At 35.6% G+C, this 72,089-nt stretch overlaps 1 protein-coding gene and 1 pseudogene across 1 annotated transcript; both read right to left on the bottom strand.

Moving 5' to 3' along the window:
* Nucleotides 1–29,455: 29,455 nt before the first annotated feature.
* LOC114264405 (protein FAR1-RELATED SEQUENCE 5 pseudogene) lies at nucleotides 29,456–30,286 on the bottom strand (annotated as a pseudogene).
* A 10,160-nt stretch (nucleotides 30,287–40,446) lies between these two features.
* On the bottom strand, nucleotides 40,447–42,474 carry LOC114285275 (RING-H2 finger protein ATL74). The gene has a single exon (XM_028228320.2). It carries the CDS (start codon nucleotides 41,583–41,585, stop codon nucleotides 41,001–41,003), a length of 585 nt encoding a protein of 194 aa, XP_028084121.1. The 5' UTR covers nucleotides 41,586–42,474; the 3' UTR covers nucleotides 40,447–41,000.
* Between the last annotated feature and the right edge of the window lie 29,615 nt (nucleotides 42,475–72,089).

Consider the following 72,089-nt stretch of genomic DNA (forward strand, 5'->3'; position numbering starts at 1 on the left):
AGGAACGAAACCTTCATTGTCCCATGGAATGACGTCCTTTTTTGCTAAAGTCAAATGAACGTCATCCGGTATGTTATAGTCCTTCCTGAATTCGACCATCCCACCTGGGGTCTCAACTAAATACCTATACTTACCCATTTGTTGTATAATTTACGGATAAGTTATCTCGGTGCAAAAATCGTGCTCAGTAGCTCGGTTGAGCGCACGCAGGAGTGCCTGGGTAACCTAAGTCTGCAAAGTAAAAAACAGAGGGGGTTAAAGCACTGATCAGTGGACCGTGCTACAATTTAAAAGCAAGGTATAAGAGCCCTACTTCGGCCTCAAATTAGCTGGTTCTATCTCGGTTCATCTAAAGGTTTGGCAGCTCGGTTTGAGCAGTTTGCTCGGTAGACCGGTTTAACGTCTAGGGGCAGCTTTCTGAGTTCGGTCTAAAAGACTAAGAGAGCTGGTTTAGCCCCAAGGCCTAAATCGGCTGCAGTGTGAATAAAGTTACTTCGGTTAAGCCTCTGGGGGCGGCTTTCTGAGTTCGGTCTAGGAACCAAGAGAGCCGACTTGGCCCCAAAAGCTTAGTTCGGTTGACCATCGAGGTTCCTAGTTTGCTATATTCAAAATTTGGTGATCTTATTTCGGCTAAAGCAAGTTCGGTTATTAACTACAAAGATCTATCTATTTGGGGGCAAACAGGATCCTAGTTCGGTTGCTATGTGATTTTGGATCTAAAAGTGGTTTTCTACATAATAGTTCATACACACGTAGAGTTCTACTGGTTTTTTCATAAAAGTACGAAAGCAAAGCAACAGATGAAGAAAAGTGTTTTCAAAAGCATACAAAATAAAAACAGGCGAAAAAGCAAGAAGGATAGGCTTGCTTACCCGTATAAAAGAGGAGCTAGAGGTGGAGGCGATGGCAGCAATGGAGACACGAACACAGCAAGCTCAACGCTCAAAAGTTCAAAGGCTCAGGAAACAGGGGAGAAGAGAAAGTGAAAAACAGTAGAGTAAGTGATTCAAGATGTAGAAAGGTTGTTTTGTGAAAGAAGGGAGAGAAAAAGGCGGCAAAAAGAGGCGGGAACGGTACAAAATTTCTGAAGGGCGGCATGACAGTTGGCCACAGCTTATCAGAGCTTGCCACGTGTCACTGGAATGGGAAGCGTTACAGTCGCTGTGATTGAAGAGACGTTTTGACCGGACATAGTGATACCCGAGGTAAAGTTAGCTCGGTTGGAGAGCCTGAGGGTTTTTCGCTCGGCTGGAGAGGCTAAAGGGTTTTTAGCTCGGCTGGAAAGGCTTAATAAACTCTAGCTCGGCCAGTAGACTGATAATCCCAATCATGCTGCGCAGATGGAATTAAGGGGCAATTGAGAGGGTAATTTTTGGGGAAAAATTGGGCCAAGCTGCGAGTTGGGCTTTGAGACCCAAAACGTGAAGGACTGAGTAAAAAAGGCCGTAAAGGATACTCCGGCCCAGGAGAGCAAGGGTACTCCGGCAAAGTTACTCCGGCCCAAGGAGGTGAAATTACTTTGGCTCACAAGTGATAAAGTTACTCCGGTTCAAAGATGGTAGATTTGTTCCGGTTCTGAGGAGATGTTGACTTACTACGGTCAAAAGAGATGAGGTTACTTCGGTTGAGAGGTTGTAAATGTACTTCGGTCCTGGAGCAGCTTGGAGTTAGACCGGTCTTGAGTCGTTGTTTCGGTCCAAGCACACCATGGGTTGAGCAGAGGAGAATCGAGATATGGTGTAGCGAGCAAAACCGAACTAAGGATAGGTCGGCCTAATCTAAGGTTCGGCATAGCTAATGTTACTTCGGTCAAAATAGTAATTCGGCTATGGAGAATACCATCCCACTTGGTTTAAAGCAGTGGGGGAGGGTGTAAAAGGATAAGCATTATCCTTAGGAGAATGAATCCTAGGAGGACTCTGCATGGAGAAGTACAAGTCCTACTAGGATTGTGTCACGGGAAACTTATAAAAGCTCACAAGCATCACCTTGGAGGAGGTAATTGAACACAATTCTTTCTGAGAGCATAAAACTTTGTCTATTTGTCAAGCTTACTGACTTAGGCATCGGAGAGGTTTCCGGCACACACCCGTCGGCTAGCTCACGTTTGTGTTTTCAGGTGATAAAGCGACGTCGTACGGAGGAGCGTGGACTTGGTCAACAGGATTATCATCATCATATATATATATATATATATTATTAAAGGGTTTATTACATTTTACACATTTAAATTATTATTAAATTGTCTACTTCTTAAACTATCAATTGAATCTACTAAGTCTCTAAAGCATATAAATCAAAGTTTATTTAAGTTCCTAAACTATCGATTGAATCTATTAAGTCCTTAAACTATTTAATTGAAACCTATTTAGTCCCTAAGAGAATTATAAAAATAAAACATAATCCCATAAGTATTATAAATTAATAAAAGACCCTATGTAGTTAAAATTTTATTTCAAAACAATCTTAAATTTTTATTTTGTCTTTAAAAAGTGATATAAGTTCTTATGGTTAATTTTCTTTATAAGGTAAGGGTAATTATCTATAATATTTTCCAACTTATCTTCTACAGTAGCTAAGTGCATTTATGTAATATGTACGATTTCGTTTATAACTTATAATTGATTATTTTTAACATTTTCACTAAGTATTTCTTATAACTTAATGAATATATTATTTTGTTCTATTATTATTTGTAACGAAGTGTTATTATTTAAATTATCTAATTATACTTCTTCAGTATATATAATACTCATATAATTTTATTGACAAAACTGAGAAACTAGACTCCAATATTAATTTAAACACATAGCAAAATAAAATAATTTTTAAAGACAATAAAAATTTAATATTTTTCTGTAATAAAATCTTAATTAACTATGGTCTTTTACTAATTATAATCCTTATGGGCATATATTTTATTTTTGTATTTTTTTCAAGGACTAAATAAATTTGAATTATATACTTTAGGGATTTAATATATTCACTCCATAATTAAGGGGCTAAATAGAGTTTGATTTTTATATTTTAGGAATGCAATAGACTAAATCAATAGTTCAAGAACAAAATAGACGATTTGATAATAATTTAGAGGTAAAAAGTATAATAAACCCATTATTAAAAGTAAGGCGATGCTAGGGGCCTCGAATTGTCGAGGCGTTTTTTAGGCTCGAATGCCTTGAAAATTCCTCTCTTTTGTTTTTGTTTTTGTTTTTTGTTTTTTTTTTTCATTTGTTGGAGTTGGTTTTTTTTTTTGAAAGGGTGGTTATTTGTAAGGGTATGCCAAAAAACTAGACATCTAGTACCAATTCAACTTGGGTTAGACTGGTTGGGTGATAAAATTAATGCCTCAAAAATTCCTCTCTCTTCCTCTTTTTTTTTTTTTTTTTTTTTTTTTCTCTCTCTCTCTTTCTATTTGTTGGTGTTGGTGTTGGTGTTGGTGTTGGTTGTTGTTGTTGTTGTTGTTTTTTTTTTTTTTTTTTTTTTTGGAAGGGTAGTATGTATAGAGGTGTGTCAAAAAACTAGATATCCCACACCAATTCAACCTAGGTTAGACTGGTTGAGTAATAAAATTGACTGTTCAGTTAGGTTGCCGGTTAAAATTTGTTAATTCCATATAATTTTATACGAGTTCTTGCTAATTCAAATAAAAAATAGCAAGGACTCGTACAAAATTATATGGAATTAACAATTTTAACCAGCAGCCCAACTGATCAGTCAATTTTATCATCCAACTAGTTCAACCTAACTCACTCACCTTATCAAACCACATAGGCTGAGTTGGTGTGGTGTCACGACCCAAACCCGTCCCTAAAAGTTTGGAATTGTAACTGGCCAATAATCCACAATTACCAAAGGCCTAACTGAACAAATTAAACAAACGGGGCTAACGGAAGCTAAGATATAAGAAAATGAAACGTCCAACGAGCTGTGAGACAAAGGCATAGCCATATATATATACACATGTACATCAAGGTGTTACAAGTTTGTCAAACTACAACCAAAAGAGGGAAGTCATTCCCATTAACAACAAATATAACGCTAGTGATAACCGACCATAACACATGAGTGAGTTCCAAAAGGGCGATCACCGGGTTACCCAGGGCTCCAACAGATGGGAACCTCGATGTGAGGCACAAAAGGGTGCAACAAAACTGAGGCAAAAATGTCGCCACTACGTCCCCTCCTGAACTGGATCACCTGCAATATATATGTAAAATGTGAGCTAGAGCCCAGTGAATAACAGTAGTGTAAAGAGGTTCTGAATGATGTCCTCAGTGTAAAGCAAATCAAACTGTATACATAACAGATACTTATCCCATATAGGAAGCATACAAGTATACGTGGTGCATCCTATAGCAAACTAAATCAGGCTGTCTTAAAGATCGGACAGACGGTCATGAAGACCGATAATCAAATGTGATGGCTAACAACATCATAAACAGGAGCTCCAAAAACTGGAACTAACAGAGATCTCTGTAGTAACACAGACAGGTGCTAAGGATGCCACGAAATATAGCGTAAGTAAATAGGATCATCATTCAATAATTACAAAACAAAATATATCCCAACAAAGAATAAAATACATAGAGTAAACATATCTTTACAACAATGTCACTCACAGTTGGCTCCGTGATGCATAAGACTGGGACGTAGCATTTGACCTACACAGGTAGATACAAGCATAGCACACTTAATTGGTTGTACAATCAACTATATTTTCATTATTTAGGAATCGGTCGTTTACTCTCTTAATATGCCTGTGCAATGCCAATGTTCGTCAAATATGGATGCAACTCACGCTAACGGAGGCCCGAAGGTAGGGTAAACGAAGTAGAAAAATGAAACCGAGGCTGCCAAACAGCCGCACGTGCGGAGCCCTTTGACCGCACGTATGGGACTCATAACGCACGTGCGCTACATGTGCGCTAGCAAGTGCATATATTGCAGAATGCTCCTAACACCTCCCCTATTTTCTGCACGTACGAGTTTACTTGCCTCACGTGCGTCACAACTTCCCCCACATGCAGTCTTCCCAGCCGCACGTGCGGTTCTGGGCATTCCAGAATCAAAAGTTTGCTCTGTTTTGGGCTTCAAATTCTCTAACAATCAAACCCAAATTTGTACAAAACAAAGCTCAAAACTGACTCAAACATAGTAAATGGACAAGTTCTACTTTCAAATCAAGATCAAACTTTTAAAACAAAACTCACAAGCCAAACACAAGAGCAAAACTTGAATCTGGGAAGGTTACTAAGAAAACCCCATGAAAAATGCCTTCCTCAAGCCGAAAACCCAAGCTAAAAGAACATGCAAATGTCATGTATTTCTACTATTTCCTTCCATAGCTTCAAATTGTGTTCCTATGAAGTTTTACCCTTAACCTTTTGCTTAGAATCCTCACTTAAGCATAAATCTAACTCATTTCTAAGGGATTATGAGTGTGATACCTCAATTGTAGAAGATTATGTGAGAATTCTTACCTTATGTGTTGATTTGGTGAAGTTGCCTCTGGTCCTCTTCTTCTCCCTTTCTTTCTCTTCTTCTTCTTCTCCTTATTCTCTAGAACTCTCTATCTCTCTCTCCCTCTCAGATTGTATCTCCTTCTCTCCCTTAGTTGAGCTTACATATAGACATATATATATATATATATACTTATATAATTGATCTAATTTACTTAACTTGGATTTAATTAAATTCAGGTCAATTAAATTACTTCTTTCTATTGTTTAAGATAATTGAACCTTACTTTGTTGGATTAAGGTGAATTAGGCTCTACCCACCTAGTCCATTATTTATTTGGCAATCTTACAATTTAACGAATCAGACAGGTCTTTTTCACAAATTAACGTATTTGTCAAACAAAACATGATGCGTATAACATATAAATAAACATAGAATTCACATATAAATGTATAATTAAGGTTAACTAGAAAATTAACGGCTAATTAAAAGGCGGGTATTACATGTGCGATGTCTAATTTTTTGGCACACCCCTACACATAACCACCCTTCAAAAAAAAAAAAAAAAAAAAAAAAAAAAAAAACAAACCAACACAGCTAAAAAAAAGAAAAAAGAAAAGGAAATCACAATTTGAGGCCCCAAACATTTCCCATTCACAAATTCAATGAAAAGAAGTTTGATAAGATGTTTTTTCATGTTTTAATTATTATTTTTAAAAAATTTAAGATTTATTTTATCTAGATGCATTTAAAAATAAGATTTTTTCTGAAGAAATGTAAAAAAAATTCACTAAATATGTAAAAATATAATATAATATAATATATATACAAAAAAACGAGTATATTTTTTATTTTTTTGATTTTGTAATTTTATATACATTTCTACACAAATATTTTATTTTGTAAATGCATCTAGATTATGTGTCTAAAAAGTTTTTTTTTTAAATGATTAAAATACCAAAAAAAAAAAAAACCCCAAAAACAAATGTTTAGAAGTTAAACCGAACAAAGTGAATTGTTTTTAGAAAATATTGTAAGACAAAAAGGTTTCAATAAGAGTTTGATAAATAAATTTTTAGTGTTTTTCACAAAAAAATAAAACATAATATATATATATATATATATTGTACCATCACGAAATAATTTGTCTCGTATTATTGATTAAGTTAGCCCTCCTCTAAATGTCGTCGTCTAATCGCCTGAAAACACAAACGTGAGTTAACCAGCGAGTGTGTGCCAGAAACCCCTCCGATGCGTAAGTCAACAAGTAAACAATAGACAAAAAAGTTTTGTGTATTTGAGAGTAAGAATTGTAATACCTGAGATTAGGATTTGGTTTGAGCTTTTGTAGATTCCTCATGGCACAATCCTAATAGGACTCTAACTCTCCAATGTAGAGTCCTCCTAAGAATCACATTCCCAAAAGACTATGCTTATCCTTTAACACCCTCCTTACTGCAAGCCAAGTGAGATGGCACAACTCTTTACTCGGCTTTCTGCCGTGCAATCGGACTACCTCTGCTCTGTCCACCAATGGCTTAGTCGTGCAACACGCAGTGCCATGAAAGCTGACCTTGCATTGCTCTCCTCCTAGCTCGACGCTCCTCTTAGCTCAGCTCTCCTCTTTGTTTGACTACCTTGTTTGGTAGCTCGGCCATAGCGTTGATTGCCATGAAGAAGTAGCTAAGCCCAGAAATATGAGTATTTACTAGTTCGGTCAAACATATTTGACCACCACTAGAAAATAGCCAAGTCCTGTAGCTAGGTCTGGTAGCACGGTCCCGTAGTTAGGTCCGGTAGCTCGGTCCCGTAGCTGGGTCTCGTAGGTAGGTCTCATAGCTAGGTCCTGTAGCTAGGCTCCATAGCTAGGTCCTACAACTAGGCCTCGTAGCTAGGTCCTGTAGCTCGATCCCGTAGCTAAGTCTTGTAGCTCGTTCCCGTAGCTAGGTCTCGTAGCTAGGTCTTATAGCTAGGTTGCGTAGCTAGGTCTAGAAATATGGGCATTTACTAGTTCGGTCAAACATCTTTGACCGCCACTCCAACCTAGCTCGGCCCAATTTGGCTATACAAATTACCCTCTTATATATATAGATATACTAGTGTATACTTGTGCCTAAAGGCACAGTGTAAATAATATTGGGATGGAAATATAATTGTAATTTATATACATGTCATGTTAAAATTTGTAAAGTCTGTAACATTTTTTTATTCTTCTTAAAGAACTTCTAACAATTTTACTTGTACCACACACTTTACAGAATTCAATTAAAAATAACAACTCCACCTAGTCTTAATGCAGATTAAGGAATAAACGTATAAAATTTATAATGTTCATTAAAATTAAAATGGCAAAATAATGTTTTGCAATTATAATGAAATAAAATTAACCAGACAATGAACACCAGCTAGTACTCTGCAATTCTAAAAAATTAAAATTGGATACAAAACAATGCACACACACACCAGTGCTCTGCAATTCTAAAATAATTTAATTAAAACAAAACAACAAACAATGCACACCAACCAATCCTTTGTAATTTAAAAATAAAAAAATAAATTAAAGTCAAATCTTATAGAAAACTTTCCAAATGTGAATGTAAGACCAAATTTTGGATCCTACTCATCACAGATCAGAACACCAACATTTATCTATCGTAGACATTGGACCTATATATAGAAAAGAAAATGTATAGTAAGAAGATGAGAAAATTAAATAAGAAAAATTGTAAATGGGTGGTAATTTCACAAAATATTTAAAGACTCACATTGATTTGTAATTTTCCCAATGAAATAAGATGAGTAAAGAGGGCTTATATTACAATTTGGTGCAAATCTCCATCGTCTTATGAAAATAAAGAAAAGAGAATTTTATTAGAAGACAATTAGAGGGGAAAATGGTATTAAAAAAAAAAGAAAAAAAAAGAAAAAAGAAGACAACTTACATGTCTAAAGTAGTGACAATTTACATGTCACAAATATCTTATAAAAATAACATAAAACAGACAACACGGATTAGGCCAAATACAAAGTATAACCTGACAAATTGTAGTCTTTAGAAATTGTTTACATATTAAGATACGAAAATCAAATCTCGAAGAATAATTTTTCAATCAATCTGAAGAAAGCATTGACACCTCTCTACATCGCGCAGGGAACCCAATATTGAAGTTTCTGCAACAAAAAATAGACAATCTATATAACAAAACATACGAATTATCATCCTAAAGCAGTGAATTTTGTAGTCAACTGTAAATTGAAAAACTAAATTCATCATATCATCAAGAAGAAATCAACTCTATGCCATAGCATCCTAACATTGTAACAATACATTTTTCATAAAATTGCTTATGAAAAACTACTTAAACGGTGAAATTTAATTTTGTGAAAAACATAATTCCTACAACTCACCAAGTTTGTCAAATTAATGTGAAAATCATCAATTACATCAACTATAGACAACTTTAAAAAATAGCCAAATTAAAAAGATTTTAAAGTCGTCCAATTGCCATCAATTGTTGCTAGTATCAATACCCGAAAGAAAATTCTTTCAAAGGATGTGAATGCACCATATACCACATCTACAAAGAAGGGAACTTGTGCGCTGATGCTTTGGCCAATTTTGGAGCGGAGCAACCTGAAGACATCTTGGTGGTCAATGAACCACCAGTGGAAATTAAGAGATATCTTGTTGCAGACTTGATAGGCCTCTCTAGGGAGAGGGCTTAGCCTTTTTTTTTTTTTTTTTCTGTTGTACCTAAAAAAAAAAAGATTTTAAAATGTTTTCCTCCTCTAGTTTTACTACCTTCTTCGAAGCGCTTGACAAAAAATGAGCACACATGTTTTTCTTGGCCAACTGAACCATATTTTAAAAATAATCTACTCCCAAGAGAAAGAACAATGGACAACAAAGGCAATATACTATGTTATGTTGTGTTTTCTTTTGCTTGATAAAATAAAAGAAAGACATCCTAATAAAATAATCATTCCATTTAATCCATTTTCTTCAATCCATTTAACCAAGTCATCATGTTATATGAAATCCATTTAACCAAGTCAACAATATCTAAGACACATGTCAAAACATACAGTTGTAATTGAATATACTAATCAAGTAAAGGATTGCACACATGACTTTCAGGTATAATTAAAGCATGATCTATTTTATAAACATTGCGAGTAAACTCAAGCAAATTTGCCCTCCCCAAAAAACAAAAACAGAAATAAAAAAGTAAACTAACAAAAAACAGAGCTCCCTTGTTAAACTAAAAAAAATAATAAAAAAATAAAAAATAGAAGTAATAATTAGACCAAGCAACCATATGAAATATTGTAGTGCACCCTAAACAAATGTTATGCAATAGGAAATAAAGGGATTTGTTTTCATCATATCATTTCAGTAACTTAGAAATGACAATATTAAATCTTAAAAAATTTATTTCCAAATTATAGAAATGCTATTAAAGAATTTATTTCCCTATTGAACAATTTCATTCCCAATGGAAGCCAATTACCCTATTAAAGAATTAGGATACCTTTAATGGGTTAAAATGGTGTAATGAAATTCTACAAACAGATATTGCAACAAAAACAAAAACCAGTTTAAAGAAACATCAAATAGCTCCAACTATTAATAGGTACCATAAATATATTGCTCAAATCCGCAGATTGTGCATTTATAAGTACAAAAGGAAAACAAAAGGTATGGAGTTTCAGAAGCAGAATAATATCAAACAATACTAAATTTTCAAAAGGAGCATAAGAAGCAACTGAACTTAGATATATTTCATTAGTACAAAGGAGCAGGAAACCTATTCTAGCAAAGAAACATGTTGTAGATGAGAAATCAACAATTATGCATGAAAACAAAGAAGACCTTAACCAAACAAAATACAAACACACCTAAAAACACAGAGATGTCCCAAATTAACATGTGCATCTTTAGACAAAAATAAAGTCATTAAATTAATTGGATGTAAAAAAATAAAATAAGATTCACCACTACACAATCCAAACAAACATTATAAATACACTTAAGCCAAACTTAGCTATATAGTTCTCAAGAATAAAAGGCTCTAAAAAAATATTGGAAATGCAACAAAGTCGGCATCGGTGGAAAGCTTTACAAAAAGTGGGTCATAGCTATCGTCTACTTTACAAAATGTGTATATTTTACAAAATTATGTGCTTGACAATGTCTTCAAATTTGTTCTTTTCCACAATTCTTACAAACACCTAATCAATTTCCAAAAAGTCTTCATATCAACTTGTAATTTATGAAAATGATAAAAGTAGTATAATAGTATGAAATATACATATCAGAATACTTTGAGACATAAATTACCTCAACATATTGCCATCAAAGAAATCTAGCTTTACTAAACCTTTTCAGCTCCAGAGATTTTAAGATCCTATTCATCACGCTCATCATGACACTGACATTTCTTTCTTGAAGAAATTGAACCTATACATACAAAAGCAAAGGAGTAGTTGATATGTACAAAAATACAATTTATATATTCAAAAATTTTATAAGAAGATGAGTAAAGGGAACCAATATTACAGTTCGCTGTAAGTCTCCATTTAGCTGTAAAAAATGAGAAAAAAAAAATTTATAATAAGAAAATTATATATGAGATGTAAAATTAAAATAATAATAAGGGTGTAATACTTATTATGAAACAATTTTTTTGAAAAAGACAACTTACATTATCCATAAATTTAGAGGTCGTTGCAGCTTAGTATTGCTAAAATCTGTAATTTTTATGAAAGTTAACTTCACTAAATATATATTCATCCAAGCAATACAAAAGTTATTTTTCTCATGGAAAGGTAGCAATTTATAACTTATTTTAATTCACCAAGTGAAACCAAACGAAGCAATCAACAGATACTTGAATGGAATTAAACATATCGATGGCTTAAGCTTTCTTGAATTTAATTGACCTAAAAGGGGTTTAAATGGAATTGTCAAAGTTATAAAACTAATTCATATACCATGAATAAAATATCACATGCAAGGAATTAATAAAAAATCACACAGATATGCAAATGCCAAACTAATAACCCACCAATCATTTTCTGCCACCAAATTTTACTAAAATTGAAAAATTTATCAAAATGAGTTGTGATTCCAATTGAAATTATCAATAAGACACATCAATCACTTAGTACTTTGCTTCAAAGAATTTGACTCTAAACATTAACTAATAACAGTTGTTTAAACTACAAACAGGAGCAAGAAAGAAGGGTAGGGAAAATGATAAAGCATATTTCATATTTTAAATCTAGATTATTGTGTTCCTCATTGGCAAAGCATATTTCATATTTTAATCAATAGAATAATCAAAGTACTAAAGAGCAAAGCTAGAATGATCAAAGTAATAATCAAAGTACTAAAATTTAACAGAAAAACAAAAGCTGATTTTGAATCAAAAAATAAAAAGGAAGATGATTTTTTTAAATGGTGAACGAATTAAGAGCAAATTCTTATTTTAATGAACAGAGCAACACCAAAGCCAACCATATCTTATTGTGTTCTATGGTCTTGAATACATGAATTTCACAACACAACCTCTAGATTGTCAGGTCTTTGCTGAAATGATTCCTGGCAAATTCAATTCCTTCATTCCTCAAATCCTCTAAAACTACACAAAAAAAATAAAAATAGAGTAAAAGACTGTGCACCATGAAATGGCATGCTATATATGAAAAAAATGTTATAATTGAAGGACCCTCCCATCCTTCTAACCAACAATAGAATATAGAAAGAGAAAAACAAAAAATCACAAAATTTTCTCAAAAAATCACCATTTTAGGGAAGGCATTTCATCATACATGGGCTAGTCACCATATCATAAACCAAAGAAAATTTCTTGACCCAAACAAATATTAGCTAAACATTAAAACCTAATTTCTTTTAGTAAATAAATTGAATAAATAAATTGTGTAAAACACACATACATGTTCAAAAGAGAGAAAGGACAAAAAATGGACAATTGTAGAAAATGCAACAGACTAACATCTTCACAATATAAATTCCTACCATAATTCAAATTAAGCTCAACCAAAGAATCTACATTCAATTTGAATGACACGATCAAGGTAATCAAATATTGAAAAAAAATTAGAGAGTTCTACCGATTGAAAGCTAAGAATAAATCTGAAGAATAAAAAGAAGAAAAAAATAATGTGCTCCATATGTAATAGAGAGAAAGGGAAATTGAGAGAGAAGACATTGTGCTCTAACCACTAATAAAACTTAGATAGAATATAACTTAGATAGATTGAGAGAGAAATCACCATCAAAACATTACACCTGTTCACAAAATCAAAGGCCTTCAAATCAAAGAGAGATTTAGACAGAATATGAATAATATCTGTAAATGAAGTTTACAGACAATGTCTATAAATGAGATTTAGACAGAATATGAATATATATTAGAGACATAATCGAAATCCAACTATAAATGAAGTTTAGATTTAGGGTTTTCATATCAAAAAGAGATTTAGATAGAATAGAAACAAACTTGAGCTTTGGTAGGATATTCTTGGACGAATTCGACTGGAGGGGCTCTTTGCTCACAAACCCATGGTGGAGAAACGGAGAGATCGATGGTTTGTGAGGAAGATGCCAAGAGAGAGATGTGGGTGAGGGGTTGGGGTGTTTGAAATTTGTAATATGAGAAGAGGAGAGTGAGACAGAATAGAGAATGACACAAAATATAAAATTAAAAAAATAAAAATAAAAGAAGAAACCAAAGAAAAGGTAGATGTGATCTCAACCGTTGATTTCTAGTACAATATTTATCAGCCCTTTATCTAAGTATGCCAGCTTGGACACATGTCCCATCCCAATTAATAAAGAAAATCTCAACCCAATTAATGTTAACTGTTAGAATAGTAGAGAAAGATGAAATAATATGTATTGTATTGAATGTATTGTGTTGAATACAATAGAAGGCCTGTATATATAGGTTGAGAAAGAGTATCATACTAGAAATCTAACTATAAGAAAGAGTATTCCATAAGAGATCTAACTATGGCAATACCTAATATATATAGGAATATATACCATATATACATTAACATCCCCCCTCAAACTCAAGAAGGGTAAACATTTTGAGTTTGGAGAGAGAAACTAAAACATGAAATAAAACTAAATAAAATAAAAGGCAAATAGATTGCAAAATCTGAACGGGAGCGCAAGGGCGCTTGAAATAGATCAGAGGCCGAAACTAAAACCGGGAGACAGTTTATGGTCGTATCGGACCATTGTAGGAACTAGTTGAAACTAATGCCAGGACAATTTAAGGTCGTACCGGACCGATATAGAAACTGGCTGGAACTAATGCCGAGAGACAGTTTATGGTCGTGTCGGACCATTGTAGGAATTGGTTGGAACTAATGCTAGGACAATTTAAAGGGGTCATGCTGGACCGATGTAGAAGCTAACCGGAATCAATGTCGGGACAGTTTACGGGGTCATGTCGGACCGATGTAGGAGCTAATCGAAATCAATGTAGGAACAGTTTAAAGGGGTCATGTCGGATCGATGTAGGAGCTAATCAGAATCAATGTTGGGGCAGTTTAAAGGGGTCATACCGGATCAATATAGGAGCTAACCGGAATCAATGTCGGGACATTTTAAAGGGTCATGTCGGACCAATGTAGGAGCTAACCAGAATCAATGTCGGGACAGTTTACGGGGTCATGTCGGACCATTGTAGAGATTGGATGTTAAACCAGCAAGCGTGACACACACATAACTTATGACTTGGTGCTGACTGATGATGACAATAGATGACTGAGTGCACCAGGGGGCGGCTTGGATGGTGCGCAAGGAGCGGCTTAGGTTATGGACTAGGGAGGGTGGCTTAAGTGGTGTGCCAAAGGAGATGACTTAAGGACGTGCACCAAGATGGTGGCTTAGAGTATGCACCAAGGAGGCAATTTGGGTGGTTTGCATGGTGTATAACCATGCTCACTATGATATAGGTATAATACCCCCCCTCAAACTTAAATAGGTTTGAAGATAGAAACCAATTTAAGGTTGAAGCAGCGGGAAAAATGGAGTGAAGGGGAAAAAAAATGTATTACGAGTAAAAAAAATAAAAACAATATGATAGAGATATTTGGGGTAGGAATAAACTAGCGGATAGAGGAAGAGATCACCACAAAGCGATACTAACAGGAAAATATGATAGCGGAATAGGTTGAGGTCCGACCGGCGGCCAAGGCATGGCTCTCACTCGCCGGTAAGGCAAAAAACACCAAGAGCTTAACCTATAGCTCTGATACCATGTAAGAATAGTAGAGAACGGAAATAATATGTATTGTATTGAATGTATTGTGTTGAATACAATAGAAGGCCTGTATATATAGGCTGAGAAAGAGTATCCTACTAGAAATCTAACTATGAGAAAGAGTATTGTATAAGAGACTTAACTATGGCTATACCTAATATATATAGGAAATCAATACCTAATATATGTAGGAATATATACCATATATACATTAACATTAACATTAACTCATTTAATTTAAAAAATAAAACCAAAAAAAGAACAAAGAACAAAACACAACACATAAATGTTTTTGAGGAAAATCCTACATGGGAAATTCATTCATTCTTTCATTTTTGATATTCGTTACTTCACTTCTTTATAGTCCACTTCGTCCTAATATCACTTCTTTAACATTAGCTCTCAATAGTCCACTTCTTTATTGTTTGGCATATTATATGATGCACTCATTTAATTGAAAAAATAAAACCAAAAAAAGAACTAAGAACAAAGAACAAAACACAACACATAATTTTTTTTTTTTTTTTTGGCTTCAAATTCTTAATGTTAACATTAGCTCTGTATGGATTTGTTAATTGATGTTTTTGAGGAAAATCCTATATGGGAAATTCATTCATTCTTTCATTTTTTATATTCATCACTTCTTTAACATGATGCATGTCTGGGATATAAAACCCAGAGCTATGAATTGAAAAAGAGGGAAAAAAATAGAGCTATGAACTGGAAAAAAAAAAAAAAAAAGCAGAGCTATGAACCCATATCGAGAAACAAAGGTAAAAAAATAGAGCTATGAACTGAAAAAAAAAAAAAAAACAGGGTTAAAATAAATGAATGGAACAACAAAAAGAAAGTGAGGAGATAAGAGTGCCTTACCTGGTGATGGTAGAGAAAAAATAAAAAGGAATGCAAAGAGTTTTGTGGAGCTTTGTTCTTCCTTCAGGAATACAAAGAGCTTTTTGGAGCTTTGTTCTTCCTTCGATGGTGATTCACTTCCTCTCCTTCGATTGTAAGCTTCTTTCACAGTGATAGGTAAAGTGCAGTGGGTGGGTTGGCAAGAGTTGATGAGTAAAGATATTTTATTTCTAGACAAATCAAGACCATTGAAGATAGTTTGTGGGAGAGATATTTGTGAAAGTAAATCTGAGCCATTGTTTTTAAATCTAGACAGATCTAAACCATTAATTTGAAAGATATGTTCAAATTAATCCTTCCATTGTTATATAGATATAAACAACACGTGAGATTATTCAATAGTTTGGGAACTCCAGGGCATCATCATGAGGTGGTGCTCCCAGCCAATCTTAATGTGTTATTCAAGCATTTTGGCAGTTTAACTGCCTTGTCAGCATTCCATCTTAAAGTCTCAAACTTCGTTAACAGACGTTAACTTTTAACACTAAAAACCATTTTCTAATGTTTCAAATTGCCCCTTCAAATTTCAAAAATCAAAAATTGAAATTTTGCCATCAAAAGGCAACCAATGAAACTATGATCATCTCTCAACTCTCTCTCTCTCTCTCTCTCTCTCTCTCTCTCTACAATTGTTCATGCTCACTTTTTCTTTATCACTTTCTCTCTCTACAATTGTTCATGGCTAGCGGCACCATAACCGTGCCCCAAGATCCTCAACTTCTTGGACTACACAACCTATTATCACCACCGCTACAATGTCATTGGTGTTCGCCGCTAGGAAAAGGTTCGATACACTATCATTTATGAGGATAGTTCCGGTTGTATTTTATGGATTACATTTTATATTGATGGCCAGGGACCTTTGGTGGGTTTGTAGACATAGAGATGCAATGAAGAAAAAAGACCATTGTAATTCTCAACTCTGTATTGCATTTGGATAATACGATAAATTTTATTTCACATCCACTTTTCTTTTCTTCAATAATGTTTGGAACCAAATCATTTTAGATGTGAGATTTCAAAATGAAAAAAGATAAGGTATTCAAAAGGAATTGTAGAGATTCTGTTTTTTTCTTTCAAAATTCCTCCAGATCTGGTATTTTAAATTCAATTCACTTCAAACATATCAAATTATATTTTTAAATGTAAAATTTATTAAATTCGGTTAAATTCCAAAGCTCCAAACATGTTAAATTTTTTTAACAAATAAACTTACTTGAGCACTGTTGCAAAACAAAGGCTAAATATTTTATTATGTATTTACAGTATTTGTTAAAAAAAATTATAGGACAAATTTTCTTATTTACAACAATGATGGAAACATGAAGAGATTTTCTCGATTACAGAATAGAGAGACTCCTTTCCAATTACAATAACATTAAGCTTGTGAAAAAAAACAAAAGTCAATCCACTAAAAATCTGTTAATCTAACAAAAACATACAACACCAAACACATCTATCCCTTTTAACAAGTAGACTTCCCACCAAAGCTTCCATTACATTTAAACATCCCTTTCATACACATTTTTTGTAGCAATGGCATCCCTTTCCTTGTAATCTCTTATGCAGCAATGGCAACAAACTTTCCTGTCAAAATTAAAGGAATAGTCATCATGCATCATGCAAATGAGATATGGAATTTATATCAAATTCAAGCAAAACCTATCATGTTACAAATTAAAACTTTTCTTTACAATGTAAAGCCTATCATGTTAGTTTATTGAGTTACATTTCACTTTATAAACTTTTTTTTTTATTATTAATGAATGTCATCTCAATTTGTTAACTATATATATCTAAAAAATTTTTTATCAAAAAGGTCACTACTACAACCAATAATGAAGTAATAAAATTCAACCAGTCTTTTCATCTATAATCTTTTAAGGAAATAAAAAAAACCATTGTACATACATAAAGCTTCATTACATAAATGCAGGGAAAAAAAAAAAAAACACAATTTCAATTAAAATTTTGTCTTTCCCTAGAAACATTGTTTGAAATTCTTTCTTTGCACTTGATCAAACTTCCAAAATATCATTCTTTGAGCACTAGCCACCTTCAAAGTATTGCTTTGTGTAAGTCTCTCAACCCTTATGTACACCTCCCATCTTACTTTTGTGGCTTTTCTGTGTGACTATCATTTTCTAAACAACATATTAAAAGCATTATACAAATTAAGCCTTTGTTAAGAGAACAACAAATGCATATCATAATATTAACAAATAAAGGCATCCAAATAAATAAATGAATTGTGCCAATATTTACTTGACTAAATTGGTTTACAACAGCGACACTTTGCAACATAGTTGTAAATGGAATATTTGCAAAGTCCATATCCTATGCATAGAAATAGTTCATACTTTAAATTAATTACGACCATAATTTTAAGAATAAATACTAGAGATTTTAATTTTGTGGATCAATATAAATATTCAATACCTGAGTATGCATAGTCCATGGAGGGTAAGATTGACCATGTATGTTGGCATCTGCTAGTCTTACATAAGGGGACCCATTTGGTGGTTGGAAGATTGTTGTATTATATGTGACACCAAGTGAGGCATGTGATGATCTTTGATTTACTTGTTTTGATTTTCTTGAGTGTGTGCATGAATCACAAATAACTTAGAGCATAAGAACTTTATTAAAGAAATATTATTACGGATGAGAATGTAACATTTATTAAGCAAGTAAATAGTTTCTCACGCTTGAATAAAAATAAATAAATAAAAAGATTCTCACGCGAAGTTGATGCATCCTTGGACGGTTTTGTCTTGCACTTTTCAAAATGTCCTTTAAGTCTAGTGTTTCGTACACCTTTCGATCTCGCTCGTGGGGGATCCAACACTGACATGTTAGTGGTATCACACTGTATGGATTGATCTTCTCTAACATGCACATCTGTACCCAATCTCAACCTTTCAAACTCCCTTTCAATTTTTTCATCAAGTTCTACAAGTATCTTCTGGCAAATGTTCTTAAGGCTATTATTCCCTTGACTCTTGTATATAGTTGTATTAATTATACGTATCATACTATTATGCCATATGATCTCAGCCTCTTTACCATTCGCAATGGAATTGGTACCTTGTTCATAAGCCATAATCCCTTTCTTGGCATCTTTTGTCCAATGTTTCAAAATATATTGACTTGCAAATTCAGTCAAATTTTTTATACTAGAAACCCTCAATGCATGATAGCAAAGATCTCCTAATGATTCAAACTTCTTACGAGAACAAGAAATGTTGTTAGTGAGATGATCAAAGTGAACAATACGTACCCTTTCATTATTTTCTTCTTTCAACTCAATGACATCAATTGTATTATGACAATCAACTTGCTTCCACACCATTGCAAGACTATTGAGAAATTCATTTTCAAATAATTTAAATATCTTACAGGTGTATACTTGAGTTGCATGACCCAAAATACCACTTTTTTTTTTCTATTTTTTGAGGGGCACCTTGCTTGCATCGAAAATCTTCATCCAACTTTGAAGAATGCATACTTGCGACTAAATTGTTATATTCAATAACAAAGTTAGTTAGGCTAGTTGTCTTACCTGCTATGTTATTCAAAACATTATTTGTACTTTCACTCCTTGAGAAAGCTTTAAATTCAGCGGTGAAACTATCCTTAGTGAATGCAGTGCTCTGCTTGTGTCGAATTTTAAACTTTTGTATCATTTTATCCCAAGTTCGTTGAAATTCTAGTGTAGAATCACAATATTTTTGGCACTCGTTGAAAAGGCACTTGAACTCTGTGTTAGTATTTAATTCCCCCAAATGAGAAGGAGCATTTTTTGAAATATGCCACAAACATAGTCGATAATGTGTATTTGGAAACACTACCTGAATAGCATTAGACATGGCTTGATTATAGCGATCCCGGTTTTACCCCGGCATTTGTTGTATTTCGGACTCGGGTTTCGGGGCTTAATATTGTATCCATGTCTTGCTTTTCTCCTTTGACTCTTTGTGTTTGAGTTTTGGAACATATTGGGCGTGCTTGGAATAGGTTGGTCGTTATTTGGTCTAGAATGTTGTTGCCCAGATTTTGGCTTCTTTGCTCAAGCGAGCCTTGTGTAACTTGCTCCTTCGCTCAAGCGAGATTTCTTGCGCTTGAGCAAGGATTAAGAGTTCTTAGGTTTTCTGCTAGATGTAGCCTTTCTGGAAAGGATGAAGTTCTTCGCTCGAGCGAGGGTGTGCGTCTAAGAAATACTTGAAGGTTTGTATTCTTCGCTCGAGCGAGGCTTCTTGCGCTTGAGCGAGCGTGTGCGTCTATGACAGACCTGAAGCTTTGCATTCCACGCTTGAGCGACTTTTCTTGCGCTTGAGCGAGGTCATTTGTTGTGTCTGGTCGCTCGAGCGACAGCTCCTTCGCTCGAGCAAAGGTCGCGTATATCAGTTCATAGCAGAGCTTTTCTACATCTCTTTTTGTATCTCTTTCACCTAAAACCCTTGCTTAGCTCATTCTCTCTCTAAAATACTCTCTTTCTATCTCTCTCTATAAATACACCTTGATTTGGGAGTCTCTCAACTCTAGTCCCTTTGTTAAAAAGGTAGAGCACCTTGAGGGCTTCGTGTTGATTCGAATAGATCGCGATGTTGGTGTGTTTGAAGTGTCTCCATCTTCTCCTTTGCTCTCCTAACGTTGAGGTAGGGATATTCTATACCTTAGTATGATTTCTAACCTAGGTATTTGTCATTTTGTATAAATGGTGGAATTTGGAGGAAACTAGGGTTTGGGCTTAAGATTTGAAAGAGGGGTTTTCTATTTTGGGTTATAAAAATATATGTAGGGTATTGAAGATGGAATTATATGGATTGAAATGATGAAATTTAAACTTGTAATTGATATTTGGTAAAAGGGGGAAAACCGCTCTAATTTGTGTTAAATGATTATTTTGTAGAAATAATGAAATTGATTTGGGAAATACGGAATTGGGAAGATGCATAAATGAATGGTGTAATTGGATTTGATAAATCATTCACCTATGGAAAATTGGACAAACTACCTGTTGGTTAGATTTGTTTATCTGTTTAGAAATATTTGTTTTGGGCTATCGGTGGAGGATAGCTATGATTGTTGTAGAAACTGTATGAGGATTAGGTAAATTGAAACTAATCACATGAATTGTGTCATTGAATATGACAGTTTGATTAAATTGTTGAATGTGTGGACCTTGGTGGTCATTGTATATGACACGCTTTTAAATACATTGTATATGTATCATTGTTTGGGAGGAGATATGAGATGTACTCCATTGTTTGAGAGGAGATAGGGGATGGACTCCATTGAAAATTAAGTTGGCTGGAGTGTCTAGGGTGAAAGTCCCGAAACCTTATATATATATATATATATGGGTGCCGATTCTCTCGGATGAGAGTTCCGTAAAATGGCAAGAAAATTTAAGTGTTTGAAAAATGATAGGTATTGAAGTATTGATAAATAAGTTGTAGCCTTGTTTGGGATATGCTTAGATAACAAGGGATTATATCTATGAGTTGATTTGAATAAATGAATAGAAACGGTTTGGAACATTCATGTCGTGATTGTGTGGTCTTGAAAATAAGAGGTCAGTTGGTTTTAAGTGTTGAACATTTATCAAATGCATATATCTTAGTTAAATTTTATACATTGTGTTAGTATATCTCTATTGGGCTTTGGCTCACCCTACTTGGGAAACCATTTTCAGGTACATGTGACATGCCACCTCCAAGGGTATAACTTGGGAGGACTTGGGGCTGAAGACTCTATTTTGTTGTTCTTCTTTTTATGTTAAGTGTTTATTCGAGCCGAGGGCTTTACTTGTATCGGGACTTAGACTCTTCTTTTGTTGTAACCATGTGAAGTCTTGGAGAGATGTAAGCTCGTAGGGTATTTATTTTATTATTATTAGTTAGAGTTACATGCTATAGTTTTAAGATGAACATTTATGAAAATGTAATGCATGTAACATCTTTTGGAATGTAGATTCAGATGAATGGAAAATATAACATTTCTACTATATTTATGGATCTTTTGAATGGTTGATTTACATTATATTTCGAGGGCGTTATAACTTGGTATCAAAGTGTACCGAGTTTGAATACTTTGGGTACATGGGAAGTGGTTAGTACCACAATGGGTTTGTCTCACTTGTTAGAGACTTAAGAATGAATGATTATGTGCTTACATGATGACATGTTTATGTGAACATATGGGTATGGGATTTAATTTCTAGGATGTTGATCGGGTCCATGGGTTTTTGGAAGTCCTATTAGAAAGGTACTTGATCATTGCCATTTTTAACTGGAACTCTAGCAATGCCACGGGACAGTCATTATCTGGAAATGAAATTCGTATGTGTTTATGTGATTATGTGCTTATGTGGAGTGAATTACAGTTGTCCATCATATTAGGACGCGAGTGAGATAGTTTCGGCACATTTGCAAATGTGTTAATCTCTTTGGTTACCTTTATTAGGATGTCAGGATGAGGTCGTAGTGGTAGGCGTGGTAGGCCTGAGAGGCACGAGATGCCTATACCGGATGAAATCCCAGTACAGGAGGAAGTAATGGGTCAGGCCAATGAGGCCAAACAGGTTGGTCAGCAGGCCATGGGCGCCTTAGCTCGCGAGATGGCTAGAGCTTTGAGGGAATCTATGGACATTTTCAGAACTGAGAATCAAGTCCAGGCCCAAGTAGCTGAAGCTGGGCCGCATTTTCTAAAGAGGGAGTTCTTCCGGTCTAACTCGGACGAGTTTTTGGGAGATCCTAAGGAGCCACTGAAGGCTGATGAGTGGTTGGAGCAGATGACGAAGACGTTTGAGATGCTCGGCATCGAAAACTAAGGTTTGTGAGTGACCTTGGCGTCCTTCCAGCTGAATGGAGACATAGGTCAGTGGTGGAAGTATGCGCGAGGACACATTGGAGGAACTTGGGAAGCTTTTGTTGATGCCTTCCAAGACAAGTACTTGCCTGCTACGGTAAGGGAGAAGTTGAGGGCTTCTCCAAGTTGGTGCAACTAAATACACTAGTGGCCGAATTTGAGGCCACCTTTACTAGCTTGTCTAGGTTTGCACTGGAGTTAGTGGCGACTGAGGAGCGCCGTTACTTAGAGTTTGAGAAGAGACTGAGGACCAGACTCATGTTTAGAGTTGTCGGATCCATGATTAGGAATTATGGACGCTTTATGGAGGCTGCAACCCATTTGGAGGCTATTATGCATGTAGAGGAGGAGAGGGTGAGGGGCTCCAGAAGGAGTCAAAATGGTCAGGAGGACAGTAAGAGGCAGATGGGTTCTAACCCTCAGTAGTCCCAGAGAGCGCATTCGAGGTCTACCTTTCCAGTGTCGAGTTTGGGTTCTAGAAGAGGTAGTCAAGGAGGTATCACCTGTTACAAATGTGGTCAATTGGGCCACAAGTCTCCAGCTTGTCCACAGAAAGGAGGAGGGCAGCGAGCAGTTTCATCTTCGGCTCGTTTTCAGAGCTAGAGTCAGGGCAGAGGCTAGCCGCTCACTTGTTATCAGTGTGGGCAGGCAGGGCACTTGAAGAGGTTTTGTCCACAGTTGGGTGGCACACTTGGTGCGTCTGGTTCGAGGCAGACACAGAGTCACCAGTCAGTTCAGTTAGTGTAGGCCTCGAGGGCTAATCAGAGAGCCTCTTCGGCTTAGTTTGTGTAGCAGTCTTATGCTCTGAGAGGTTAGCAGGTAGATCAGAGACCTATGGGGCGTGTGTATGCTGTTACCGTGCCAGATCTTGTACCGGCTCCATCTGTTGCGAGAGATACCTTTTTGTTTTGCAACTCGATTGCTAATGTGTTGATTGATACGAGTGCATCACATTCATTTATTTCGTCTACATTTGCATCTGTTTTGGGGTTGGAATTGGCACAGTTAGCATCTCCTATTTGTGTTGCGTCACCTGTCGGGTGTGAAATGGTTCTGAAACAGGGGTGTCGGGGCTGTTTTATAAAGGTTGTCGATCGTCGGCTTCCTTTTTCTTTTGTATTGGTGGACATGTCTGGTTTTGATGTTATTTTGGGTATGGACTAGTTATCATCATACCGGGCTGTTATAGATTGCTACCGTCAGAGCGTTATTGTATGTACCTTGAGCGGTGATTGCTTTTATTTCTTGGGGGACTGGATGGATAGAGTCTTATCACCGGTGTATGGTTCGCGTAGCCAGAGTGAACTTAGTTGTCTTTTTGCTAGCTTCTTGAGTAGTGAGTGTGATGAAGTTCGAGTTGAGTTGCCAAGAGTGGTTTGTGAATACTCAGATGTCTTTCCCGAGGACCTTATTGGTTTACCGCCTCACCGAGAGATCGAGTTCTCTATTGATTTAGTGCCTGGCACAGCATCGATTTCCATGGCATCGTATCGTTTTGCACCAGTTGAGTTGAGTGAGTTGAAGATTTAACTCCAGGAATTACTAAATAAGGGTTTTATTCGCCCTAGTACTTCGCCTTGGGGAGCACCAACCCTCTTTGCTAAAAAAAAAGATGGAGCCTTGCGACTTTGTATCGATTACTGAAAGTTGAACTAGGTTACGGTTAAGAATAAGTATCCCATGCCTCGTATAGATGATCTGTTTGATCAGTTGAAAGGGTCTCGTTGTTTCTCCACGATAGACCTAAGATCGAGTTACCACCAGTTGAGGGTCAGGGAGGAGGATATCCCGAAGACGGCATTTCGTATGTGGTATGGCCGTTACGAGTTTCTAGTTATGCCTTTTGGGCTAACCAATGCCCCAGCTGTGTTTATGGACTTGATGAACCGAATCTTCCGAGAGTTCTTAGACCGTTTTGTAGTCGTCTTTGTGGCTGACATCTTGATTTACTCACATTCTGAAGAGGAGCACGAGGAATATTTACGAGTGGTGCTCGAGTTGCTTCGAGTTGCTTAGAGCCCATAAACTGTATGCTAAGTTCGGGAAGTGTGAGTTCTAGCTAAGAGAGGTTAAGTTCTTAGGCCATGTGGTATCCGGGGAAGGGTAACTGTAGATTCATCCAAAATTGAGGTAGTACAGGATTTGGTACAACCTAAGAATGCTTTCGAGATTCGTAGTTTCTTGGGGTTGGCCGGGTATTACCATCGGTTTGTGAAGGATTTCTCCAGATTAGCTTTGCCTTTGACTAGGCTGACAAGAAAAGGGGTTAAATTTGTGTGGAGTGACACCTGTGAAAAGTCGTTCCAGGAGCTTAAGGTTAGACTTACCACCACTCTAGTCTTGATTATTTTGGAGAGAAGATTGGGTTATTCAGTGTACTGTGACACCTCATAAGAAGATTTGGGTTGTGTATTGATGCAAGAAGGGAAGCTAGTAGCTTATGGCTCACTGCAGTTAAAAATACACGAGAGTAACTACCCTACTCACGACTTAGAGTTAGCAGCTATGATATTTGCCTTGAAGAATTGGAGGCACTATCTGTATGGTGAGAGATTTGACCTGTTTTCTTATCATAAGAGTCTGAAGTAGCTGTTTACACATAAGGACTTGAATTTGAAGCAGAGAAGATGGATGTAGTTCATAGAAGATTATGATTTCGAGTTACATTACCACCCATGGAAAGCCAATATTGTAACCGATGCCCTAAGTAGGAAATCTATCAGTAGTGTAGCTTGTATAGCTATCTGGGAATGGGAGATGTTAGGTGCCCTTGGAGAATTTGACTTGTATTTGAGCGAGTCTGTTGAGTCTGCAGCCTTATTTTCTGTAGTTGCACAACCTACACTTGTGAACCGAGTGTTAGGAGCACAAAAGGGTGACTTTGAGGTAGAATCCCTCCGGGAAAAGATCTCCAGTGAGAAGGTAGAGAAGGGTTTGACTGTGTATCCCGACCTGAGTGTAAGATACCGTGACCGCATGTTTGTGTCGGAGTCTTGCCGAGAGGAAGTACTCCGAGAGTTTCACCATTCACGCCTTGCGGTGCATCCGGGAGGCACAAAGATGTATCATGATCTGAGTCGCTAGTTTTGGTGGAGGGGTATGAAGAAGGATGTGGCAGTGTTTGTATCGAAGTGCCTTACTTGTCAGCAAGTGAAGACCGAACATCATAGGCCAGCGGGTTTGTTGCAACCCTTGCCTATAGTTGAGTGGAAATGGGAGCATGTCACAATGGATTTTGTTGTGGGTTTTTTGAGGACTCAACGGGGTAGTGATGCCATTTGGGTGGTAGTTGATCGGTTGACCAAGTTGGCGCACTTTATTCCTATGCGCGTGAGAGATTCGGTGGATTACCTTACTGACTTGTATATTCAAGACATAGTGAGGTTGCACGGGGTCCCTATGACAATTGTTTCAGATAGAGATCCGCAGTTCACTGCTCGGTTATGGCAGAGTTTGCAGAGTGCCTTGGGCACTAGACTAACCTTTAGTACCGCTTACCATCCTCAGACTGACGTGTAGTCCGAGCGAACTATTTAGATCCTTGAGGATATGCTCCGAGGTTGTGTCATTGACTTTAAGGGGTTGTGGGAGAGATACTTACCCTTGGTGGAATTTGCCTACAATAACAATTTCTAATCGAGTATTGGCATGGGACCGTTTGAGGCCTTGTATGGCCGACAGTGTAGATCGCTTGTGTGTTGGGCCGAGGTGGGTGATGCACCTTTATTAGGTCTAGAGTTGGTTCGGGAAACGATGGAGAAAGTGGCACTTATCCGTAAGAGGTTGGCTATAGCCTAGAGTTGCCAAAAGAGTTATGCTGACCGTAGGAGGAGACCTTTGTCATTCGAGGTGGGTGATCATGTCTTTTTAAAAATATCACCTAGACGGGGTTTGATGAGATTTGGGAAGAGTGAGAAGTTATCTCCCCGGTGTATTGGCCCTTTTGAGATCCTTGAGCGGATTGGGGAGGTTGCCTATCGTTTGGCGTTATTGCCACAACTTTCTGGAGTCCATGACGTATTTCACATTAGTATGCTTCGGAAGTATGAGCCGGATCCATCGCATGTGCTGGATTGGACTGACTTAGAGGTAGACAAGGATACCTCGTATGAGGAGAGACCGGTGCGAGTCTTGGATAGGCAGGACCAAGTCTTGCGAGGCAAGACAATTCCCTTGGTCAAAGTATTGTGGAAACATCATGGGGTTGATAAAGCAACTTGGGAGCATGAATTGAACGTCTGAGAGAAATATCCGGACTTATTTGTTGATGTTTGAGTATGTGTTGAAAATTTTAGTTTTGTTTAAGAATTATAAAAACATTGTATATGTTTTGGATTATGAAAGTATTGTAAATGTTGAATGTGTTTCAGAAATGCAAGTTTAGTTTGAACATTGTATATGTTGTTTGAGTTTTGGAAATGCAAATATATCATAAACATTGAATATGTTTTGGAAATAAGGAAGATGTATTGAAATTAGTTAAATTTTTAGAATATGCATATTGGTAAAATATGGTGGGCTATGTATATATTGTGGATTTGTTCTCTTGTGAAGAGATGGAATGACCGGTGGGTGGGTCATGGTGATGAGAGTTAAATGGTAATCATCTTGAGAATTGGATAACCATGATTTTGAAACTTGTACTAAAATTTCGGGGACGAAATTCCTTAAGCGGAAGAGGTTATAGCGATCCTGGTTTTGCCCCGGCTTTTGTTGTATTCCGGACTCGGGTTTCGGGGCTTAGTATTGTATCCATGTCTTGTTTTTCTTCTTTGACTTTTTGTGTTTGAGTTTTGGAACATGTTGGGCGTGTTTGGAACAGGTTGGTCGTTATTTGGTCTAGAATGTTGTTGCCCAGATTTTGGCTTCTTCGCTCAAGCGAGCCTTGTGTAACTTGCTCCTTGGCTCGAGCGAGATTTCTTGCGCTCGAGCAAGGATTAGGAGTTCTCAAGTTTCCTCCCAGACGCAGCTTTTCTGGAAAGGACGAAGTTCTTCGCTCGAGCGAGGGTTTTTGCGCTCGAACAAGGCTTCTTGAGCTCGAGCGAGGGTGTGCGTTTGAGAAATACCTGAAGGATTGTATTCTTCACTCGAGCGAGGCTTCTTGCGCTCGAGCGAGCGTGTACGTCTATGGCAAACATGAAGCTTTGTATTCCACGCTCGAGTGACTCTTCTTGTGCTCGAGCGAGGTCATTTGTTGTGTCTGGTCACTTGAGCGACAACTCCTTCGCCCGAGCGATGATCGCGTATATCAGTTCGCAACAGAGCTTTTCTACATCATTTTTTGTATCTCTTTCACCTAAAACCCTAGTCCAGCTCATTCTCTCTCTAAAATACTGTCTCTCTCTCTCTCTATAAATACACCTTGATTTGGGAGTCTCTTAACTCTAGTCCCTTTGTTAAAAAGGTAGAGCACCTTGAGGGCTTCGTGTTGATCCGAATAGATCACGGTGTCGGTGTGTTTGAAGTGTCTCCATCTTCTCCTTTGCTCTCCTAACGTTGAGGTAGGGATATTCTATACCTTAGTATGATTTCTAACCTAGGTATTTGTCATTTTGTATAAATGATGGAATTTGGAGGTATTTGGATGAAACTAGGGTTTGGGCTTAAGATTTGAAAGAGGGGTTTTCTATTTTGGGTTATAAAAATATATGTAGGGTATTGAAGATGGAATTATATGGGTTGAAATGATGAAATTTAAACTTGTAATTGATATTCGGTAAAATGGGGAAAACCGCCCTAATTTGTGTTAAATGATTATTTTGTAGAAATAATGAAATTGATTTGGGAAATACGGAATTGGGAAGATGCATAAATGAATGGTGTAATTGGATTTGATAAATCATTCACCTTTGGAAAATTGGACAAACTACCTGTTGGTTAGATTTGTTTATCTGTTTAGAAATATCTGTTTTGGGCTATCGGTGGAGGATAGCTATGATTGTTGTAGGAACTGTATGAGAATTATGTAAATTGAAACTAATCACATGAATTGTGTCATTGAATATGACAGTTTGATTAAATTGTTGAATGTGTGGACCTTGGTGGTCATTGTATATGACACGCTTTTAAATACATTATATATGTATCATTGTTTGGGAGGATATAGGAGATGTACTCCATTATTTGGGAGGAGATAGGGGATGGACTCCATTGAAAATTAAGTTGGCTGGAGTGTCCAAGGTGAAAGTTCTGAAATCTTATATATATATATATATATATGTATATATGGGTGCCGATTCTCTCGGATGAGAGTTCCGTAAAATGGCAAGAAAATTTAAGTGTTTGAAAAATGATAAGTATTGAAGTATTGATAAATGAGTTGTAGCCTTGTTTGGGATTTGCTTAGATAACAAGGAATTGTATCTATGAGTTGATTTGAATAAATGAATGGAAACGATTTGGAACATTCATGTTGTGATTATGTGGTCTTGAAAATAAGAGGCCAGTTGGTTTTAAGTGTTGAACATTTATCAAATGCATATATCTTAGTTAAATTTTATACATTGTGTTAATATATCTCTATTGGACTTTGGCTCACTCTACTTGGGAAACCATTTTCAGGTACAGGTGACATGTCACCTCCAAGGGTATAACTTGGGAGAACTTGGGGCTGAAGACTCTATTTTGTTGTTCTTCTTTTTATGTTAAGTGTTTATTCGAGTCGAGGGCTTTACTTGTATAGGGACTTAGACTCTTCTTTTGTTGTAACCAAGCGAAGTCTTGAAGAGATGTAAACCCGTATGGCATTCATTTTCTTGTTATCAGTTAGAGTTACATGCTATAGTTTCAAGATGAATATTTATGAAAATGTAATGCATGTAACATCTTTTGGAATGTAGATTCAGATGAATGGAAAATATAACATTTCTACTATATTAATGGATCTTATGGATGGTTGATTTACATCATATTTCGAGGGCGTTACATTGATCTTGGTCAGTAAAAATTGTAACCGGAGACCGATTCCCCATTGATTCTAAAAATGATTTAAACAACCATATAAATGAATCAGTGGTTTCATCTAAAAGGAAAGCACAACCAAATATCACATTTTGCCAATGGTGGTTAACACCAACAAATGGAGCACAAATCAAATTATACTTATTGGTGCGATAGGTGGTATAAAAAACAACCACATCTCCAAAGCAATCATAATCAACCCTTGATCTCCCATCTCTCCAGAAAAAATTTGTCATGCGATTTTCTTGATCTACTTGAATTGTGAAAAAGAACATGGGATCTTCTGTATGTTTTTGCTTAAAATGATTCAATAAGCTTTGAGCATCTCTAGCACTAATCATCGTCATCTTTTGCTTGTTCACATAATTATAACAATCCCTTTTGGTAAAACCCACATTCTCATTGCCTTCAACTTCTTCTCTTAGATATGAATAAGCATTCTTTGCGCTTACACTTGCATTTACCATAGAATCAATCACGCCTGCCTTCGGTTTTGAAATGTGACGAGAAGATCTTAGCAAATGTCGCTCTGATTGTAATGCAAGTTCATGATTATGTTTAGGATTGAAGGTAGTTACCCTCCAAATTTCATCTTCAACAGTTAAACGAAAAAATACTTTGCAACTAGTTATAATCTCCAGCCTATTTAATTTTTTCTCTTCAAAAGGGTCTTCATCTACTTTAAAACCCTCTTTACAACATAAAAATTCACATTGCCTAATGTTCTTTGATCCACTATAATACCTTGGCTTTTCTTTCTGAATACTAAAACCCATTTATAATACATAATTACTGTATTAAGCATATGCTTCGTCTTCACTACATACCACCTTATCTAACAAATTGTCATCACTATTTTCTTGCCTTGCAACAAACATGCAATCACGTTCACTTCTTTTAGCATCATTAGAAGTGTTAATTTCTGCAATAATTCCTGTATTCAATGTTAGAAACTACAATCGTATTTTTATTACAACTATAAAAAACATGCCTTATTTAAGGCCTAAATCATGAGCAATTTTTTCATGTTGGGACAATTTGGCCAAGATGATGCCTTTTACCATTTTGATTCATAAGGTTTCATTAATTTATATTAATATTTGACAAGACAACATAAAAAATTAACAATTATGATTGGTGGAGAGTAATATTGTTACACGATACTCTCTTAACATTTAATATTTTTTTAAAAAAATTGCACTCAATTGCAAAATTCTTGTAAGCTAGACACAAATAATATTACTAAAAACTAAAAACATATTAATATAATATTAGTTCTTCCAAACTATCTAAAGTTCTTCTATACTTTTTTTTATATTTATATTTTACTCAATTTTTTGTTTACTTTTAGATACATCAAGATTATATACATCTAAAAATTAAAAAAAAAAAAAACTAATATATATATATAAACTTTATTAAAAACAAACGAAACCAAACAAAAATACACGCATAATTTTGTTCAATTATTTATTTATTTTTAATAATTTTTTTTATACATTTTAATCAATTTATTTTATTTTTAACATCCAGAATGTATTTAAAAAATACAAAAAAATAAAATAAAATAAAAATTGATTATCATATAAAAATTTTCATTAAAAACAAACAAAAAAAATCATCTTAAAAATAATATTTGAAAAATCGAACAAACGAAGCATAAATATCATCATATCAATATAAGCCATCTTAAAACTATTTAAATAATTATCGAATCTCATATCACAAAATATGCCATAAATCATGATTATTTTTTAAAAAATTAATAAAATATACCTTTTTTGATTTGAAAATCTTCATCATTCATCACTTTGTCAATCAGCATAGTGTCAGAAAATAAGACCAGACTACATCCTTTCTCCTCTATTTTGATTTTTCGGCAAGAGCTTTGATAGACACCCCCTCCAATTACCACTCCCACCACCACCACCTTTCTCTCCATACATACGAGGCGGGTGGTGATTGGAGGAGAAGGAAAAAAATAAAATAAAAATCCGACCAATGAGAGAGAGAGAGAGAGAGAGAGGGTCAAGGGAATGGGAAGAAAAGGGGGTCTGGGTCTTTTTTCTTTCGGCAATGATGAATTTTTAGAGAGTATGGAACTAGGTTTTTAGGTTTTTAGAGTTTGACTTTTTTTTTTTTATATTTTTATTAATTCGTAGGGTTAAGATATTTTTTGAGATTCTCTACCTAATTTCTTTCTCACGATGTCCACTTTCATTTTTTTCTTATCAGTAGTGATTGGTACCATTAAATCACCACTAATGAGGAAAAAAATAAAAATAAATAAAAATAAAAGGCACAGTAACACTGTGGCAGTAGGTGAGGCTCACTGCCACATCATTAGTACCACTATTAATTAGTAGTCTCAAACATTTTTGTTTTCTTATTTAGAGATTAACAAACGTCTAGTTTAAGAGTTACTGAGTTGTCAATATGATGGAACTTACTAACACCATGACAAAATGAAGTATTCTGAGTGGTGCAGAGCACTACGTAAGATGATGACCTGGAGTTCCCGGACTACTGAATAATTTTCCAAACGGCACTTCGCTTTTGGAAAGCGTGCAAGAGTTGATTTTTACTTACCTAATTTGTCTTGAACAAAACAGCATTTTTCATGTATATTACTTTTTAGTTAAATTACCTTCTTATCCTTTTTATATTTAGAATATTGCAATTTTATCCTTTTGTTTCTCAATTTGCCTTTTGACTTTGTATTATTTGCTCAGCGTGACTTGTATTTAAGGCCTCGTTTGGGAATAGGCTATTTTAATATTTTTTTAACTTTTTGACTAAAATATGAGGTGAAAAAAACTAGTATAGGTTATAGGCTTTTTAGGGTGACTTTTTGACTTTTTACGAAAAGATGTACAAAAAGTAGAGAGAAAATAGAATCTTTGACTTTTTAGTATAGGCTATAGACATTTTGGCTTTTTCAGTAACTTTTTGATTTTTTGGCTAAAATGTTAACTTGCCAAACGAGGTCTAAATTCTTCCATTTTCTCCTCTCTTGGTCTAAGTAAGAAAGAGAATGAAAAAAAATAAAATAATATAAACACATCATTGGTCCACATCACTATGGGGGTGGTGGGGGTCTCCCCAAAAGGGGGTTCCAAACATTTTTCTTATCATTCAGTAATAATTTAGACCCCCACAAAACGTCACCCCCACAATTTCCACTCACTTGTGATTGGTCTAAGTAAGAAAGAGAATGAAAAAAATAAAATAATACAAACACATCATTGGTCCACATCACTATGGGGGTGGTGGGGGTCTCCCCAAAAAGGGGTTCCAAACATTTTCCTTATCATTCAGTAATAATTTAGACTCCCACAAAACGTCACCCCCACAATCCCCACTCACTTGTGATTGGTCTAAGTAAGAAAGAGAATGAAAAAAATAAAATAATACAAACACATCATTGGTCCACATCACTATGGGGGTGGTGGGGGTCTCCCCAAAAGGGGGTTCCAAACATTTTCCATTTACCATTATTAGTGATTGTAATTTAGATGAAGGTTTCATCGTAATTATGTATAAAATTTTGGTCAGTTATAAAATATAAATATTTTATTTTAATTAAATTACAAATATACCCATGAAACTTGTTTAAAATATAAGTCACCCTATAATACTAGAAAGTTACAACTACCGCTTCTTAAAATTTTTAATTTAACACAATAGTTCAAAAAATCTGACTACTTTCCTATGCAATAATAAAATTATCAAAATTATGCATTGGAAAATATTTCTTATACCATTGAAAATTGTTAATTGATGATTTATTTATTAACAAAATGAATCACTTGTTATATGACTTTGATTTATTTAAAAATAAAAAAAACACTCAAGATAAGGGCCCAATAGACCGCACAGCACCGTGAAGGCACAACACGCCATAGGCCCCGTTTGGTAGAGCTGTGGGAAAATGATTATAACTTATACCTTAACAGCTTATAACTTATAACTGTGAACATAAGCCGATTTTTGACTTATAAATTAAGGTTCTTCTCCCCCGCTCAAAGAATAAGTTAATTTTTGACTTACAAAAAGTTATAAGCTGTATTATTAAGCTGAACCAAACACATCAAAATAGCTTAAATTAAGTTAAAAGCTGAAATAAGCTGGAAATAAGCCCTACCAAATAGGGCCATAGAATGCCATTGAATTAAATAGAATGAAATGAAATTATTGTTTTTAATCTGTTAAAACAAGCATTACCTTGAAGCCAAAAATTAAAACGAAATTTTTAAAAGAAAAAAGTTTGAAACCCATAAAAAAATTTCACAATTTGACCTACAATAATATGGTATGATCTATGAAGCATGGGTACGGGTACGAGGATTGGTACTGGTACGATACGGGTACGTCGATACGATAAATTCAAAAAAAGTAGGGTACGGGTACGGCTTGGTACGCTTGTAAAAAAATATTTATTTTTAATTTATAGTAATGTAAAATTAATTAAATGGTTTAATTTGTTAAGATTTAACCTATAATTAACATTTAATGCCAAAAGTAAATGTATAAATCAAAATTAAATGTCAATATATTTTACAAACCATAGTTTAATTTTAAAAACATACTAAGTATAAAACTAAAAATAAAAAAGAAGTCTAGTTAAAGGGGTTTTATCTCTATAGTAGAAGAAAATATTATTTCAACTGAAGTACGGTACGGTTTGAGTATATATTAGGTACGTCTGGGTACGCCAAAAATTAAGAAGAAAAAATTTGGGTACGTGTTTCGTGTACCCGGTACGTATGAAGAAGTACCATACGAGGTACCATACGCCGGTAAGTACCCGGTACGGGTACGGCTTGTTTTTCGAAGTACCCATGCTTCATAGGGTATGATAGGTATCAACTTTTCATTTCTTACACATTAATGATATAAGGCCAAACTATTATAAATAAATTTTTGATTCTAAAATTATCAGCATTAACATTTTTCATTTAAAAAAATCTAAGGGAAACATTACGATATATACCCCCTTAAAGGATGTGCATCATATGCACCTTGTTACATATTTTTGTGATGCGTTACGTATTTTTGTGGTAACTGTAACCTATTTTTTTGGGTAGGAGCCATGATAATTTGTGGTTGAGATAAAAAAATTACACATTTTTATGATAACGTTACGTATTTTGTGGTGTCGTTATACACTTTGTGATTTGAAAATATTTTAATAAAAAAATAGTTAACATTACTACAAAAATCGTATAATTAAAAAACGTTAATTGACTTAATAATTTATTTAATTTTTTAATATTGCATACAAATCAAAAATCAAGTTTTACATTAAAATATTAAAATGTATAAAAATATTTCATTTAAATTGTAATTTTTAAAATTTTTAAAACGTTAAATCGTTTATACCCCTCATAAAAGTAGCACAAAAATAATTAACTTAAATAATCTAATTAATTAATGTATTTTCACATAAATTTTTTATTTTAATATTTAACTTGTGCTTTGCGCGGTTTTATTTTATTTTATTTTAAACCTAGTATATATATATCAATCAAGGTCCATAAGGGGGTGGTCCAATGATGATGAGTCAAGCTTTATGAATTGAATTTTTGTAAATTGGACAAAAAGTTGCCAATGACGTGCAAGATATGAAATGAGAGTGAAAGTTTGGCACTGGTGGATTGTAATTCTCTCCATTTCAAAGTTATAATGGAGGATTTCTCTTGTATTATTCAAGAGTTTGTAATAATCTATTTTCAATTTAAAATATTTATAAATTCTTATAATTATTTTACAACTCTTAAATTATGTAATGGACATTCTCTATTATAACCATGAAATAGAGATGTTCTTATTCCGGCATAGATATACGTCAAAATTTCTCCGATGCCTAGTTTAGATATCAAGCTCAATATATTCTTAAGGTCCAATATATGAGATTGCGAATCTCGGTCACGAGGACTATTCCTATTATAATGCAAAGGTTGTATGTATGATTAGGGATGAAATTCTTTAACCTCATGCTTGTCGTTTTGGATGTCACGGCCTCAATTTAGATGTAAGAGTGATCTCACGCTAGACAATCGACTTTTTAATTATATCTCAATTACCTACCCTGATAAGAACTATCTTTGTTGCTTTGTAAGATGTCTTAATCACAACACAATTAAACCTCATTACTTGCACAAATGTTTACAAGTAGTGAATGAATGAATTTCAAACTGTGGGCCTAGAAGCCACAACAAAAGAAAAAGATAAAAAGAAGGAAGACAAAAAGTTGAAGAGATTTGAGATTCCATTCCATGAGCACAAATGTGTTTGATTTGATTCTTTGTGTTCCATATAAGCTTCCTCTACATATAGCTATCCAATCAAACAAGGCACATAAAAGTTGATACTTTAAATCATAAAACATTATAAATTAATGCAGCGGATAAAAATAACTCGTACCATACCTTAATGACACAACCTCGTGAGTAAATCACGTGTTTTCAAAATCTGATCAGTCAACAAACCCAGCAGTGGAGTGATACAATAAAATGAGTATTACTCACACAAGTCACAGTGCAAAATGGCTTGATCGTTGTTTTTTGGGAGAGAGTTAGAGAGAGGGTATGGGAAAAAATGGTTATGGTTAAAAACCACCTAACTTATATATCTATCTATCCATCTATCCATATCTATTGATATGATAGATATAAATATCCTGAATGGTTATCAAAATAAGTTTGAATTCAAATTCAAACTTACATGGATAAGGTTCAAAAGGTTTTCTAACCGATACTATAGGTTAATCCTACCTTAGCTAATGAAGTGCTATATGCAAATGTTTATCTTTCAATCATCTTTTGACTCACTTCCTTTTTCTTTAACAATTAAACTAGTTACCTTAACTGGTTTTAAGAAGCAAGAGGATTGGAATTTTTTTGAGTTCTTTACCAGCAGGCTAGAATATTTTTAACAACTTTTATTATTTATTATGTTTTTATTTAAGAATTAGTTGTGTATGTTAGATAAAGAGGTGAAACTCACATATTGTGACTCACATTTATAACTGTTTCATAAAATTGTTCTATGTTTCTAAACTTTTAAAATCCTGTTGATATTCTTTTATCTCAGTTGACAACTTTTAACTGGATGCTTGTTGTTCTCCTATAATAAAAAGATTATGCCTCTATAGTTGAATGAAAAATTGAGTGCACTACGTTTTAAGAAACAAGTCATGAAAACAAATCTCATAAAGTAGTAACTCACTTGGGACCACCCTAAGCTTATTCTAAAAAATTATTCAATAGATATTGAAAAGAGAGGCTGCATGTATTCCAGAACTAGTTAGGGCCTAGTGCTCTTTCGTTTGTTTCTATTTTCTGTCCTCTAGTGTTGTTGTCTTTGCCACCTTTCCTCTTGAAAAAAAAAAAAAAAACAAAACAAAAAAACAAAAAAAGGGAAGACTAGTTAAGGTTAAGCTTCGACATACTATTATAATAATAATAATAATAATAATAATAATAATAATAATTGTTACAATATCTAAGAGAGAGAGAAAGATTTGTATTAAATTGAATATTGTGTTAAATAATTATGTAGAAATGTATACAAGACTCCTTTATATAGAAGGAGAGAAACCTAAGTACGACAATTCTAAATATGATAATGAATATAATATGATATGTATGATAAACAAAATATATAGTTATTATATTTAACACCCCTCCTCAAACTCAAGTAGAAATACTAACTTGAGTTTGGAGAGAGAAACTAAAACATAAAATAAAACGCAAACAGATTGCAAAGTCCGAACGGGAGCGCAAAGGCGCTTGAGATAGATTAGAGGCTGGAACTAATGCCGAGATATAGTTTATGGTCGTGTTGGACCGTTGTAGGAGCTGGCCATAACTAATGCTACGACAATTTAAGGTCATGCTGAACCGTTGTAGAAATTGCCTGGAACTAATGCCAGGACAGTTTAAGGTCGTGTCGGACCAATATAGAAACTTGCCGAAACTAATGCCAGGACAATTTAAGGTCGTACCGGACTCTTGTAGAAACTGACTGGAATCAATATCGGGACAGTTTACGGGGTCATGCCAGACCGTTATAGGAACTGACCGGAATAAATATCGAGACAGTTTACAGGGTCATTCTGGACTGTTATAGAAATTGACCGAAATCAATGTCGGGACAGTTTAAGAAGTTATGCCGGACCGTTGTAAGAATTGACCGAAATCAATGTCGGGATAGTTTAAGGGATCATGTCGGACCGTCCTAGAGACTGGATGTTGAACCAGTAAGTGTGGCATACATATAACTTATGACGTAATGTTAAACGATGATGGCAACAGATGACTGAGTGCGCTAGAGGGCGGCTTGGATGGTGCGCCAAGGGGTGACTTTGGTGTTGCGTTAAGGGACGGCTTGGGTAGTGAGCCAGCGAGGGTAGCTTGGATTGTGCGCTAGAAGGGGCGACTTGGGTGGTGTGCCATGGGGTGACTTAGGTGGTGCACCATAGGGGGCGACTTGAGTTGTGCGTCGCAGGGGGCGGCTTAAGTGGTTTGCATGGTGTATAACCATGTTAATCGTGATATAGGTATAATATTCCCCTCAAACTCAAATAGGTTTGAAAATAGAAATTTATTTGATGTTGAAGCAGAGGGAAGGCAGAGTGAAGCAAACACACACACACATACATATACAAAAATGGATCGCGAGTTATAAAAAAAAATACAATAGAGATATTTGCAGTAGGAATAAACCAGCGGATAAAGAAAGAGATCACTACAAAGCGATACTAAAAAAAAAATATGGCAGCAAAATGAGTTGAGATCCGGCAGGCAGTCAAGAGCTTAATCTATAGCTGATACCATATTACAATATCTAAGAGAGAGAGAGAGAGAGAGAGAGAGATCTGTATTATATTAAATATTATGTTGAATAATTATATAACAATTTATACAAGACTCCTTTAAATAAGAGGAGAAAAACCTAAGTATTGTAATCCAAAATATAATACAATATGTATAATAAACTGAATATATAGTTACTAAATTTAACAATAATAATTCATCGCTTTGTGTGGACAATGCTAAAGAAAATTGCCCTGTGTTTTCAATGTATAATTTGTGGATCAACATGGGCCTGTTTGATACATTTTCGAATAAACTCAAAAACCAGTTCTACTTCTTTTTGAATAATCAATTTTTTTATAAAAAAAAAAAAAAAAAATTTAAAAAAGAGTTAATCAATTTTATTTTATTTTCATTTTATTTAAGTTAGTTGTGCTTCATAAGTTAAAAGCAAAAATTACCGAAACATTTTCACACAAATTTTTAAAATAATAATAAAAAAAAGTTATAACCAAATCTACATTGGCCAAGAGTAGTTGTGCACTTCCTAAAGAATAATTAGGTACACGATTTTGTATAGGGACACTTTTTCATAAATATCTTTTTACCTATTTATATTTTATTTAATCTATATTATATTTTAATATTCTAATAAGTCTTATGGGTGACATAATTATCAAAATACCCCTAATAATATTTACATTTACAATGCGAATGTTTCGCGATGTGAATGTACACACTGTTAATGTGAATGTTCACATCGTCAATGTGAATTTTTATACCATCAATGTGAATGTTCACATGTTAATGTGAATATTCATATTATCAATGTGAATGTTCATACTATCAATGTGAACGTTCACACGTCAATGTGAATGTTTACATTGTAAAATATGAATGTTCACATCACTAAATTGCTAACTGTTCAAAAAATATTTGTAAGGATAAAAATATCCATAAAATGTCTTAAATATGAGAATTATGATTTGATAGATCAAATGTTCAAATTAGGACTTATTGAAATATAAGAATATCTTATAAACTAATTATGATACAAACACTTAAAAAAATAATTTTTTAATAAATCTCTCATTTTTATATTATATTTTTTATTCATAATGAAAATGAAGCTCGTACCAATTGATGGTCTGAGTTTCACTCTCATTGTGAATGAATAGTAGAAAATAGTATATTCGTAGCAAAACTCCTTTCAACTATTTTGAGGTAGGTAATAGTTAGGTAACTTTTCTTGATTAAGATTTTTAGTAACTTTGTCGCATATTTTAGGATAAATTAAGATGCAAAATAACTTATTTTAGATCACCATATTTAAATCAAACACGAAATTATTTTGTCCCTTCTTTTATCCCTAAAACAAACATGACCTTAGTTCATGAAATCAGGACCTTTGAAATGGATTTAATATCAAAATTTCTATTTTAGGAGACAATGGAAAACATACCAAAAAGAAATCTAAGTCCTTTCTCTTACAAAAAGGTCCATTCTATTTTCCCTAACAATTACAATTGATTCAACTGTTTTTTTTTTTTTTTTTTGGTTATAAGAGAGCTCAATGGGGACCAGATTCGTCTAATCTTTACATTTTAACTTGGTCAAGATCTGTTTCTAAAAAATAATCTTTTATCTCTAATACATTTTTAATCACGCGACATGAGAATTTTAAAATACAAAAATTTTAAAAACATGATTTGTGATTGGAAGTAAATTGGTGACAAGGGATAGAGAATTTCATATCTATATGTTGTGTACGTAATACCGCTCTCTACAACTATTCTAAAAATAAATATACGTGCAATGTCATAAAAGATATAAAAAAAAAAAAAAAATTTGTAGCACCAATTGCGTTTAGAAAAGATAGTGAAACACGACCCGGCAAGTAGCGTTAGAAACAATTTGTCATGGCTCTTGAGGCCTTCCGAGTTTTTAGTGAAAAATCACACGGAATACAATATTTTAAAACTTATTGTTTCATGGGTTTGAGTCGCAGGAGAGTTATCCTAAAGGAGGGATTGTTGGGTACGCAATGTCACTCCCTATCACGGCGGCTCTAACAACAAACATGTAGGCTCAATATGGAGTACTGTTAAAAATACAAGTGAAGCACCAATTAACTTTGGGATTGATAGTGAAACTCAGTCCAACCCTACTACAGATTAATTGATCTGCATTACTAAAACTAGTATATTGCAGCAAAAATCTCCTAATAGGTCTCAACATAATAATTGCTATAACCAAACTATTCCTCTATAGAATAATTACATACACAAACTACAAATCTCCAAAAAAAAAAAAAAAAAAGGATTAATTACATCAAGACCCCCGCAACTATTTATGAATATCAATTTACCCTCTTCATCTATGAACCCGTACATTTTGATCCATTCAACTATAGAAATATATCGCTTTTACCCCCTCTAGATCACTTTCAGAAGTGATGTATTTGTACAATTTATATAGTTGAATGAGTCAATATGAACGGATTCATAGATGAGGAGGTTAAAGTAATATTCGTTAATAGTTGAGGGGCTCTCGATCTAATTAATCCAAAAATCAAATATGATAAACACCCTCTATTTGTTTTTGTTTTTTGTTTTAAATTTTTTTTTTCTCTTTTCATTCTATAGTTCTGAGTTTTTCATACTACTGCTAATTAACCTACCTCTTCTCCAGATCCAGGCACATCACCATGTCCTCCTGCTCCATTTCCAGGATGCTGCAAACTGGCTTCCGCGTCGGCCGCATCCGACGACGTCGGCTGCTCAATCAGCGACTGCCGACATGTCGGACACGACGAATGTGAATCCAGCCATATGTCAATACACTTGACATGAAATCCATGGTGACATTTTGGCAGGACTCTTACTTTCTCACCATCCACAAAATCTCCAAGGCATATTGGACAATCTGTCGCCGGAATACCAATCCCTGCACCGTACACCACCACCGGAATCTGACGCAGCGCTCTCTTCTTCAGCCCTGTCGCAGCCAGGCGGGCTGCTGCCTCCTCCTGCGTCTCAAAAGCGAATCTCCTGCTACACCTTATGGCGCACCGCACTATTGAGTTCAATCCAAGGGCACAGATCAGTGCACAGAGCAAAGCTGCCAGGATTATCAGCATGTTAGTGTCGAAATTCGCCTCGTTGGCATACGAGCCACGTGTTCTGCTTCCAGGTGGCGAGTTGGGTTCTGCATCAAGAAGCAGGCGGTGTGGGCGGTGATGAAGACGATTCATCATTAGTCCTTTGCCACTTGTTATATCAATACACCACTCCACAAACACAAGACACACTGGGATAATTGGACTTGTTGCAAGCTGCTTGTTTTTTCAGGCGAACCGGGTTGAGATTTCGTTGCTCCAAGGGAATTCAACGGCGAATCGAACCACAAAGGAGATGGAAAGTAGGGAATTCATTTCCCTCATATACCCAGAAATCGTTTTTCTTGTTTCTGCAGCCTCCTCCTTCAGAATTGAATTCTTTGTCTGTTTGGAAGTGTGGAAGGAGCTTAGAAAGGATAATTGGGCCTTTTTCAAAATTTTAATTTATGGTTAAGGAGAGGGAAGAGAAAGAAAACACAGATGTGTGGGCTTGTGATTACTTTGTGTTTGTTCTCTTTGATCTGTTTTGATTCCAACTAGATAAACACATCAAGAAGGCATATTGGACACTAAGATAAGGAAAGAGGGGTGATGAAGATGCACTGATGATTATTTGAATTTAGGAACTCTCAATAATCTGCTGTAACACAAATTTTCAAACATTTGGTGTTCAATACACGGCCAAATAAGGTAAAAGAAAAGGGAAAGGATCAGAGGCCAAACATGGTAAAAGAAAGAAAAGGGAAAGGATCAGAAGGATGTAGATTGAGGGAGTTATTGGGGTTAGGTGAAATTTTCTGGCACAAAATGGTTGGAATTTATATATTCTTACAAACTATAGGCGAAGAATTGAGCAGAAGTCTCGTGCACTGAATTGATTTTTTTTTTCTTTTTTTTCAAGTCAGAGCATGCAGTTGTTGTAGTCTTCATTGTGGCAAAAGATAATGGGATGCAAATGGGAAGGATACCAAATGAAAGCAATTTTGATGTTTGGGTATCATTTTCATTTCTTTGGTATGAGATATGGATGGATTAAACTTTATAACCAAGTAGGGGGGGGGAGTGTGCTTGAGAATTTTGATTATGGTACCTGAACCTGATCCCACCAAATCACAGTTAGGACATAAAAATGTGCTTATTCTCGACACTAGATCCGAGTATTAGTTTAGATCTTATGATCCTACGATCTTACGATTCATTTGATTAGAATCGATTAGGATCGTATAAAAAATTCCTTATAGGCATAATCTTTCGATCATGATAATGGGATCTTATAGGTTCGTGGAATCTCGATTCGAATATAATTATATCCGATCCAATTTACAAGCCTTATTTTGAATTGTATGACATATTTTATTATAAATTTTATGTTTGTTGTCTAAATACCAATTTATGTAGTCAAAATAAATAATAAAAATTAAGTAGTATTGAATCAAATAGACTAAGAAAAACAAATTAGGAAACAAACATTCAAATATTGTGGTAATTTAAAAAAATTAACTAGTCGGAAAAACAAACTCAGCTTTAGTGAAGTCTAAAGATGGTAAGATTGCAACTTTATTCCAATTTTTGGAGAGATTATTTCTGTGACTCGAATCTGCTCCACCAGGAATGTTAACAACAAACCTTATCATTCGGTTAAGTTGCTCTTTTGAGTTCTTAATCTATTTTCATATCCAACTTCGTTAAATATTTTTTCTTCACTTTTTATGCATTATTGTAGATTGTAAAGTATTTTGTTATAGAATTATTATTCTTCACCTTCTTTTTTGATGAAATACAAAGCTTTTACCATCGAGTTTTCTATCGTATAATATATACATTTTATATGGAGTATTATATTTTTCACAATATCTTCACTTCTTTTTAATAGAATATAGGCTCATTTTGTGTATACTTTTTAAGAAATATTTATTTAAATTAAATTATTATATACTTTTTCTTTTTCGGTAGGATCTTACGATCCTCGATCTGATTTTACGATCCAATCCTATAAATACCTCCAACGATCCAACGTAGGATCCCGATTTTAACAACCTTAGTTTGGATGGAGGAGTTTAGTGAGAAAAGAAAAGAAATTGTGAAAATAGGATACCTTTTTATTTGTTTGAATGGTGAAATAGGTGAGAAATAATGAGAGACGGTGAGAAAAAGATTCTCACCAAATTTATGTTTTGTTTCTCACTAAAAGTTGTGAGATTTGGTGAAAAATGAATTGGATTTAATGTAAATTTTCTAAAATACTAAAATTACTCTTATGAAAAAACATAACTTATTAATATGGCAGATTATTTTGATAAAATAAAATATAATATTTTTTTTTATTTTCTCTTATTTACTCTATCCAAACATAATAGGTAATAAATTACATTTTTTTCTTTTTTATTTATCCAAACATAATGATGAGAAACTATAACTATTTATTTTCTTTTCTTGTTTAAGTAAAAAATCACAGTTATTTTTTTTCTTACATCGCCTCACGATCCAAACAAAATGTAAAGTTACATTTGAAATTTAGATTTGGAAGCAGTTTATCGGGGGGAGTTGAAACTCTTCTTTTTGTAGGTTCCTTTTGCACTTCCCACTATTCGTTATTCCTTTAACAAAGCATTCGTAAATTCAAAAATAATTACACGATACTCAACTATGATTTTCATGAGGGAGTACAATTCTTTTTAAACAGATGTCGGCTCAGAATTTTGCCCTTCAATGGGGTCCATTCTTTTTGGTTTTTTCATCTGAATGGGGTCCACTCTAAGACTCTTATGCGAATTATTCATCCTATACAGTTTGATGAGCAGATCAATTATACAAAAACTAAAATTTGTTGGATTTTGATAGAGTTTGTTTGGGATGTGGGTTGATTATTTAGTTATTTAGTTTGAGTTAAAAAGTTTCGTTTGGAATAAATTTTTTGACTGTTTTGACTTTTATGAAAGAAAAAATAAAATAATTTTGAGTTAGATGTGACATTTTATCCTATTTAATTAAAATAATATATTTTATCATATATTGCTATTTTAGCCCAAATGCGCATCCCAAACGGGGCTACAGTCATATGATTAAAATAAATGTTGAGAGGGAGATTTATGATCTGAGATTGGGTCGTGACGTTAACCGGACAGATATGGGCCGAGGTATTGGGCTCCAAGATCAGGCCGTGATATTACTCGGTAATGGCAAAGCCCACGTGGAACCGAGTTATCTGATCTCGGTTCCGCGAAGGCCGGACAGGTGGAGGAACAGCCTAGATGAGGCTTCTCGGCTCACGCGTTGCAAGGTTGTAATGCACGCACCTTAACCCGGTAGGAAGGCCTGTGCTTGGAGCTTGACTGGGAAGGTCTTTGGCTGACCGGCGTTACCAATCTCCAGCTCGACTTCGCCGGAATACAGTTAAGCACGGCTGGAATTAAGCCCGGTAGTAGGAAACTACGACATCAACTGCACTTGGACATGTTCAGTATGGCCGTTGATAGCCGATATAATGTTGCTCGGCTGCCGTGCTCCCAGCAGAGTGGGCTGGCAATTGGGTTAGGTGATGTATAGCAAGATTTGTGCTGGCAGATGGGATAACAGAGCCACGTGTCGAGAGACCAATGGGAGTAGATTTGGGGCGCAAAAGGGTATATAAGTATGTCTGTGGGAAATTCTTACACTCAAATACTCCTCTCTCTCTCTCTCTATCCTAAGGTGTGCGCTAACTTGATCGTCGGAGGGTTTTTCCGGCCACACACCGCCGGGTAGCTCACCGTTATTTGCTCGTAGGTGACCGGATAGAAGCGGAGCTTGGAAGAAAGGAGTGCGGGCTTGCCTGAATATTTGCTCCCCGCACAATTGGCGCCGTCTGTGGGAACCTTGACAGACAAAACCTTGTCTTCCAGGCTCGTCTGATCGCCGTCCATTGCGAACAACGACGAGTTTCCGTTGTCTGCCATAGATGGAGCCACCTCGGAGTTCACTTGAAGGAGAGAAGGACCTCCCGCCATCCATCCAATGGCGGACTTGGAGACACCCACCGGAGGACAGTCAGGAGACGTGCGGGATAAGCGCGGAAGAAGTTATGGTCATTGACGGCTGGACATAACAGGCTAAGTTTCTTGGATGCCTACCGCGGCTATCATCAGATTGCCATGCATGGCCCCGACCGAGAAATCACCTCATTTACTACACCAAGGGGACTCTTCTGCTACCGAGTCATGCCTTTTGGTTTGAAGAACGCCGGGGCAACTTTTTAGAGGATGGTGACCAAGATGTTTGCTCCTTTGCTGGGCCGGACAATGGAAGCTTACATTGATGATATGGTGGTTAAAAGCCGGCATTAGGCAGATCATTTGTCCGACTTGGCCGAGATGTTCGCCATCCTCAAAAAGCACAAGCTACGCTGAATGCGTCTAAGTGTGCCTTCGGCGTGGGATCTGGGAAATTTTTGGGATTCCTAGTCACGAACTGAGGTATCGAAGCAGACCCTACACAAATCCAAGCCGTGCAAGAGTTAAAACAGCCTAGCTCGGCGAAAGACGTGCAGCATCTGGCCGGAATGGCCGCCGCGCTTAATCGATTTATAAGCCGGTCATCAGATTGCTGCCGCCCTTTCTTTCAGTCCTTAAAATCAAAGTTCTCCTGGGATGAAGAGTGTGACCGAGCTTTGGCTGAGCTCAAGGAGTATCTGTCTTCAGCACCACCGTTGGTCATACCGGAGCCTGGAGAAGAACTCTATCTTTATTTGGCCGTATCGCAACATGCAGTCAGTGCGGTGCTTGTCCGGGCTGAAGGAATCAAGCATCTCCCCATCTTTTATGTCAGCAAGACTTTGTTACTGGCAGAGTCGAGATACTTGCCGTTGGAGAAGCTTGCTTTGGCATTAATGATGGCTTCAAGAAAGTTAGCGCACTATTTCCATGCACATACCGTCATCGTCTTGACTGAGTTCCCCCTCAAAGCTTTATTCGAGCGGGCAGACTTCTCCGGTCGGATTCTTAAGTGGGCGGTCGAGTTGGGACAGTTTGATGTGAAGTTCCAGCCGCGCACTGCCATCAAAGCCCAGACTTTGGCCGACTTTGTCGCCGAATTCTCACCTGGAACTCATCCGGTATGCCCGGTCGATATTACCGCGGCAGATGATGAGGTGCACGCAAGACCATCCGAGATACAACCAGTTGGTGGAGGTAGCGACGTGGAGTTTGCGCGCACCACTGAAGCACCCTCAGTTTATATGGTTTTACCACCCGGTAATGCGATGACGGAGTTGAATATCATCGACCAACTTGCTCTGTCCGGTCCCGCATCACCAAGGGGGGAAGAAATGGAACCACACAGCTCAGAACCTGCGGCCGGCATAATACCGCAACCTGGTGATTCGCCTACGGACTTGAGCATTGCAGATCAACTTGCTGAGTCCCCGAATCATCAAGGGTGACTGAATTGGAACCAATCAACACAGAACTTGAAACCGAACAGCCGAGCAGTCGTGACCCCATCAACCTTCAAGCCTCTCAGGACCCCTCAGAATGCTGGAAGCTCTTCGTGGGGGAAATGTGGAAACTTTTTGTTGATGGAGCCTCGAACCGTCACGGCGCCGGACTAGGTATAGTTTTGATATCACCAGACGGGTTGACAATTGAACACTCTATCACCCTTGGCTTCCCAGCATCCAACAATGAGGCCGAGTACGAGGCGCTTTTGGCCGGTCTCAAGAGCGCGCTTCAGATGCAGGCATCAGAGTTAATGGTTTACAGTGATTCCCAGCTTGTGGTTAACCAAGTTTCTGGGGTCTACCAGGCAAAGGATGACAGAATGATAAAGTACCAAGCTTTGGTCAGGGACCACATCAAGCGATTCCAGGCGATCAGGGTCCAACAGATCGGCCGAGAAGAAAATGACCGGGCAGATGAGCTGGCCGGCCTAGCCTCTATGGTCGACCGCTCATTTCCCCACCCTCTCTTGATTGAATTCCTATCGAAACCCAGTATTGAAGAAACCGGGCAGACAGAAGTATTCTGCGCCGAGCTAGGTCCTTCCTGGATGGACCCTATCATCGTTTTTCTCAGAGAACGGACTCTTCCAACCGACAAGAAGGAAGCACACAAAGTGCGTGTAAAGTCAGAGCGGTTTTGGCTTTCTCCTTTAGACGTTTTGTACAAAAAGTCTTTCACCGGTCCTTACCTGAAGTGTGTGCACCCGAGTAGCGTGGAAACCTTCCTGTATGAAATTCACGAAGGCATCTGTCGCAGTCACATTTGGGGCAGGTCCTTGGCCTACCGAGCTATTTCACAAGGCTATTGGTGGCCGTGCATGCAAGCCGACGCCCAGAAATATGTTCGCAAGTGTGAAAAGTGCCAGAAGTTTGCACATCAAATCCACTAGCCGGCCAGAGAACTTCCCCTCACCAGCCCTTGGCCTTTTGCAATGTGGGGGTTAGATATAGTGGAACCGCTCCCAACAGCACCAGGCAACCCCAAATTCTTCATCGCGGCAACGGACTACTTCACCAAGTGGGTTGAAGCTGAGCCTTTGGCAACAATTAAGGAGAAAGACGTGAAGCGGTTTGTCTGGCAGAATGTGGTAACACGGTTCGGCGTCCCCAAAATTTTGATCTCTGATAACGGCACCTAGTTTGACGGTCGCCTATTCAGAGGGTTTTGTGCAGATTTGAAGATTGAATTCTACAACTCCACACCGGCTTACCCATAGTCCAACAGTCAAGCCGAGGCGTCGAACAAAACCATTCTTGACGGGTTGAAGAAACGGCTGGAGAAGGCGAAGGAAAAGTGGGCTGAGGAACTCCCCAGCGTCCTCTGGGCATACCGTACAACCCCTCGGAGGTCGACCGGGGAAACTCTATTTGCTTTGGCTTATGGCATGGAGGCGGTCATTCCATTGGAAGTTGGCATGCCCACTCTCAGAAGTGAAACTTTTGAGCCCGAGCTGAACGCCGAGGCCATTGCTCTGGAATTGGATCTGGTGGAAGAGCGCCGGGAAAATGCTCTTATCCATGTGGCCGCCTAACAGAAAGAGCTCTCCAGGAAGTACAACAAGACGGTGCACCCCAGATCGTTTAAGGTGGGTGATTGGGTCTTGAGGAAAGTTATGGGCAATACCCTGGTGCCAGGAGAAGGCAAGCTAGGTGCAAATTGGGAAGGACCCTACAAGGTAACCGGTCTGGCGGGCAAGGGGGCATACCACTTGGAGGATTTGGATGGTAGAGCAATCCCGCGGCCATGGAATGCGGCCAATCTCAAACTGTACTATTTCTAGCTTTTGTTTTCTTTTTATGCAAAGGAATTTTTTGCCTTACACTTCAGAATGTAATTCTTTTTGTCAATATATAGAAGTGTCTTCTTTGCCTTAGCATTTTGATTGATTGCTTTGAATACTTGAGATTCTTAACCGAGATGAGTTACTCCGGTTGAAGGAGTTGATGGTTTGTTCGACTCAGAGATTCCAACCGAGATGAGTTACTCCGGTTGAAGGAGTTGATGGTTTGTTCAACTCAAAGATTCCAACCGAGATGAGTTACTCCGGTTGAAGGAGTTGATGGTTTCAACTCAGGGATTCCAACCGAGATGAGTTACTCCGGTTGAAGGAGTTGATGGTTTGTTCGACTCAGAGATTCCAACCGAGATGAGTTACTCCGGTTGAAGGAGTTGATGGTTTCAACTCAGGGATTCCAACCGAGATGAGTTACTCCGGTTGAAGGAGTTGATGGTTTGTTCAACTCAGAGATTCCAACCGAGATGAGTTACTCCGGTTGAAGGAGTTGATGGTTTGTTCGACTCAGAGATTCCAACCGAGATGAGTTACTTCGGTTGAAGGAGTTGATGGTTTGTTCGACTCAGAGATTCCAACCGAGATGCCCTACTCCGGTTGAGGGAGTTGATGTTTTGTTCAATTCTATCAGAATTAAAACCGAGATGGTGTATTCCGATTATACAAGATGTTTTGTTCAGCTCAGGCATGCTCAACCATGATGGTTTAGTTCGGTTGAAAGAATTAGTGATTTGTTCAACTTTGTTGTTCCCACCGAGATGTTTATTCCGGTTGAAGAAGATCCTCAATTTTGCTAAATTTACCGAGATGTTAACTCCGGTCAAGCTAGTTGGTGATTTGTGCAACTTAGTGATTTAAACCGAGATGTTTTGCTGAAGATAGAGTTCGAGAAAACCGTGCAAATACTTGATGAAATTAAAGCTTTTCATTGATAGAAAGTTAATACAAAAGGAGGGGCAGAGAGCCTGGTTACATGTGCAAAGCAAAAAAAAGCAATAGAAAAAAGAAAACTAAGCTAAGGGGGAGAGATTGATGAATTCATCATCCGGAGTTGTCTCCAAGTTCACTGCTGGAGATCGGTCTTCAACACCGGGCTCAGTTCGGCCTGGCTGCTCCTGTTCTGGTTGCTCCTCTCCGTCAGTATCTTCCCCGGCCTCTTCCTCTTCAAGCCCTTCCTCGGCCTCAGCCTGCAATGCACTGAAGACGTCATTGGCATATGACACGAGGTAGGCCGGCAGGGAAGCAGGCGGTGGGGTGGCAAAGATGTCAGTATCAGGACCCTGACCGAGATGCTCGCAGGCAGACTTCTAACCCTCTTTGAAGTAGATGTCTTGGGTAGCGAAGACCTGCTTCTTGTAGCTTTCCTCGGCTTCTAGGAAGCCGGCGTTGTTTGCATCTCAGCAGTCCTTCTTCCTTGACTTTTTAAGAGCGTCCAGCTCGGCCTGGAGCTCATCGTGCTTCTTCTCGGCCTCGTCAAGCTGACTGTGCAACCTGTTGTTGTCAGCATTGGCGATTTAGAGAGATGCTTTTGCCAGGCCAAGCTTGGCTTGGAGGCTCTGGACTTGGCTGGCTGTGTCATTTGCCTTTTGCCGAAGTCTGTGGATGCGTTCCATTACCAGGTGCTGCTTTTGGATAGATTGCAAGAAACGAATTTGATTAGTGAAGGAACCGGGCAAACACTTGTAAAATTTCAGTGGAAGTTGGATCCTTACCCTGGTCATGGATTTCACTGCTGATTTCACCAACCGGGTGTCAGGGACGTGATCGCTGCTGTCACGACCCAAACTCGGCCCTATGGGTTTAGCACCGTAACCGGCCAGTAATCCGAGATTACCGAAGGCCTGCTTAATAGTAGTACAGTAAAACAGAGTACAGGGCCTGGCGGAAGCCAAAACAGTAATTAAACAATGCCCAATGAGCTGTGACAGTCTGTATGCAAAAAGACTTTTCATACATAGATACATAATCAGTACAGAACAGTATGCACAATATATACAATCATTCAGACTAGGGACTCCATCCCTTACATAACAGTACAGTAAACATTCAGTCTATACAACCCATTCGGTTATTACAAAACAGTAAGACAGTACAGAAGAGGGAATCCTAAAACACCCCTAAGCCTTAGCATGATAGGCTCGGAACCTCGCAGTGAGGCACATAGGCTGGCTTGACAAAACTGGAGTAACCCTGACGCTCCTAGCTGCAGTCTGGTGCCTGAACACCTACATATATATATATATATAAGCAGTGAGCTAAAGCCCAGTGAATAACATAATGTGTAAAGAGGTTAAGAATGAATGTCCTTACAGTATGAAAACAGTTCATTTAAACAGTATTTCAGTCGTTCAGTCAGTATAGTCATATGTGGTACACCCATTAGCATAACAGTACAGTAAACAGTAGGTCTTAAAAGACCGAGCAGTAATGATGGCCATCAGTCAGTAAACAGTAGTGGTTCCAACAAGGGAACCGACAGAGATTTCTGTCACAGTAACAGTAAACAGTAGGTGCTAAGGATGCCACAATACAGTTCAGAATATAGGACATACATTCAATCAGTTAACAGTAATCAGTTTAGAACAGTACAGTTCAGTTGTTCAGAAAATAATCATTTGTGAACATATCTTTACACAATCGTTACTCACAGAGTTTGGGCTATAGTATGCTAGAGCGTACCTCCCCAGTCGCCAACCCTACACAGTTAACAGATTGAACACACTAAGCTACACAGCTGGGAAAGATAATAACTTAATCCCTAATTTGCCTCGGTGTGTTCTACATCTATATCCTCAATAAGATGTCTTAAACTAGGCCTAAGAATGCCTAGACTGGGATGAGGATGCAAAGATGTACTTTTAAAAACATTTTCAGATTTTTCAGAAAACAGGGGTCACGCTCGAGCGTAGGTCACTCCGCTCGAGCGGACATGCAGACAAAGGTACCCGCTCGAGCGTCAAATCACCCGCTCAAGCGTACTGCAAAAGTACTGGATGGGTGAAATCTCCGCTCAACGGACGCTCGACGCCCGCTCGAGCTTGAGACACATGACTCCGCTCGAGCGCCCAATCCTCCGCTCGAGCGGACTGTAAAACAGTGCAGAGATGCTGGATGCTCGGATTCCACGCTCGAGCGTAACTTCCCCCCGCTCGAGCGGAAGTGCAAAATCTGGAAATTCCAGATTGCACCTCCAAGCCAAAACCAAATTGTTAACAACTCAAAACCGATCCTCTTGGGCTAATTTCTGGAAAAACACTTGTAAACACATGGAATAATATGATTCAAAACTCAATTTGAGAAATCAAAGCCCAAGGGTGTTTAATTCAAACCCAATTTCAAACCAATTTCATGAACATGAAGAACATGCAAACATGCATGAATTCAAACCAATTCAAAGCTTCAAAACATGCTCTAAAGAGCCAATTGTTTCCAAAACATGATGAAATCATAGCCTACACTCAAAACATGGACATGCATGTGACAATTAGCCATGAACTCAACTCAAAATCCAACAATACTAACATGCATGCATGAATGGAGTTCTAATTCAACATGCTAGAACTAAATTATGACTTAGCTCCTCAATTAGACATGAACCATGCATGAATCAACTTAAAGGCACAATCAAGAGGATGAAACTCATACCTAGGTTCCTTAATTACTAGTCTTGAGGTTCAATCTAGCAAGAACTCCTTTCAATTCCTCCAATTTCAAGCAATTCTAAAGATGAAACAAGTTGAATCACTCTTTTCCTCTTACTCTCTCTCTCTAGTCGGCAATGACAAGGGAAATGGCTGATAAAATTATGTTGCTTAAGTGCAATGAGCTCAAAGGTGTATAGGTAGTGGGCACTTAAGTGGCATTAAGGTAATTAGTCCAACCTATGCAATTGATCAATATTTAATCTAATTTAATCATACCAAATCGATTTTCAGATAAATATACCATAAATTCACATTAATTATGAGGATCATAAAACATCAATCAATTCCCGGTTCGGCAGCCGATAAGGCCTTCAATTAGCAGTTTAAACGTAACACGTGAATAGGTCAAATAAACAATTAAACAGATAGAATACAAATTAACATACATATTCAGTCAATTCAGTTCCAGTTTTCAGTCAGTCAGTTCAGTACTCTAATCAGTTCAATTATCAGTCATGATCAGTTCAATTTGACGGTAATCAATGTTTATCGGTAAGCAGTGGTGAGGGTTATTACAGCTGCCAACCACGTCACTTGGTAGCAAGAGAGCTTTCGAGAGGTCAAAGGCCAACAAGTGCTCCTTATCACCCTTGACAGAAGCATTTGCTGGGATATCTTGGCCCCGGTACTTGAGCTGCGGCCGCCATGGTGGAATGGGATCGGCAGTGTTGGTGGGCTGCTCGGTTGTTAGCTCGGCAACCAGCTCGGCAGTTGGATCTGCGCGAGGTCTTTTTCCTGCCCGGCGGGGTTGGCTGGATTGCCCGGCAGCTGGAGATGCCAGGGCAACCACAGGGCTACCACAGGGCTGCTGGATTGACCAACAGCATGAGACGGGGGAGAAATACTTGGTATTTCGGCGGATGTGGCTGTGAGGAGATTCTTGATGCGGCTTCTTTTAGCCATCTCTTGTTCCTCGGTCAGCCGGATTAGCGGAACGTCTGGCAGATTTGGGTCTGGAGGAGGAGTTGGAGCGCGGAGAAAGTCTGTAACTTTACTCTGGCGTGGAGCTAAGTATCTGTAGGTTGGAGTGTAACCGAGCAGCTCGTTGCAATCTCGGTGGCGATGGCGGAGCACGGTCCGAATTGCCTCTACGTTGGGAATTTGGTAGTTGGCTTGCAAGGCTTGGATTGCTGCAAAAGAAACAAGAAAACTGATTAATTACAGAATAAATAAGGTAGGCTGACCGAGCAAGTTTGAGCGGCTTACATGAGGAACCGAAGTTCTTGCTTATAAACCAGCCCGGTACGTCGGCTGTTTCGTAATTGCCCGACACCCAGAAAAAATCGTCGTCGTGCAAGTCTTTATCCGGGGTGCCGGTTATAATTTTCTCCTTACCCGGTCTGATTTTCAAATAATAGGCTAGGTCGTCACCGGTGTGACCCATCGTGTATTGCCTTAATATCTCGGCTAAACCTAAGTTGGTGCCTAGCCGGTTGTTCAGTTCATGGACGTCGTTGATAATTCGGTAAGTATTGGTGGACACTTGTGTGGGTGCCAGCCCGGTGCGGCGGAGGAACTCGGTGATAAGTGGGTTGAGTGGGAAGCGGAGGCCTCCTTCGATGATAGATAGCACGGTGAAGGGGCATTGTTCTGATCTGCCCCAAGGCGTTGTTTGCTCTTCTGCAAGCTCAAGGTGGATGTCGGCCGGGATGCCATGCTCCTCCCTGAACATGGCCAAGGCAGCCGGAGTATCTACGAGGAAGCAAAATTTTCCCATTTACGACCGGCTAAATTAGCTCGGCTGTGGTTTGGCACTGTCAGGTGATTTGTGGCTGCTTGGTCTTTGGGAGCCTCAGGAATGGTCAGTGGTCCCCTTGGACTCTGCAGGAAAAAGAGGGCAAGTGTAAGAGGGAGCGCGGTCGCGCAAAGCGAGCTTGACTTTAGCTCGGTCGTCTAGAGTGCCAAACCACCTCGGTCGTAGAGGCTAACTAAGGAGCTCGGCCGCCCAGGCAGACTAGATTTTAGTCCGGTTGAGCGGCCAAGACCTTTGTTATCCCGGTTCTTGCTATGGTTAAGTCTAACAGGTTATTTGTTCGGTCGGGATGGTTTTTTGGATCAAACGAAGACCTGGAGCCCGGTCCGCCCCAGTTCTTCGAAGTTCATCAGCGAAAATGAAGAACACCATGAACAGTGGGAGGTTTGGGATGATTTCTATGGCCTATGTCCTAAGAACTACGTTTTATTGCCCTATTGTATGAAATATCAATGAAAATAACAATAACAAGGGTTGGAGGGCTTACCAATATGGAGCAGTGGCTGCTTCTTCTTCGAGCGCGAGTTCAGGAATGGCAGATGAGAGGCAAGAGCTCTGGGTTGTTTGGAATGGCAGTGAGTCAGTCAGAGCTCAAGGAAGATGAGGGGGGAAATGTTTATAGAGGAGACGAGACCGCCCAAATTCAAATTCTGGCAAGACGGCGGGTTGGCCGCTCGAGAACCAATGGCAGCCCGCCATGTGTCCCCATTTATGACGACGTCAGAACTGAAGAGACAGGTTGAAGAGTTGAGTCAACCGGGCTAATTTTGAAGAAGAGGACGTCAACCGAGGAGTATAACCGGGCAAGTTTGCAGACAGGAATGTCAACTAGCCCGGTCGCCATTTCGCATTCTGAGGACCGAGGAAGTGTTATCCCGGTCGAAATAAGTAATCCCAGTCACGCTTTTGTGGACGGAATTAAGGGGCAATTGAGAGGGAGATTTATGATCTGAGATTGGGCCGTGATGTTAGCCGGACAGATTTGGGCCGAGGTATTTGGCTCCAAGATCAGGCCGTGATATTGCTCGGTAATGGCAAAGCCCACGTGGAACCAAGTTATCTGATCTCGGTTCCGCGAAGGTCGGACAGGTGGAGGAACAGCCTAGATGAGGCTCCTCGGCTCACGCGTTGCAAGGTTGTAATGCACGCACCTTAACCCGGTAGGAAGGCCTGTGCTTGGAGCTTGGCCGAGAAGGTCTTTGGCTGACCGGCGTTACCAATCTCCAGCTTGGCTTCGCCGGAATACAGTTAAGCACGGCTGGAATTAAGCCCGGTAGTAGGAAACTACGACATCAACTGTACTTGGGCATGTTCAGTATGGCCGTTGATAGCCGAGATAATGTTGCCCGGCTGCCGTGCTCCTAGCAGAGTGGGCTGGCAGTTGGGTTAGGTGATGTATAGCAAGATTTGTGCTGACAGATGGGATAACAGAGCCACGTGTCGAGAGACCAATGGGAGTAGATTTGGGGCGCAGAAGGGTATATAAGTATGTCTGCGCCCCCCATACGCGATACAGGAACACTTTGTAAGGAAATTCTTACACTCAAACACTCTTCTCTCTCTCTCTCTATCCTAAGGTGTGCGCTAACTTGATCGTCGGAGGGTTTTTCCGGCCACACACCGCCGGGTAGCTCACTGTTATTTGCTCGTAGGTGACCGGATAGAAGCGGAGCTTGGAAGAAAGGAGTGCGGGCTTGCCTGAATATTTGCTCCCCCGCACAAATGTCTTTAAAAAAAATGAACAGGCTATTCGCATATTTTTTTTTTTTTTTAATTTTTATGATTCTATTATGTGGCTTACTTGATTTTTATATATAAATTATTTGTTCGACAAAATTTACAAAATGAACGATTCAAATTGAAGTAATGGATCTATCGTTGATCCCATCAAAGGACAATAGTCGACACAAGTGTAACTCCAAATCTGCTTTAAACATACTTCTAAGTGGACACCAATTAATAAAATCTTATATAATTACGATATTCGATTTAATAGTTGTGTAATACCACTTTGTAATGTAAGATTACGACTTCAAATCTTATGGATATCAATTTGATATTCTGTATTTTTTTATCATTATGAGGGTTATATGATGTGATTGTTAGGAATAGTGGTCTTATTGGTTGTGTAGTACCACTTTATGGTATAAAGTTACGAGTTTGAATCTTACAAAAAATGATACTTTTTATTCTCTATCATTATAAGGGTTATATTGTGTGATTGTTGGGAATAGTAGTTTCTTTATTGTGATTATCGGGTTGAGTTAGATGACTTCTTTGTGGCAGTTGATAGATTTGTAAATATACAAACATTCAATTTTATGTAGTTATTCTAATATTTGAAATTAATCTCCTATCTACTAAAAAAAATTTGAAGGTCAAGCAATTCAATAATTCATTTTGTCCTTGGATCCCGATAGCTAACGCAAATTTAGAACAATTATTAGGTGCTTTAGGAGCATAATATATTTATGTTCTCCATCAATTACTAAATATAAAATCTCTGTATTATTTTCTATATTTTAATATAAAGTCATAAATTTCACTCACTTCACCAATAATAATACTCCAAAAATATTAACAAATTATGCCTTCAACCAACAAATAACTTCTCGACAAATCTATGTGTCGGCATACATTTTATGCACTTTTAAAAAAAAAAAAAAAAAAAAAGGATTGAGGACTTTTTATGCAACTTTTGACAGCACATAAGTTGAATATTTTTACAGCAAGAATGTGATACTTGTCTTCTTGATGCTGCCTAAGCCAACAACAAAATTTTTGTAATCATAATATTGTGGGTAAAGTATAATGACCTTTCTTGAAATCTTTTAGTCAAAATATCTTAAATCTTATAATTTAAATATAATTATATAAGAAAGATTAAAAAAATTAAAATTAATATAACTAATATGAAGATACAAAGATAATCAATAATATATATATATATATATATATTAGTGTAAAAAATATGGTAATATTATTTACCTATAATTAATAATATAAATGATAAATTATACTTGTAATCCATATATTTTGAACCCTTATGTTAGTTTGGTTCCTATGATTTCAATTGACTCGATTTTGATTATGAATTTATGATTATATTTCAATTTGATTTAATTGATTACAATTATTAATGTATTTTTTTTTTATGAAAAATGTGCATATAAATGTCATGGATTATATTTTTATAGGTAAAATTATAAACTTATTCAATTCAGTAAGTTAACCTCAACAGTGACTATTTTCCTAGGGTCATTTTCTGATAAATCCACTTTCTAAGAATTTTATTCCATCTAATCTATATTCTTTTTTAGTATTCCATTAGGTCATATTTAATGTAATATGACTAAATCATCCTTCTAATTTTTTTGCACATGTTTACAATAAAAAATAACAATAGTCCCTCATTTTATGGGGAAAAAAAAAACTCTAACTTTCTAAAGAAAAAATATTTGCTTTATTCTATGGAGAAAATTTCTCCCTCATTCTAAGGAAAAAATCTCTCCCTCACTCTACGGAGAAAATATCAAATTATAAACTTTCAACTTTTTTATAATGTGAAAATTTTAAAAATAATGCCAAAAAAAAAATCTAAATGAAAATCAAAATACAATGTGAATGTTTATAGTAGACAACAAACATATAACTAACTTTTGAAAAAACAAACACATACTAAAGTACAATATGAATGTTCACAATAAATAACAAACATACAACTAATCTTCAAAAATAAAAAACTCATGTCAAAATACAATGTAAATGTTCACAATTTACAATTAACATAAAACTAGTCTTAAAAAAAATAAACTCATACCAATGTGAACATTTACACTGTAACGTGAAAATATAAAACAAAATTAAAAAAAAATAAAAATCGACTATTTCGATTGTACAATAATAACAAAAATGATTGTTCTACCAACAATCATAGTAACAAAAATAACAAACATACAACTAACTTTCGAATTTTTTTTTTTTTAAAAAAAGCTCATGCCGAAATACAATATGAATGTTCACAATTTACAATTAACATACAACTAACATTAAAAACCTCTCTCTCTCTGTCTCTCTCTCTCTAAAAACCTCCTTCCCAGGCCTCCTTTGGGCCGGCCGGCCATCGCCTTTGGCTATGACGGTCGGCTGGCCTAGCTCTTTCTATCGTTTGTTTGCTAGCTTTTTCATTTAATAAACTTGATTCCCCCATGATTTTCCCACCTAGGTTTGTTTTGTAATAGCTGGAGGTGTGTGCTGCGGTAGTTCGTATTTTTGGTGATTCGGGACCCGTAATAGTTGGTTCATTGGGGGAGGTGGTGTTGTTTTCTTCGGGGGACGTCTAGGATGTTCATTCGAGCGCTCTTTTGCGAGTAGGAGCTTGAGGGGTGTTCACTGGTTCAGATTTTTGGAGTAGTTTCGATGCTCTGTTTGGGCGATCCAGATCTGTCTGGTTTTCATTCGAGCGCTCCTGTCGAGTGAGAGTTTGAGGGGTGAACTTCTTCCAAATATATGGTGATATCCCAGCGGTTGGTAGGTGTTCTGGCCGGGTTTTGGATCTGCAGTGGGCGTGAGAAAGTAGAAGAACTTGGGTGTGCGAAAGAAGAAGAACATTGCAGCTAATGTTGGTGTTGCTTTCATGCTGTTAATGAGAAAGAAGAAGAACTTGGGTCTTGGATCTGCAGTGGGTTTTGGATTTGCAGCGGGTGTGAGAAAGAAGAACAACTTGGAGGTGTGAAAGAAGAAGTATATTGCAGCTACTGTTGGTGCTGCATTGTCAACTTCAGCAGGGGAGCAGCAGCAGCTTACGCGATGGAGGTTTCCGGTGTTGGCTTGGAGTTTTTCTCGGTCGGAGAGTTTTTCTCGGCATGGCATGGTGTGGGCAACAGAGGCGTAGGTGGTGTGGGCTGCAGCAGAGGCGTAGGTGGTGTAGGCTGCAACAGAGGTGGCGTGTGCATAGGGTGTTAGCATAGGGGTGGGTCTAGGGTGGGTGTTGTAATCAGGTGCAGCTTGCGTGTTTTGTTAGGTTGATCTTGTGGGGTTTCATGTTTTTATTTTATAGTTAAGTCCTTAACTTTTTTTTTTTGTATAAAAAAAAAAAAATCGTGAGGCCAAGGGGCTGGTTGTATGGATGTGAGTAGCAGTAGTAGGGGTATTTTTATACTTTCCGAATCTTTCTCGATGCATGTCATCTTCCTGTACCTTTAATTTCATGCTGTTAATGAAATTTTTCTTTGCTGATAAAAAAAAAAAAAAAAAAAAACTAACATTAAAAAAAAATTCATACCAATGTGAATATTCACACTGCAACATAAAAACATGAAACAAATTAAAAGAAAAAAATGGACTATTCCAATTGTTTAATGACAATAAAAAATAATTATTCAAACAACAAGTATAGTAACAAATAATATACAAAAATCATCAAACAATATATAAAAAAAAATTATCAAATAGTTCATATATATTGATACATCTTTTTAGAAAAATCTGTATATAATCAACGCCAATATAATACCGGTGAATAAACTACACAATTTCGGTGGCTACACAAATCATCGAAGAGACTACAGTTTATGTATAATAGTGGCAAACAAAAATATGATTGTTTATCGCCAGTTTACCATCATCTTTGTTGTGAGTCCATCGCCATCTCTATTATCGGTCTACAATTAACCTTCTCTTCTAAATGTTCTTCCATGGCAAGACCTTAATGCAAACTAAAGGTGAAGGGAGATCCTTAATTAAGTGAATCCTTCACATTGAGGCAAAGAAAACACTAAGAATAATAATCTTCGATATTCTATATACAATGTTTTATATATACCGCAAATAAAATGTATCTAATAATTGATATTCTCTCCCCTAGATATATGGTATAATATATATATACATATATTTTAATAAAAGTCTATTAGGGCAAAATAATCTACATAATAAATCTAATATGGGAAAAATGACCTATTGGAATATAAGTTTAAATATATGGGACTTGATAAAACATTAGAAAATTTTATGGACTTTTTGGGCTATAAAGACTCTAATTAGTGTTATTAATTGCACAAAATTGATACAAAATCTAAAATTAATGATCAAAATTGTGCTAATAGAAATTACAATGACTAAAATGACACGAGAAAAAATGCAGGGATTACCAATATAATTTACCCTAAGAATAATGCCAGGGAGGTTTGGTATAAATTTTGGTAAAATATTTGGCACCTCTAATATTTTTGTTTAACTTAATAAGTGTGTTTTTACACTCATATGAGCATTTTGTAGAAATTTTTGTAACATATTTGAGGCCTCTAACAATTTTTGTTTACTCTAATATGTGAATTAAAATATTAACAGAGACCAACATACGAGCATCTCTAAGGAGCTATTTAAAATCATCATGTTAGCTATTATAATTAGTTTCATACTATTTTATTTACTCTAACGGATATTATGATTAAGGCTGGCTTTGGGGATAAGCCGGCGAAACCGCCGTTTTGGTCCCTAGAGAATTGACTAAAAAAAAAAAGCTCTAAAATTTTGTTAACTAGTATTAGCATATAAAAAAAATCTTGCTGGAATTTAAAGGGTCTCAACAAAATCAAATTATGAATTAAAACTAATAAATGGTTGATGTGGTAAATTATTAAAACTAATAGATAGTTATTTTTAACTGAAAGAAACCAAAAAACTTATTGATGTGGTGAGTTGTTTGCAATTATTAAATGATTATTTTCTAAATGTATATATTATGTATAGAATACGACTGACTATACTATTTATAATTACTCTTTTCAAATTAAAGTTAATTAAATCTTACCTTTACTCAATTATGTCAAATGAAATACTAAATGAATTAGTAATTTTATTCATCGAAAATGATTTAGCTTATAATTTGGATTATGCAAACTAAATAAATAATTTTACAGCTAAAAATGTGAGAAAAATGATGTTTAATCGATTTTCGTTTTAGTTTGTTTATTTTTTATTTGAGATTTTTTCTTATTGTAGATTTTAATATATATTTAAGTAAATTTTAATAGATATATATTGGAAGTAATCTTTTTACGAGTACTGTTAAATATAAATATATATATATATATATTTATAAAAATATGTATGAAAGGTTACGTGTTGAAAGTTCGCTTTGGATTCCAAAAAAATTAGAGCTGACCATGATTATGATAGTTATTTTAACAATATTTTTGCAAGCGAACTATATTTGAAGAGCATTGAAAGACTCTTTAAACTAATTTTTATGGATAAATATGTAAAATATAAAGGGTAATATTGAAGCATATAAATAAATAAAAAAATTAATAAGTAAATAAATAGCATACCATTTTCATACTTTAATTAGAGAAAAAAAATTAAAAAAATAACATTGAAATTGCTCTAATATATCAAACTTATATTATATATATATATATATAAATTTAAGAAGAGATCAATGTATATCTATGACAGGGACATTTTAGTCCGTCACATACCTATGAGGTACTGGTGGCCGCAACTATCGTGTGAAGAAAAGGGTGGCCACATGGCCAGAGATCCTTCACCCACTCCCAATTCCATCAATTTTTTTAAGGTCTCATTTTTGTAATTTCATGTTTTAATTAAAAAGTTTAAAAATATTATAAATTATCATATTATTTTTTTTATTATTATTTTTACATATTTTTTTCGTAAAAAGTTAAAAAGTTATTGAAATTGTTTATTCCCAAACGAGGCCTAAGTGCTTCTATTAGCGCCTTATCAATTATTTTGGATCTTTTATTTTTTTGGACCCCACTTATAAATTCTTAAAATTTCTTTTCCCCCCAAATAATACTAAAATTATTTTTGTTAAAATATTTCATCCATTCAATTGAATGCACACCCTCACACCCCAAAAAACCTCTATCTTAAAAATCCTAACAAAACCCGTGAAGGTGATTACTACAATATCTTCACATACTTGTTCATGACCTGAGAAAATAAATGTATGTTTTTTTGTTGTTAATTCAAAATTTCCGTTTTATGGGTTCTGCGATCTCCACGAGTTTGGATTTGTGATTTCTCAAGTAGATTTCTTTGAATTCTCTGACAATTTCAATTCTTATTTCTTATCTTACCTAGGTTTTGTGATTTTAAAAGTTTGAAAAAGGTTCATTAATAGTGTTTGATTATCTGTTCCCGAACAAATAAGAAATGTTCGGTTACCTGTTCCCAAACAAGTAAACAATGTTTGGGCATGTCTTTTCGAATTTCAATCATATGTTCGGGAGTTTAGTCCCGAAAAAATGACGAACAATTTTTATTATTTTTGTCATTTTTTTTTACCCTTACAAGGCTAATCTTCTTTGAGCTAAGAACATCATTCAAGTTATGAATTTCCTCTGAGCTTTTATTGTTATACTCCTCTCATCTCATGGAATTATGGTTACCGAAAAAACTTTCACTCATTGTCATTGTTGGAGAAGTGTAGGTAATCAAATAGTTGCTACCGTTACTGCTAGAATATTGTTGCCAAAGGATTTTCAAAGTTTTGAGGGTGGGTAGGTTTTAAAGGTGTGAATTGGAGAAGATGGATAGGTGGTGGTGGAGGTGAGTGTTTTCATAAATCCTAATTCATGATGTAGTGGGTGTGTACGTTTAATTGTGAAATAGAGTGTCCTAAGATTATCCTTTTTAGTAATTTCATTTGAGGTTATTCTTGTAATAAAAAAAAGGCTAAAAAATGGAAGGTCCAAAATAATTGATAATGTGCTAATAACAACACTCTTTCTTTGTTCTATCTCAATATTTTAAAAATGAATTTTGTTCACACATTTTTAAAATAGATAAATAATATATAGATTATGATTGATTTAAAAAAATCGGTCCCATAATAAAAAAAAGTATTAATTCTAATTAAAGTTGTAAAAAAAATAATATTAAAATTGTGGGTTCTACTGTTTTAGACTAATGAAAATGAACAAAATCAAACTCTTCTAGGTAAAAATGTTGCAACATAAAAACAAGGATAAATTACATTTTCTTTCCTTGAGATTTAGCATAATTGCGGGAACCCCTTCTATAATTTCAATAATAATATTAACTTCTCTTGCTTTTGAAATTATTATTAAATTTTTTCCATTGTTAACATATTTGTTAATGTCATAAGTTATAAAGCCAAAAATGCCAAGATTGCCCCCTAGTTACATATCTATTCAAATATTAAAAATTTCACTTGCCTCTTCTAAGTTTTTGTATAAATGTTAATAAATCTCCATGCATATTTTAGCAATGTTAAAAAAAATTCTTAAATTCCATATAATATTAAACAAAAACCATAAATTGTTAAGATATTATTAAATATTTTAACAAAAAAAACTTAATTTTTATTGATAAAGTACCTAGGAAGAAATAATAATTTTACATAAGACTTATTTGATACTATATAAACAACGTAAAATTTATAGATAAGTAACAATGTAAAACAACATAAACAACGTAAGATTTTGTACTCTATTTTACTCCATAAGTGAGAATTTCAAGTTCCTCATATTTGGTTTATCAATATATATAAATTTGTAAATAAATCAATCAATCAAAATTTGTAAAAATTAATGTATTATGTCTCACGTATATTATTAAATCTTAGCTTAGAAGAATAAATATGTTTAATTAAAACGATTAGCTCTAAGGTTAATTTTCTTATACAGTAAATAAAAATTCTATCTATTTACGAAAGGAAAATTATCACCTATTTTGTTACATGGAACCAAGACCTATATAACGACCAACATATATACACTAAAACAACCACAAATTTTTCTATTCATAGAACAACCACATATTAAAAGGCAACACATGACCATCAAATCTTATGTTAAATTAAATAATCCTTTTTTTCAAAAATTATAAAACAAAATATAAATCCTGTCAATTTCTAAAAAAGATCACTAATTTTTATTTTATGCATAGACATAAAGAGTAATAACAAAAAATCAAGTAAAAAAAACTACTTTGAGATATTGAAGTTTGAATAAAAAATTTAAGAATATCAAATTTTAATTGAGATTTTATAAATAACTATTTTTAGTAAAAAGTTATCTTAAGAATACATATAGGTATTTTGATTTATTTTATTTTATTTTATGAAATATGCTTATTTTGATAAATAATTAGTAACAAAAAAAAAATTGAATTGGAGAGTTTGATGGAAAAAATAATAAGGATATTTTCATCATTTTATCTCAAAACATAATATCTAGAGAATAAATCATAGAAGGGGGAATCTTGATAATGTCAAAAAAAAGTAAAGGACGTCAATGAAATTTTAGAAATTACAGAGGTGGTCACTACAATTACGTAAAACCTTAGGGGAGGTAAAAGTAATTTACCCTAAAAAAACAAAATTTATAAAAAAAAAATTAAATTATAATATGTAATTAAGATCCCTAAGATAAGAAAAACAAATGCATAGGAATTATAAATCATACACACACATAAGAATATAAGATTTACATGATTTATTAAAAAAATTAAGATTAAATTTATAATCGTTGCAATTATATTATGATAAAAAAGGTTACACAATACTTACGAAAATAGTTAACTTCTTGTAACTACATTACATAAAAATTAAGATAACAAGTGATAAGTTTGAAATACTAACTCTTATTTCAAATTCATTATGAGTGGGATTGTATTGAAATATAATTATTAAAGATAAAAAAAATTGGAGATAGGCTAATGGGATGAGGATCTTGTGACTAAAGCAACACTCCGATGCCACGCAAGAGGCAGTGATTGGTCCACGTGTCCCGTCTATTTCACAATGCTTCTCGTCGGGCCCACGGATTCACAAAGTGGACACCTGTCACATGCAGGCTGGCTCTAGCACACAAATTTCTCAATCAAGTAGAGCAGTGTATGTGATGTTTTGTTACACCTACTTTGTTTTGCATTAAAACCAATTCAACTGTTTGGTTAGCCCGTTTGTTAGAAAATTAATTTTTTAAATTTTTTGTGTTTTTTTTTTATTTTTAATAAATTTTCATATTTTTGTATATTTATTAAAATTTTAAAATATTTTTTTATAAATATTTTACTTTTTTAGCGTATTTAAATTATATAAATCTAGAAATTTAAAAATTTACTCATAAGATTAAAAAAATTACTCAACACTAAAAGTGAAAACTTAATTTTCAGAAAATCAACCAAAACCAAACAAGGTGATAGCTTTATTAGGTGAAGAAATTGTTTTGCAGAAAATATTTTTTTTAGAATAAATTATATTGACTTTTTTTTTTAATTTGAAAAAAAATATAATAGATCACAAAGTTTAGTATAATTATAGTGGACCCTCTTAAAATTTTAATTCATATAACACTTGGTTTCTTTTTTATCAGAAATTCGTTAGTTGTATGAATGAAAAAACGATATTGTCATCTTTTTTACATTGAAATGAACATTTTACAATGTCTATTGTTGTGCTTTTGTATTTTATATATATATATATATATATTAATTTTGGTCTCTTTAACCTTATTAAAAGTGAGGTTGGTGAAATTATATTAAAACTGTGAGATTTACTATTTTTTCTTCAAAGCTTAAGAGATGTCAGTGTAATTTATTTTTTTAAAATTTTAATTTTTATGTTTGGTTATGTTATTGAGACTAATGTACTAATAATTGTATTAGTGGTGGTAGGGTGGTGGCACTAGGGTGGGTGTGGGGCTGGTGGGGTGGTGTTGACGATATTGGTATGGTGGTGGTGGTGGTGGTGGTAATGGTAGTGGTAATGGTAATGGTGATGGCGACGGCAACGAAAGTGGCGGTGATAGTGGCCATGTCCATTGCAGTAGTGTGATGATAGAAGTGATGGTGGCAGTGGTATTATGATAACATTGATAAGATTTTAATTCGGAAAATATTTTTCACCTTTTAAAAATAGAAAAAAATTTCACTGAAATAAACTTATTTTTTATTGATCATAAAAAATATTTTTCATTAATTTTTATTTTTTTATTATATCACATATTTTAAAAAAAAATATTTTTTGTTCACACAAACGGAATGTTAACCACAAATGCATGGTTGCTGTGGAATTTGGAACATAGATAGATAGATAGATAGAATGGGAGTGTTTGCTGTGGATTATAGAAGTGATTATAGTTTATTTTAATTTAAGAATTTGTATTAGACTATTTGTTGCAGTTTCTGCTTATAACTCTTTAGGAAGAAATAACTTAAATAAGTTGAGAAAAGCTGATTATTTAGGCGTCGTTTGGGAACAGACTAATTTAGTAACTTTTTGGCTATTTGGTTAAAATATGAGCTAAAAAAAACTAGTATGTTTGGGATGACTTTTTGACTTTTTACGAAAAGATATGCAAAAAGTAGAAAGAAAAAAGAATCTTTGATTTTTTGATATGGGTTATTGGCTTTTTGGCTTTTAAATAACTTTTTGACTTTTTGGCTAAACCGGTTGCTTCCCAAACGAGGCCTTAGACGCTGGAGAAGGGATGCTTTTGGTTTCTACTTTCTGATCATCAATTTTTATTTTACAATAAACTACATCAAACAATACTAATGTTTTGGAAACACTTTGAGCCCACGAAACATGGCTATTGAGGCCGCACATAAATTATTAGGAAGTGAATCCCCACCGGTCCTTAATCTGGACTAGAGTGTGCTCTTTTGATTTGTGAGACTCATTAGGAATTTTATTTTGATAATTTGAACTATTTATTTTATCGGACACTTAATATATTTTATTCACACAAAAAATTAGATCGATACGATAATCATAACCTATTCAATTTATTGTGTTTGTCATCAAAAAAATGAATGATATATTTTTAAAAACACAATTATCGTCTATTTTTTAGTAACAAACATGATGGATTTAATATGTCACGATTATCAGACTAATTTTTTGTGTGAATAAAATATATAAAATATTTAATAAAATATATAATTTAAATTATTAAAATAAAACTAATAGTGAGTGAGTCTCATAGGTCTAAATAACCTTCTCCAGTTCAGATAAAGGACTGGCGGGCTCCAGCTCCAAATTATTAATAATGGTTTTCTCTCTTTGGGATGCAGATTGGAGAGACAGGTCATGAAATTGCATTGCATCAATTAGGGGTGAGCAGCGGATATACCGATCCGTCAAAACCGACCGAACCGAACCGATCCGCCACATTTTGGACGGATGCGTGATGATGAGCGGACGGTTGCGGATTGATTTTCTCCAATCCGCCAATTTGGCGGACGGATGGCGGATTTGAGATTTTTTGGCCGCAACCGAACCACCAAACCGCCAAATCGCGAGCACCTGTAGTAATTTATAAGACTTTGTATTTTCAATTTGTTTAAATATTATGTTTGTGTTTTCAATTGAAAAAGAGTTTAAATATTTTGTTGAAAAAAAGTTTTCAACTTGAATATATTTTTGAATTGAAAAAAATAAACATATTATTCATCTATATTTTTTAGTTTTTAAATCTAACTCTAAAAATAATAAATAAAAAATATGATATATGCTGGTTGGTTTTTGTTTTCAAAAACATATGTAGATGTAACAATATAGAGACATTCAATCTCTACTACTGCTCTGTTTATGGTTTTGGTGGTTTGAATTGTTATTATATTTTAAGAATCACAGATTGTAATACTTTATAGGGATGAATCATGCTGTAATTGTAATATGTGGATGAAGCATACAGTGATCGTGATATTCTAAAGTTTCAAACTTTCTTTCTTTGGATAAGGCATACAGTGATTGTAATACTTTTTTAAGTCATTGACTGTAATATTTTTTTTTTCTTTTTTTTTAAGGAAGTGCACAAGTTGAATTATGTTGAAAATTTATAAAATTTTAAACCGCCAAACCGATTCGCATCCATCCGCCAAACCGCCAATCCGCTCAATCCACATCCGCCGGATTGGCGGACGGATGCGGATTGATTTTCTTCAATCCGCCAATCTGACGGACGGATGGCGGATTGGAGGTTTCGTGGCCGCAACCGACCCGCGCCCACCCCTAGCATCAATGCCCCCACTGCGACATCAGTGCCACCACCACTTCCATTATCTAATCATTGTCATACCCCTCCTAATAATTCTCTCATTCTTCTCTCACATCAACTTCTGGTGACAGGGATAAATTTGGAATAAGGGAAAACTCAACCAAATTAGAAAAAAAGTATTACTATTAATACCTCAATTAATACTTTGGATCTTCTATTGCTCTTTTTTTTGAGAATAATTCTACACATACTAATAATTTTATTAAAAATATAATAAGTCAAATGTGATTGGTTATAAGAAAAATAATGACATTAAAACATTCAATAATGTTTTGACATATATATTTTTAATAAGATTGTTAGTAGAATTTTAAATAAATATAATATTCCTTTTTCTTTGAACTTCCACTTACAAAATTCAAAATCCTAAAAATTTCTAAGAACCTCCCAAATAATACCAAAAGTATTATCCTAAAAACATCACATCCACCAAAATGCACACCCCTTAACACATCTCTCAAAAAGAGCATTGCTATTAACCTTTACCTTTCTTCTTAGAACCCCCACATCATTCATTTTTTTTTTTAATTCCAATTTTGTTCCAATCTAAAATTCCACTTTTATCATCATTCCTAATCTTCTAAACCTAATTTTCCAAACTCTAACCCTAACCTTAACCCTAATCACCTCCGACAATACCACCATCTCTGACCACCTTTCACTGCCATAACCACCACCATCTCCAACCACCCTTCATCGCTGCAACCTCTACCATCTCCGACCACTCCTCACCGTCGCAACCACCACTCCCTCCGTTGCAATCAGCCATCAACCCTACCAACAAGCACCCACATCCCCTACAACAGATTTGAATCAGAGAAAAGAGATCGACCCATTCAGCACTGAGTTATCGAACTAAAAGGATTCGTTCAGCATTGTGTTGCCGAACATTCAAGATTCGTTCAACACTGTGTTGCTGACCATTCAGGATTTGTTTAGCACTGTGTTGTCGAACCCACTCCACCATCGTGACCTCCTCATCCATTGCGAGAGAGGATGAGCAAAAGAGGTAGAGATAAAAACCTAAGATTTTCAAAAGAAAATGAAGAAGAAAAGAGAGAAGCGTAAAAAGGAATGCAAGAAATCACTCGCCATAGCCTGTGATAGAGGTTTTAATGGTGGCCATTGTTGATGGGTCTTTTCTCTTGCTCTGTTTCTCACTCATACTTGATTTGAATGCAAGAAAACAAAGAAAACGGAAAGAGAATCCAGATTAGAGAGAGAAGTGAAAGGGTTAGGGTTTGGGTTTGGTTTTGAGATTAGGGGCATAGTTGGTATTAAGGTGGGGATTTAAAGAAAAATTGTAGGGGTTTCATTTTGCTAAGTGGGGATTTAAAGAACTGGGTGGGCCAAAGTAATTAGGTGGGGGCAAATATCAACCCTCCTTAAAAATCCTTTATCTCTCAAAATCCTTAGCGGTTGAACTCAAACTTCCTCTCATCATGAACCGTTAAATTCTCACCGTTGAACTCAAGTTTCCTCTCACCGTGGACCTCTATTCGCCATCGGTCTTGGTCACAAACAATCTCTCACAGTCTACCTCTTTTTGCCGTCAATCTCCCTCATAGCCAATCTTTGACCGTCAACGTCTCTCTGCGATCATGTTCGGGCTTGTATTGCCAAACAAATTACCTATGTTTGGACCTATGTTACTGAACAATTTGTATATGATCGGACATGTGTTACCAAACATTATAAAACGTAAAATCCTATGTCTATAAACCCATCAAAGTTTAACAAACAAAGATAAATATGTATCAACCAGTTTAATTAATAAATAAAACTAAAGTTCACCGCATAACCAAAACATAAGTATGCATTAAGATTATATTTGAACATATGAATAAAAAAGTTGATCAGATCCAAAGTGGCGAACATATAAATAATGTTTGGTTAGATGCTGCTAAATTAATGCCTTTTAATTTCGATCATGTGTTGCCATTTTTTTGGGCATATGTTCAGGAGTTTAAAAAAGGTAAACCGTTTTCACCTTTTTTTTTTTGTTTGAAAAAAATTTATTATTACAAGGTCAACTTCCTTCAAGCTACGAGTATTATCCAAGCTGTGAACCTCCTTTGAGATTACATTGTGATGTTTCATTCATCTCATGGTATTGAGATTGCTGAAAATTTTTTTACTCATCGCCATTGTTGGAGAAGTGTGTATTATTATCGAATAGTTGCAGCCGAAAGCCGCCAGAAGCTGCCAAAAGACTAGCCACTGGAAGGTTTTCAAGGGTTTGAGGGTTTTAAAGTGGGTGAGTGGTGATCGAGATAGGTACTTTCATAAACCTATGTTATGATTTAGTGGGTGAGTGGATTTAATCGTGAGATGGACTGTCCTAAAATAATTCATGTCATCTTTAGTAATTTTATTTGAGATTATTATTATAATAAAAAAAATAAGGAGTCCAAAATATTAATTGGGGCGTTAATAGCAACATTCTTAGAAAAATTCTAAAAAATTACCATGAATTTTTTTATCAATGGCTTACATTTAAAATTTGTATGTATTGAAATAATCTTGAGTGAATCTTATCTATTGATTTTAAACTCTGGATAGTTTTATTAGAGTCTACTTTTTTTTTATTTCACTCATTGGATTTGTGAGAAAAAAAAGGCTTTTCTAGTCTTTTCAGGGTGACACTAATGTGGTTCTTATTCACTTTTTTAACGTCTACAGTTTTTTCATATGACGTTCTTTTTTTTTTTTTTTTTATTCATCTAGATTTCTCCTGATTCTTCAGTGGATAGAGACTCCTAACCCAAGGAGGAATGCCACGGTTGATCACCCCTTTCTATTCCATCCAAACAAAAAAAACCAAAACTTCACTCCAAGTTTGGCTACTGCCAAAAAAGTGCACTTCTTTCATCTTTTTATCTTTTTTGGGTCACATCAATCAACATCTCCTCTCTACTTTTTCTACACATAATACAAAAAAAGTAAAAAAGTACACTTATTTAGTCTTCCCAAACTAGGCCTTAATTTGTAAAAAGTAGTTTGAGATTGACTTATTATTTAAATAATAAAATTTAAATATATTTTAAAACTGATTAATCTTTAATTTGGTTTCAACAAATCTTCATAAGCATATATGCAATACCTGTGTAAGAAAACAAGTTATTCAACCTAACTTTGTGATTGACTTGATAAATTTTTTAATTAAAATTCATTTAAAATCGACACAAAAAATAATAAATTGACTTAAATATATTTTTAAAACTTTATTTCTCATGTCAAATTTTAACAACTCACTACTTTAACTCAAGTAAGTTCAATACACCTCTTAATTTTCCACCACCTCCATCCACCAAGTTTTGGCAAGTAGACATTCCCACATGGCATTTGCATTCTTTAAGAATGACTAAATGATTATTTGGGTGAATAATGACTTATAATTATGGGCACTAGCCACCCCCTGTCAAATCATAAGTGGAGCTAATAATGATGTACACAAATGCTATAGATTATGAAAATAATACTCAAAATTTATTTTAAATAAATTATTTGGTGTAAATTTAAAATTTATGTGGCATAAATCTCATTTAAAATGATCATAATGTATAAATATGTTTTTTTAAATATTTTTTTTTCTTTCTAAATTTATAGTATCAGTGATAATAATATGCTACTTCTTACAATGTCTTGAGCCTTCAAAGGCAAATATGTTATGTCAAGTGATTTGAAACAATACTAGGCTCTAATGACTCCAATTCCATAGCCTAAAATGTCAAAATGCTGTCTCCACTAAAATTTTCTGCCCCAGACAAATATCATATTGTTTTCCTTAAATCAGTTCTCTATTATTTTGGATCCAACAGTAACAAGGACGCATCTATGATTTTGACTGCAGTAGTAT

This window comes from Camellia sinensis, chromosome 8, assembly GCF_055761805.1.
Source record: "Camellia sinensis isolate YWXY chromosome 8, ASM5576180v1, whole genome shotgun sequence".
Lineage (NCBI taxonomy): Eukaryota > Viridiplantae > Streptophyta > Magnoliopsida > Ericales > Theaceae > Camellia > Camellia sinensis.

What these genes read in the sequence shown, in the direction of transcription:
- LOC114285275 (XM_028228320.2), bottom strand. Translation starts at nt 41,585, where the DNA reads ATGATGAATCGTCTTCATCACCGCCCACACCGCCTGCTTCTTGATGCA.